The 72089-nt window shown below is 32.7% G+C and overlaps 3 protein-coding genes and 1 long non-coding RNA gene across 20 annotated transcripts in view; 2 read left to right on the plus strand and 2 right to left on the minus strand.

Annotated features, from left to right (window-relative positions):
• Positions 1-380: 380 nt before the first annotated feature.
• LOC119079435 (facilitated trehalose transporter Tret1-2 homolog) lies at positions 381-7929 on the minus strand. 2 transcript variants are annotated; one of them, XM_037187350.1, is made up of 6 exons: positions 7547-7929; positions 3318-3531; positions 3208-3250; positions 2230-2322; positions 938-2167; positions 381-638 (listed from the first exon to the last, which is right to left on the minus strand). In XM_037187350.1, exons 2-6 carry the CDS (start codon positions 3498-3500, stop codon positions 589-591), a joined length of 1599 nt encoding a protein of 532 aa, XP_037043245.1. In that variant the 5' UTR covers positions 3501-3531; positions 7547-7929; the 3' UTR covers positions 381-588. The 2 variants fall into 2 exon arrangements, with proteins under 2 accessions (XP_037043245.1, XP_037043253.1); XM_037187358.1 differs by having other exon boundaries at positions 7450-7560.
• A 7552-nt stretch (positions 7930-15481) lies between these two features.
• LOC119079338 lies at positions 15482-20697 on the plus strand. 2 transcript variants are annotated; one of them, XM_037187169.1, is made up of 6 exons: positions 15485-15698; positions 15834-15967; positions 16040-16094; positions 16150-19066; positions 19211-19968; positions 20487-20697. In XM_037187169.1, exons 2-5 carry the CDS (start codon positions 15846-15848, stop codon positions 19951-19953), a joined length of 3837 nt encoding a protein of 1278 aa, XP_037043064.1. In that variant the 5' UTR covers positions 15485-15698; positions 15834-15845; the 3' UTR covers positions 19954-19968; positions 20487-20697. The 2 variants fall into 2 exon arrangements, with proteins under 2 accessions (XP_037043072.1, XP_037043064.1); XM_037187177.1 differs by lacking the exon at positions 20487-20697 and having other exon boundaries at positions 15482-15698; positions 19203-19362.
• Positions 20698-35961: 15264 nt separating this feature from the next.
• LOC119079355 (glutamate-gated chloride channel) overlaps positions 35962-72089 on the minus strand; it is a 91671-nt gene continuing 55543 nt past the window's right edge. For 2 of the 15 annotated variants that reach the window (XM_037187208.1, XM_037187188.1), the window contains 11 exons: positions 69473-69693; positions 69102-69184; positions 67642-67782; positions 62157-62309; positions 59048-59200; positions 55130-55344; positions 42718-42768; positions 38866-39276; positions 37175-37177; positions 36412-36522; positions 35962-36292 (listed from right to left, as the gene is read on the minus strand). In XM_037187208.1, the coding sequence (XP_037043103.1) occupies positions 36146-36292; positions 36412-36522; positions 37175-37177; positions 38866-39276; positions 42718-42768; positions 55130-55344; positions 59048-59200; positions 62157-62309; positions 67642-67782; positions 69102-69184; positions 69473-69693 (1689 nt within the window). In that variant the 3' untranslated portion in view covers positions 35962-36145. Of the gene's footprint in view, positions 36293-36411; positions 36523-37174; positions 37178-38865; positions 39277-42717; positions 42769-48763; positions 48767-55129; positions 55345-59047; positions 59201-62156; positions 62310-67641; positions 67783-69101; positions 69185-69472; positions 69694-72089 lie in introns of all 15 variants that reach the window. The other 13 variants (XM_037187245.1, XM_037187227.1, XM_037187237.1 and 10 more) reach the window with 10 other exon arrangements.
• The window catches only part of LOC119079485, an 18091-nt gene continuing 6560 nt past the window's right edge, over positions 60559-72089 (plus strand). The window contains exon 1 of the long non-coding RNA XR_005088177.1: positions 60559-60569. This is a non-coding gene — a long non-coding RNA (uncharacterized LOC119079485). The remainder of the gene's footprint in view (positions 60570-72089) is intronic.

The following is a 72089-nucleotide window of genomic DNA, read 5'->3' on the forward strand; positions in this document are numbered from 1 at the left end:
GATGTGTAGCCTACAGTCGAGCCTGAAGAAAAGTTGTATCTGTGAAGTAATCGGGACTTTGAAAGTGTCTTTTTGTTCGTAACGTTTGCAGAAAAATTTCAAAATTTACAATCGCTAAAACAAACTGGTGCGTATACGTTATTTTGCACCAGCTGGTCCCATTTGGAATTGTATGTGACCAGCTGGTGCAAAATATCGTATGCACACCAGTTCGTTTTAGCGATTGTAAATTTAAATTTTTCAAAATGGACAGGTTTTAAATATCCATCCAGTCAACTGATACGGTTCATACAAATACGAAGTTGGTATCACACCGATGTATACTTACCATACTATGTATAGGCTACACTTAAAGAATCAAATGTAAAGTCAGAATTTAATTTAAAAAAATCGTGAGACAAAATCATATTTTTGTAAATCGTTAACACAGCATCGATTGATTGATAGATATCATCACCCTAATTTTACAACACTAAAATACTACAAACTATTCGTTATATTAAGAGATTACAAAAAAAATGCAAGTTTGTACACCAACTTCGTGATATCCACTACTAAACTACATTTTGTGTACATCTTATCAGCAACTCACACATGTTGTTCGCAAACGTATTTTCTGAATTCACGTTGCATTAAAACTAAAAAATGTAAGAAAAAAAAACATTTAAGTCGATAAATTATAATACTTTCTATGTTATGCGTTAAGTAGATGTATTTATTATGGCACCGGTAGCCACAATTTAGTTAAATTAAAATAATTGCGACTTTTTCTATTACATAAAAATTGGTAGACTCATTTATCAACTATTTTACTAAATTTAACCTATCTACTAGACATTCATCCGGAACCGAACAATCTGCAGCTTCCATTAACGTACACATTCTAAAATTGAGCCCTGACTCTTAGGAATAAACAAACTAAAATTCTAGACCTTACCACTTGTTTCATTGTCCAACTTCTTATTATTTCGGAAACTGTTTTCGATTTCCTGTAACGTTTTGTCCTTCGTCTCGGGTAGGCAAAGGACTAAGAATATAGTTCCAATCAAAGCTACGCTACCGTAAATGAAGAATGCTCCTTCTTGACCGATAGTTGTGAAAAATGTCGGTCCGGTTTTAACCACCGCAAAAAAGCACATAAAATTGAACGAGGATACAATGCCTGATCCCAATCCACGCAACGCTAACGGAAACAGTTCACCGGTCATACACCATGGCAACGGCACAACTCCCACACTGACAAAGCATATGTACGCAATGAGACAGGTCATCGGCAACCAAGCGATTGATTTCAGCGCCTCGTTTCTCGATGAAAAATATAGGAATACGGCTAATGAAATGAGCGAAACAACAGTTCCAACACCGCTAACCATTAGCAATGGTCTGCGTCCACACTTTCTCAGTAAAATACAGGCCAATATTGACACGGCAAATCTCACAACGTCTATGATCAGCATAGCTACGTATTCGTTCAAGCCTTTGCCAATGGTCTCCTTCATTATTGTCACGGAATAAAAAGACACAGCGTTGACACCAGCAAATTGCATTGTTAGGAAGAAACCCAGTAAAATGAATAAAGGCTTGAGGAAAGTCGGCTGGCGTATGTTGTCTTTAAGTACAGCCCAGGAATAGTTGCTCACATTCGTCGATGTATTCTGGTTGTCGACCATATTCCTGAATTCACGCAATGACTCATCATCCGATCCTCTGAGCCATTTAAACGATTTCAGTGCATATTCCACCTTCCCCTTAGATAGCAACCACGATGGACTTTCTGGTGCCAGTAGCATACACAGGAAACTGATCAACGGACATACAGCACATAAAAGTGCTGTCAATTTCCAACTGAAAAACGTTCCGATTAAATGTGCAATAAGAATTCCGATTGCAATCGCCAACGAAACGCCAGCCAATAGAAAACCACGATACTTTGGTCCACTAGTTTCGCCGATGTACACTGAAGCTGGCGGTCCTAATAAACCAACGGAAAATCCGGTTACAAATCTGCCGATTAAGATCCATGTAAGATTTGTGGATGCAGCAATGACAATCCATCCGACGATAAATGGAACGTTTAAAATTAAGTGAGCCATTTTTCGTCCGTATTTTTCCATGATTATGCCACCGATAATGCATCCAAGAGCCATTGGTAGCGCAGCCATAGAAGCTATAAAAAAGTGATGATTGGTGAGTTCGCTACGATAAAAAAATAAATTTGGTTTGCTTTACCTATCCACGAAGCTTCGTCATGGCTGATTTGTATTGAGCTATCGTTTAATTGTAATTGTGGCAACAAAATGGCTGAGTATCCAGAAGTCATGCCTAAGAATAAAATTAAAATTTCTCATGTTAATCTCTCTGGAAGAAAATTGCAAGAAAAACATTTAAGGGTGAATTTGCGAAAACTTCAACCACTTATGAAAGTGAAATTCCAGCCAACTACTATTCGAGAATTCTATTAAGAGCGCTCACCCCTTGGCAATTTTCTAGACTGTATTTGTGCGCAAAAATATTCGTTTTTTGATGATTTCTCTGAACCAAAATCTTTTTTTTTTGAAAAAGTAAAACCATTAAAACATGCAAAAATGTGTTCCTTTTAAGAGAAAAATTGGTTTGTGGATGATAACTTATTCCACTTGGAGAAACCTTTACAGACCAAATTTTCCCTTAAAAACAACACATTTTTGCATGCAATTGCAATTGCATGCATTTTTGCTTCATTTTACATTTTCAAAAAAAGATTTTGGTTCAGAGAAATCATCAAAAAACGAATATTTTTGCGCACAGATGTAGGAAAGAAAATTGCCAAGGGGTGAACTCTCTTAATTTCATCTTTTGTGTAGATCTGTTAACAAAAGCGACGACAAATTAAATGTTTGAACTAATGAAGTAAAAGATTTCCTATCAATCTGTTAAAATACTTGGATCAAAATAAGTAAAAGATTCGGTAAACATATTGGTGATATGATTGTCGTCAGTGAAAGGTTAGCATTAAAAATTTAAAAGAGAGGACAAAACAAAATGCCTTAATAAACTTATTCACAGAATAATATGTCCAGTTTATGGCGCCATTCACGGAACAGAATTGATACAACCAGTATAAAGTTGAGACTCAGAGCAATAAAAAGTTTATGATAGAACACGGAAGACCATGTGAAATGAACGGAGAGAATTATGTAAGAAAATATATAAGAAAATAAAGCTTACCGGCCGCAACTGTTGCTAGGATAGGACCAGAACTGGCAATTACCTATACAAATGTAATAAGAAATGCATTAGTTAGCTAGTGGAAGCTTATACGTATTTAAACATCAAACCTGTCGAAGAAGCGGCGAAAATCTTTTATTCTTAATTGTACTATAATCCAGCAACGGCTTTTCATTGTGCTCAACCGTCTTAAATTCCAGGTTAATATTCGAATTAAAATCTTTTTCCTTGTTTTCATCGTATTTGGTGTATGTTTCTTGTTTGATTTTGGGATCCGATTTACTTATCTGCATTTTGAAAGTCTCTCTACACAATGTTTTTAGTCTGGAACATAAAGAACAGAAAAATTAAAATTAAATTTTCGTTTGTTGATAAGCGAATCGATATTACTGTTCAATAACAACAATTTCGAATTCATAATCAATTCGAATAACATTGCCCCCCAACAAACAACTTCTAAAATTGATTATTTAAACTATGTGACCCCGTTAAATAAGCTTGTTTTTGCCGATTTTAATTAGAAAATTTGAGTATTCTGCGAAACTAAAAATGCTGAGTTTGTTTTATGATGAAAGTTTGGTGAAGATTGACTAATAAAATTTTCAATTGAATTCATATTTTGGTATTTTTAGCCACATGCTTAATTATGTACGCTATCAAAATGATGAAAAACGGCACACGATCCATCTAATGTTACTCTTTATTTATTTGTTTGTTTGTTGATTTTTGTTTCTGAGGAATTTATAATATTTTAGTAACCTTGGAATTTTAGAAGAACAGCGACATTTCGTATTTCGTCACAAACATATCTTCATCGATTCGTAGAATTCCTTATGCGCGTATATATTTAAAGTGGACTTAATTAAAATTTTCACAAGCCCCTACACTAGTCGCTTGGATTTGGGATCATTCATAAATCTTTAAAGGGGGGAGGTGCGGAGGTGGTAAGACGAAAGTGGGACACGCGTGTTATTAGGTATAGGAAAAAGTGAAGACACGTGGGTTTATAAATTTAAAAAAAATGAGGACGGATATGTGAACGGTCCCATTGGATATTTTGTAAAATTGAGGAAGAACACAGAAAACTGAGCTCTTCAACTAAATATAGTTTCTACAATTTCTACAATTCGAATCAAATCTTTAGAAAAGACAATAGCTGGTTTTTCTGCGAAACCGTATGATTACGATTTAACAAAACCACTTTCGAACAATGAATCAAAAATCTAAATCGAACAATTCGTTTACAAATTCCAAATACATTTTTGTCATACAAACAGAATAAAGCCGGTCTCAGATATAAGAAAGAAAAAAATTGAACAAACGTCGATTCAGTAATATAATAGAGGTTGAGCTGTGAAGCATATGTGGTTTTATTTATATTCTGTATACGATGCGACACCTATGAAAACTATATGGAGTGTTGCACATTAGCACTCATGTTAAATTAATGACGTTGGCACTGTTATAGGTGATAAAAATTAATAATTAGGTAACGTGAGGTTGCTATATGTAGATTTCATTTTCAATAACGTATTGAAATATTTGAGTATTTTGCAACAGTTAATTGCACTGGATTTTGACCTCTCGAAGCATGTAGCCGACGCATGATTGAATCAATCAACTATTAATATATGAACAACAGACAAAACGACAGCTAAATCATTGTAAATATTTATTTATTTTTTTCTTTCTTACTGTTGTTTGCTATCGTGTGCCAAATAAACAAAAGTTCTGGATGCGACATGATAAGTAGTTGTAAAATGTGATTAAAGAAAAATTTATTCAAATTTTATTACTAGATAAAAGTGAGCAGATTAAAAAGAACGTGACTTGGATTCTACAAAAAAAAAAAATTTCGCGATAACACTGGCTTGAGAAACAGAGATTTGTAAATCTCAAATTTAATATGTTGTGCGAGTTGAAAAATAAAAGGTCCATCAAATATACTTAATGTACGTATGAGCAAGCCATGATCGACAGTATCGAATCATTGAATCTATTACTTTTTTGGTTTAAAGTACCGCAGATGATTTGGAGTTGAAGTAAAAATTTCGCTATAAAAGTAGATACTAGCCAAACGCTTTTGCTCATTTTTGTTCAATATATCAATAACAGTTGTTTATACAAGATTGTCGACATCACAATTATCGACTATTACTTACTATCTTATAAATTAGTAATGATTTACCGCCACAATTTGCAGACATTTGATATTCTTACGGTTACTCTACCTCACAGCAAAAAAAACTGTTCTAATAAATTCAATGAAACTCAATTTCTGATCAATTGGTTGGTTGAATTCGCATTGGTCCGGATCATTCCGCATAAGTTTTAATTCTTTAGAGAGAAGACTGGCGATATGGGATAGGTTATCGGTTATCGTTTACTTGTTTATAACATTATATACAACATGGTAACATCGATGATGGTTCAGATTTAAGTAACGTATTCCTTGTTTTATCGTGATAAGTAACAGAAATTCATTTAAGATTTAAAACTATAGAACGTTAGTTTTATGCGGTACATTCTTATTCATTCAGAGCTTCAAACTTTCACCCAAACAGAATTTTCCCTCCGACATTACAGTCACATTTTATAATACACCAAAGTATTGCCATTTAAATTGATAACGTTTAACTCAAACTATTTATTACTAAACAAAATATTTATTGGAATTCAACTGTGACTTCGTAATATCGAAAAACGAGATATCATTGGCTCTCACGTGAAGGCTCGTCAGCATAAACACATAATGATAGTTAACTATTCCAATGTATGTAATAACAGTAAAGCATCACTATAATTATAAAGCGTAAAGATCAATCAATTGGTAGAGTGCACTTATGCATTAGACGGACTGCTTTTACGACGCATACAAATTTAATCTAAACAAAATAGCGAGCTAAGTTATAATATTTGTTTTTGTTGTTGAACAAGAAAAATATTTAAGTCTGATTCATGTCAGCAAAGTTGTGGAACACGCTTATGTATGTAAAATATTATTGACTACCTATCCATATACCAATGCGTATCACTCAACAACAAGAGATAGTCCGATTTGAATATTATTTTAAAAATGGTAATAATCTTGTGTTGCATTGGAAACAGCAATTAATTTGTAAATATTTTTGTATCAGTAATCGTTTTCAGATTTTTCTGATGCATTATTACAGTTTGCATATAGTTTTTTTACAGTTCGATGTTGTTGTTGACAAACTATGGCTATTTCCATAATACCGTGTCTTTTGCATCGATAATGAAGTTGTCATTGAAAATACATTTTGAAATTTTATGTTTTTTGTTGACTGACTGAAACACACTCTAAACTGACTAAGTGCATTTTCAGACACTCGACGAAATGAGATACTATACGCAACATCAAGGGCGGATAAATAAGTGATTACAAACACTATCGGCAATGTGGAGCATATGCCTTGAAATGAATTGTTGTCAATTTAATATAAGGTGTGCCGTTCTCATTGATTCTCTTTGATTGAATCGGTCGGTGTTGTTTCCAGGTAGCGATTATCTTGAGAGATTCTAATTAAAAATTCATTGCTTGACCATTAATGGAAAATTTTTGCTGTTTTTTCATCAGAAAGACCTTTGAAAAGTCGCAGAACTTTTTTTTTATTTCCTGCATTAAATATAATTCAAGGATAAGGATGAGGTCTTCATTCATTCATATCTACTGTAAACATCCAAAGTTTTTTTTAGCACATTCAAACTCCGTTAGTTTATTGTCCTGTGATTCGAAAGTGAAAACACTGTAAACGGTTCATTTCAGCACTCTCTTTCGTCTTGTTGCGAGACGATTCAAAAAACATTTTTTTTTTATTGTTTAAATTTAAATGAATGAATGCATAACACCTTACTTTGCAAAAAAAATTGTATTATGTCTTGTGTACGTATACGTAATATATTTTTTGTTGTTGTTTAAACATGCAAATGATTCGGCTATCACACTTGATTTATTTACAGCACATGTTGCGACAAGAAATCAGCAAAAATGAGTGGGGAAATATGTTAAGCACTTTCTTTATTTATAATCTTCTTTAGTTTCATCAGTTGCCATGAAATAAATAAGAAACAAAGAAAAGCTTATCAACAGTGGGACACTATTTTTACGAAGGTCAGAGAGAAGAGTTATTTTCATTGTGATGCGGGTGTCTAGACAATGATTTTAAAGAAAAATTTGATTCAATATTTTAAGTAGAGTAAAAACGCTAAAAGCTTAAATATCAATCAAATGTCGGTGCTAATGGATCTGCCATTGCTGTAAGCAATTCATCGTACACATATATTTTGCATAAAAATCAAATTTATTTTTATAACATACCAACTATTTTTGCGCTAAATGTGCGGTAATATTCACAGCTCTTATGTAAAATTTAACTTGTTTTTATCTTATCATCTTCATCATCAGTCACTTCCACCATGCATATATTTTTAAACTTTCTCCGTTCAATTATAATTTTAATTTACAATAACAAACACACTCTAATTTGTCAAACATCAATTAAGATTCTTCTAGAAATTCTATTTGATGGTATCACTAAGTAAGTTTAACAGGTCAATTTTATTGATTTTATTTTTTGTCGAAAGTTTTTATTTTTATTCACGTTATTGTTAACAGAACCACTCTTATAACTTCACCATCACCAAGTATTTCCGTCCGATACGCAGAGTGTCTATATGTGTACTGAGCTTATATCGAATCAGAAATGACTGCTGTTAGACTTCTTCAATTGAAAAAAAAACCTCGTTCAGATTTGCTTGTCTATCTCTTCTATATACAATTATATAGTTCGTTGATATTAAGCACTGCACAATCATTATATTCCGACAAAATATTGTTAAGCATGCATGGGGAAGTAAAGAAGTTTCATTAACTTTGTCAATCTGATACAGTGCAACTTGCTCGAGCTGCTTGCGTAATTATATTTTGTAGTTCGTGTGATTTTAATGTGTACGTGTGCGAGTTTATAGTACTTTTAATTTCGATCTGATAAAAACTAAGCCGAAAACAGACTCTTAGTAGGATTGATTGAAGGTTGTCTGCATTCGATCAGATCAATGAACTCGGTTATTTTCGTCGTAATAAGGAAATCTAATCATTTTTTTAAATGCAACATAGTACTTCACTAAACACTTACATCTCAACAATAATTTTACTGCAAGAAAATCGTGCCAAAAATGTTTCTCAATTCAAAAGCTCAAGTTCAAATCTCACTTCAAGTTCAAGTTTATTTACAATAACAATTCAAAATTAGATATAAAATTTAAAATTAGAAATCAACTGCACTCTGTGTGTGTTATACCTTCACATACGTACAAGCTTGTTAACGGTTAGTGAGGCTATAGAGGCTGACAAAATTTCAAATTCATTTGTTGTCAGGAAGATTCACAAATGCCATATTTTCGCAGTCAACAATAACAGAAGATAGCAGTAATTCGGCATTGATTTTCTGAATAATGTGCACAGCAACTTATAATGTGCAACTTAAATGCAACTTATAGATTTGTGTTTTATCTAATCAATTTGATTCTGTATTTGAGTGCAATTCTGATATTGTGTATCGTGTTGCCTCAGTCGATTTTTGCGTCAGTAATCCAAAATTTGGACGTGTGTTTCACAAGAATAATTTATGCAACGAGCACCACACTATATTTTCTGCAACGATCACTCAAAATAGATGAGAATCTAAAAAATCAAAGAATCATTTCCACTAAATTGAAATTTAAAAACAATGCGCGGACAAAAGGATTTTAAGTGACAAGGGATCACTTGAACCCGAGGCGAATGATGAATTATTGAACTAGTCATCGGCTAATTAATTTTTTCCGCAAATTTCGACCTAGCTTGTTACAGTTTTGGCTTTTTGCCTTAGAAGTGCGTCCGTATATGACTTGATTTTGTTCCAAATTAGTTCGCAAATAAAAACTATTACACTGACAGTCCAACCATACCAAACAAAGGTCGGAATAGCGAATTGATCCGCGCTCGATGCTTCGGTGACTATTTTCTGATTGACATTTATTTTCATGTATACTTGCAAATTTACTTCATTTTGACTTCTAAGCCACTTATCAACTAACCCTGCACCATTCAATCGGTGAATTATGTCGTTTATAGATTCAATAAAGGGAAACTCCGGTCTAATTAAAAATGATACCAAATATCTACCAAAAATTGATTCACCCAATAAATGGTACACTCTCAAGTCCAATCGTTTTTGGGCTTCTAAAAGTGCCTTGCCCTGCTCACCGGGCATGAAAAATGCTATGGATTTGTTAAATGTCGAGACGGCTGTTGATAGTTTCTCAATGTGTGTTCCATGTACTCTGTCACTCCAACCACCAAACCTCGAGAGGTCTTCCAACAATTCAACAAATTTATCTTTCCATTCGATTTCATTACTCATAATATGAACTGAGGACTCGTACAGTTCTTTAATTGAGTTCATTTGCGGCTGAAAAATTGGAGAAGTGAGGTAGCTTTGAAAAATTGACAGAATGCCATTCATCACAATTAGACCTGTGAAAGTCAAAGGTATAATCACAAGTATGTCTGCGCTATGAAGATTTCGGTATCGGATGGTTGCGTTATCGTTCATTAAGAGATTCATGACGTCGGTAACACATTCGAAAAGTACAATTTTCTTCTGATGCAAATATCCAGAAACGGCAAGTAGGATCGATGACGCTGTAATCACAATAAAAGCATAAAAAAGGAGAACCATCCATGATCCACTATTATTTTGCAAATATTCGAAGAATGTAGAATACGGCTGAGCATGTGGAACAATTAACAATAACGTTGACTGTCGATATGGATACAGTTCTACCATATTTGCTACTACACGTTTCTCGTTTGTTTCTACTTGTGTTTCTTGGATTATTATATCTCCGTTCATTTCTTCATCAGCAATAAATGTTGCGTAAGTTATAGATATCTCCGACCTCGAAGCATTAAATACACTCCGAACAGTGTTAAAAAGTTGTATCTCAGCTTCTACTTTGTTAATACCACGAATCCTCACAGATCGGAGCGGATGGTTGCGATAATTGGGTACTTTGTCGGAAAAGTAGTTGCGAAGAGACTCACTTCTTGTGACATTAATCAAGTGAAATTGGAAAGGATCGTACATGTAAACGTTGAATGAAAATTCGTCATCCTTAAAACCTAGGTAAAAAGCGCTGAAAATGTGCACTATACCATTACCCCAACTCCGATGGAACAATTGCTCAATGATATCTAAAGAAGTTAATCTGCGAGTGAAAAAAACGCCAATTTTCACATTATAATCAAGTTTTCGAATGGCTTCAAATTGATCGAGTAAAGTTTTTGTTTTGAAACCCTCGATGACAACAACCAGAAGCGTGTTTTTGCTGCTTATCGCCTTTAATGTTGCATGTTCTACAATGTTAATATTACTATCCGACGGATCCACAAAAGTGAGAACAGTTCGAGGTGTAACGTTGTGAAGCTTAGTTCCAGAACTTTCGGGTGACTGTACAATCCAACGATCAATATCGGCCAACGAGTCCATAAGGAATATATGATGATCGAAATGATAGAATTCACTCAGTCGATTGATTAGAAGTGGTGCATCATGATACTGCTGATGGCACCAAGCAATTGTGCACAGAAAATTTAAAATTATTGTTGGTAGTATCATGAAAACTGGAAGAAGTAATTCGGTTAATGAATAATGTTTGACTACTGAACGAACATTAAATAAGCCCAGCACCCAATAAACTGGTAAAACATCACAAAACACACGAAAAGTTATGATTACAGCAATTATAGTCTATGATTATGCAGGTGATGAATAGAACATTCGAAGTAAACATTATTATACATTTGCTGTTACTATAATTATACTAAGGGACTGATTCGGATTTTATTTTTCTCTCAAGTCAATATAAAATTCTTTGTAAATGCCGTAAACAATATGTTTCTTGCATCAATCACAATTTATTACATAAATTATTCCCTTGAGATAGGGAAAAGAGATTAAGGGCTAATAGGCGTTGTATGTAACTGACCAGACACAATTCTTTAGCTGTAAACGTTTTGTACAAATTTTACCGTTTACTTTCATGCAACGTTTCACTGCTAATGAAAATGCTTTATCTTCTATGAGTGATGCGAAAGCCTTAAAGACATAGTCGTATCAGACGTACCGGGCAAGTACTTGGCTCAGTTTCGTATTAATTATGGTGGGTAGATAGGGTAACAATACAATTCGCATAGACCGAAGTGGTGTTGTCATGGGCCTGGTGAAAAATGCGTCAAAAGTTCGAAAAGCGTATGCTCACAATCTCAAATCTATCGTATATACTGTGAACTTAGAAGTAATAAATAAACATGTCCTGTTTATCCAAAAAGGAAAGTCAAATTATAAAAAAAATGAAAGTTGAAAATATTTGCTACGCCTCTACAGAATTTCATAAAATATTATTGTTATTAGATGATGGCTATCTCATGAACAACGTTAATTTTATTAACCATTTATTTGATTCATTTGATTGTGATTAGTGACACTCAATGTTATTGAAAATGTCAAATAAACCCAACTTGATTTAAAGGAATACATGTACCGACCTGAACACTACTTGTTCTTCCAGTTTTTGATTTGATCATTTCAGGGATGCTTCACACTCATTTTTCTCATTTTTTCATGGGATACTGGAGAAATGCACTGTAATAATGATGCTATAATTCTGAACCTGTCACAGACGGCAAGCATATCTGATCTATTACTTCATTTGATCGAAGATTTTCTGAGATTGATTTCAGGAATCTTTTACTTCATTTGTTCTGAACATATTTTTTGCTATAAGCCTCATTTGTCAGAGCTTGTCGTTTATTATTGTTGTCGTTGTCATTAACAGATGACAGCCGTCGTTGTCATTAACAGATGACAGCCGTCTGTAACAGGTTAATTTGCGTCTGTTTCTCAAGATGTCATGTTTTTAGAGAATAATTCCACCACTAAGAAATCGAAACGGATGGGAATTTGTGAATCTCACATGGGCGATTGGATGACGAAAGCGAAGCTCCTTGTGCGTTTGTGCTTTAAGTTTTACGTATTAGCATAGTGGTTAGTATAGCGATTGGAATGCATTCAGTATTACTAATTTTGGAGTCGGATCAAAGTTTTGATTTAAGTTTTGATTTTAATTAATAGAATTGGTAAGATTAAAGAATAGACTTCACTTCGCAAATTCATAAATAAAGTCTAGTTAACATAAAAAATTCCGTAAAGTTTTTTTTTTTAAATATTCACTTTTTAGTCACTTATAATGATTTTTGTTGTCTTGCGTCTAGAAAATGCATCATTACCGTGTAGACAAATACCAGTTTTGCTTGCGCAGTTTCGGCCGCAACGACGGTTCCCAAACGCCTCAACAAAAAATGTCATAGCGAGACAGTAATGTACTATTCACAACGGAGGCTAGAAAATAGTAATTTATGCAACTCGAGATCATAATGTGAAAAATTTGCAAACTTTAGATGACTCTGTTGCATAAAACGTTGTATGAATCTCGGTGCAAAGCATTTTATCAGGCTCACGATGCGTATCTCGATGTCATAAATAACTATTTCGTTGAACAAATAGCTGGATTATAAAAATGTATTATTAAAAATTATCTCGTGTTTAACTTTTTAGAAACGGCAATTTTACACTCAAAATATCTGTTACTTCATTTGTTCACAGTATGAGCTAGTGTTTAAGTTGTACCGAAGCTTAGCTGAAGTTGTAGCTTACATTTGTGATATATTTTCTGTGATATCATAGCACAGTGGGTGATATCTTTGCCCCAGAATCATTTTTGAAAAATGTGCGAACGCAATAACGGTGATGAATCTGTTGACTTTCAACAAAAAATATATTTGGTTGTAACAGTTTGACCAGCTCCAGAAAAGTCATAAGTTTACCGAAACTTTTATAAAATGCTAATTTTTCTCTGAGCTGCCACAGATAAATCTATTTTTTGATTAAAGGTGGTTATCGTCGTCTTACATTTTAAAAAAGATGTCTGCAAAATTACAGGTTTTAAAAGTTGTAAAATTAAGACTTGCGTGAGAAAGATTTTGAATTTCGACCGCACTTACGGCGAGAATAGAGTTTCCGTGTTGCGCTCTTTTTTAAAGCAATATCAGCGTCACACGAAAAAGACAAATTTTTAACTTTATTTCATTATTGCACACCAAAATAACGGAGCACTAAAAGACACACAAATTATTCATTTTCGAACACCGAAATGGTTAATCGAGACTTAATATTTTCAACACAAAAAATAACATCGCTGCTCATACGTCATTTAATTTATTTTTATCACATACGCGCGGTGTTCGGATGTCAAAATTACTTACCTAGAAGTTTAATTCAAAAATTACACTTCAGGTCTATGTTGTCGTCTAGTTTTCGCTTATGTGATAAAATAGAGTACACACTTGTCACTATCAGTCTCGGCAAGCCTCGACTTCTTCGTGACAAGTGTGTAATATATATTAAAAGTGTAAATTTCTCTATGACAGAATACGCTGTACAGTTTTCCCACCTTAATTTTCCTAGTTTAGTTGCTAGAAAGGGTATTGACTCGTTTTAGCACGACAGGAGTAAAGTTTCTTTTACTCTGCCGTGGATTTAGAGTACCACTTATGCTTGAAGTGTTTAGGGTGCTAGAGAGGGTAATGCTGATACCCTTTTACAAAAAAAACACAAATGGGTTAGCTGTCAACCAAAAACAGATTCGTTTAATGCTATCTGATAAGTTCTGTGAAGACTCACCAGTTTGCCAAAATTTGCATAAACATAAACCTTACAAATCCATTTTCGATTGAAGGCTAACACATTTGTAGTCATTATTGCGGTTTTATCGATACTGATCAAACCACGACAAAGTAATAAATATTATGCACGTATGACAAAGACGGCTTGTCATACGTGCATATTCTTTTTTATCGCATAAGCGAAAACGAGACAACAAGATATGCGAATGACACTTTGACAATTTACAGAAGTGTAATGTTTGTTTATATATCCTAGGTGAATAATTTTTTCGGGGAATCACACCGCGTATGCGATAATAAATATTATGCACGTATGACAAAGCGGTCGAGGCTTGCCGAGACGGCTTGTCATACGTGCATATTCTTTTTTATCGCATAAGCGAAAACGAGACAACAAGATATGCGAATGACACTTTGACAATTTACAGAAGTATAATGTTTGTTTATCTCCTGCAAGCTGATATTTCATACATTACGCGTTTCTGCATATAAACACAAACACATACATAACCACAGCCTATACGATTGGATAATTCACACATAACCCACCTAGGGTAAATTTACTTTCCATCTACATATTTGAAAAAAAAAAAAATTGCCGAACGGCGGAAGTGAACACGGGACCAGCAGCATATCAACCAAACATGCTGACCACTACGCCAACAAATCACATAACGCGATGCAATTGCTGTCGGTAGTGGTTCGTTAGTCACTTCTACATCGATCAAATAATCAGAGTAGTCGGAATGATGTGATTTAAACGAAATGTTGAGGTGGATAGTATATGTGTGTGAGTAAGTAAATAAAGGATTCTCTGTATGATGTTTTTTTTTGTTGTGAATGCGTTTTAAAACAACATGCTTAATTAATTAATTTTAAATCCAAATTTTTGTGGTTATTTCGCTAATGTATGAAATATCAGCTTACAGGAGATAAAACATTGTTCTACCTTGGTGTATATTTCTCGAATCACTTCTTATGTACAATTGTATATACACTCGCTGGCGCTCGTTATATACAATTGTACATACGAAGTTATTCTCGAAATATACACCAAGGTAGAAAATGTACTATTAAATATCCTAGGTGAATAATTTTTTCGGGGAATCACATCGCGTATGCGATAATTATTTTACTCTGCCGTGATCAAACTGATACACGTAATAAAATATTAGCAAAGATTCAAGGCGTGCAAATGTAGGCAACGATCACAGCGAAGCACCTGTCAATACAGCCGGTAACAGATGATTAGAAGTCTACAAAATTCACTGCGTTCGGAATCAAAGTTTATTTACATAGCAACTTTAGTCAACAAAAATATTCCACGGAAGTTCTAGAGATCGTCTCTAAATGTTTTCAAACCCGTTACGTCGCCCACTTAGCTCTTAGACTGAACAGGCACTGGCAACAATTCTACATTATTTTATATGTTTACTGTAGTTGTTGTGATCATTTGGGTCTTTATTGTTCGGTCAGCACATACTTGACGCATACATAAAAGAAGAAAGCATCGATTAAAAAAATGGTATAGTGAAGTTACTGGTATTAGCATCATTTCTCATTCAACTGATGTTAAGTTCAAACTACGAACTGAGGATTGTGGTCGTAACTCGGTATCAAATTAAAGTGTACAAAATCGAGATATTTTCTGGGAAGTTTCATTTGAGGAGTTAGGAAAATTGAGGTAATTCGGAGATTTTCATTTTCGGTCACAGTTTGCTTGAATTTAACAACCACCAAAATGGCTGAACAAAGTGAATTGGTGGCTATTCTAGTTTTCAATTAATAAATTATGAAATTTCAATTTGAAAAATTTCAGAAAGTGTAGAAAATGGATCAAAGCTTTATAAAAAAAATATGCGAAATAAATAAAATGCGCAGTAGCCTACGAAGTACCAGTGAACATACAGAACAAAACCGTTCGGAGGAACATAAATATGCAGAGACACAAAGGTAAAATTGCGAAAAAAATTTTACCTCGTTGAAATTTCGATGCATTCGTCTCTTTTCACTTGTTTATTATAGTTCATCGGAAGAAATAAAAGTTACGGTTGAACAGGAAGTTAAAATGGAAAAAGAGGTTTGTTTTCATGACATTTTCGTTGGTGACTGAGTTAAATTGAGCCAAATTTCAGCCTGACGGAAATCCTACTAACAATCCTACTGCTAAGACTGAAGAGAAAGGTCTAGATTGTTCAAAAGATCCAAAACACGGTGAGACGTCTGCAAATCGAGACGACGATATGTGGTCAGATGACGATGACAGCAACCACATTTCGCGAAGTGTACTCAGTACGTTGCGTGAAAAATTGGATGATCGGGCAGAAAATTCACATCGTTCCATCCGAAAACACAGCCCTATTCGATATGTTGGATATCAATCATACCGTTCCCGTTCACCTATAAGACGTAATCGTAGTAAGGCAAGGGCAGATGCAAGAAGATCGAAAAGTCGTGATAGACGTCGTCGCGATTACTCTACCGATAAAGAAACTGGAAAAAGATCGAGAAGCCGCGATAGACGTCGTCGCGATTACTCTACCGATATAGAAGCTGGAAAAAGATCGAGGAGCCGCGATAGACGTCGACGCGATTACTCTACAGATAAAGAAGCTGGAAAAAGATCGAGGAGCCGCGATAGACTTCGACGTGATTATTCTACCATAAGAGAAGCTGGAAGCAAATCGAGAAGTCGCAGTAGAGGTCGTCGAAGCGTTACGCCATACCGACGAGCTCAGCATAGAATTGAAAATAAAAGATCGAGAAGTCGGAGCACCGGTCGTCACAATTATTCTTCCGATAGAGAATCCGGAAAAAGGTCAAGAAATCGCGATAGACATCGCCCCGATTACTCTAGAAAAAGATCGAAAAGTAGCAAAAGACGTCGGCGTGACCACTCTACAGATAAAGATGGTGAAAGAAGAACGAGAAGTCGTAGTAGAGGTCGTCGCGATTACTCCACTGAAAGGAAATCGAGAAGTGGTAATAGACGTCGGAGAAGCGTTACGCCGTACCAACGAACTCAGAATAGAGTTGAAAAAAGAAGATCGATGAGTAAAAGTGAAAACGATACATATCGCAATTACACTAGCGAAAAAAATTATGGAAGACATGAAGATCAGCTGAACAGATCTCCTGGTTGTTTGCGTGAATCTCCGAAAATGGGTGCGACCGATTCTGAAGCCAGCTCTAACGTTACTGATCAAAAAGGGGAACAGAAATTTTCTTGCAGTAGAACGACGATTGAAATATTGAGATCGAGAATACAGTCTACCCTTAAGAATGCAGCGTCGTCAACTGTAACATCCGAAAAGATTAGCCAAAAAGTGCAGTCGAATTCGTTTGAAGAATATCGAAGTGAGACGTTGGAGACAGGTGACACAGAGTCCAACGGGAATGGCATTTGTTCCGAAGAATCAATGTCGAGAGTTGAAGTAAACATCGACGAAACTATTTTTAACAAAATTGTTCTAACGGCAACATCATCTGCCTCAAAACCGACGATGGACGTCGACATAGCTCCGGCTATCGAACTCACCGATTCAATGCAATTTAACCGAATGGACCCGCGCACCAAAAATGTTCAAGGTTCACAAATCGAAGTTCCACAATCGGCAAAAACTTTGTTCGATTCAATTAAGGATCCACGAATACGAAAAATGATTCAAACGCCAAATCAACAGCAACCGAATCAACAGCAACCGCATCAACAGCTGCAACATCAACAGCTGCAGCATCAACAGCTGCAACATCAACAGCTGCAACATCAACAGCTGCAACATCAACAGCAGCCGCATCCACAGCAGCCGAATCAACAGCAGCCGAATCAACAGCAGCCGCATCAACAGTTTCCCTATCAACATCAGCCGCTCTATCAATATCAGCATCCATATCAAATGCAGTCATTTCAAAACCAGCCATTTCAACAGTATCCATATGACATGCAGCCATTTCAACATCAGCCATATCGAAATGAGAATCAGACATTTGGATCAGAAAATATGCTTGCAAAATGTGGTGACTCGCGTGGTCCGAACAAGAAAAAATCAGTAATAACATACGGAGAGTACAAAAAACAACAATTACGTGGAAACTCATCAGGAACCAGTAATAAAGCGAAAATGTCCAAATTGGATACCACACCAACAGTGAAATCATCAGAATTGATTTCTACTCCAAAAGCGAAAGCACCAGAAGTCATTCCCACTCCAAATACGGAAATATCTCAGGTCCTTTCTACTCCAGAAGCAGACGTACCAGAGTTCATTTCTTTCCCAGAAACGGGAGCATCGGAATTGGTTCAGTCACCGGAAGTAATTCGAAATGCAGAAAAAATCGTAACTCTAAAGAAAGCTACGAAAAAGCAGACAGATGAACAGAGCAACAATAAAATAACTGAGTCAGTAACGCTACACGAACAATCGAAATTCACCCTAAAGTCGAAGGGCACAAAAACTCGAGGAAAGAAAACTACGGTAAAACATGCTGTGACTCACAATAAGCGTAAAACAAAGAAAATTGTCAAGTCAGTAAATTCAGACAAGCAACTTAAAAAAAGCTCAAGACCAGAGGACGCTAAAATGCGAGGGAAAGTTCTGGAAAAACAGGCAGCGGTTCATGAAAAGGGCGACGACGATAGAATAAAGTTCGAACACACTGTAAATACCACAGTAAATGAAGGAAGCAGCTCGTCGTCAAGCCAGGCTTTGAGTGCGTTGAAGGAGATAGTGAATCCTCAACAATTACTTACGTTGTTGGACATAATGAAGCAAATGACTGAAAATAACTCCTTAGCTGAAGTAAAGGAAGCACTGAAAATATGCACATCCGACGAAGATGCAACTGCAGTCAAAAAATTGGATTCTACTTTAACCGCATCGACTGGCAATCAAACGAAAATAAAGAAAAATGAATTGGACAGACTGCACGAAGATATCAATAATATGTTCATTCGAGATGGAGTGCTCAATGCCAATGGTCGCAGACGAAACGTTTCCACGTCGGACAAAAAATCTTCGATGACAGATACTGTTGGTGTTGAAGGAAAACGAAGTAAGTTTTGTGTACACTTATTCCATATATCCTTTCCTTCCATGTTTTAAGTTCCTAATTACTTAGCGCCATCTTTTAAGGGTCTCTAAAAAAGTCATGTCCCTGCCGTATTGTTATTTTACGCGTTGTTCTCATTAATTCCAGAAAAGAAACGAGAACCTGCTTCTGACAATGCCGGTGTCAATTCAAAAAAGCAGCGTCCGGTAATATCAGACGATATTAAAGGAATACCCTGCACTGGTGGCGGTCCAGTTATCCTACTGACAAGACTGATACCGATGAAACAACCACGAACCAAAAACAACAACGTAGAGTGGCACAGTTTGAAAACAGTATTGCCTTGTCAGATTTGTTACGATCCACCGGGGATATCGTTGATAAGTCACTACGTAAATTTTCATCCGGATGCCGAGGTGTTAAATAGTCGACTTGCGCCGGAAGCAGTACAACGTCTTCGTTCTTCAACCGACTTTCCTCAATGTGAAGGAGTTCGGTCGGACACTGCTCTTCTGTATAAGGAATTTTGCTACTTCTGCAACACGAACTGCACCTACACGAAGCAAGGTTGGATTTCCCACCTGATAAGGCATACAGGCTATTACGATTATAAATGCAGCGGTTGTTTCCGGAAATTCAGTTCGAGGGCTCAATATCATGCGTGCGGCGTTCCAAATAGTGCCATCGAAAGGATTAACCAGCCAATATTCCAGCAACCGAATATTACGGCCTACGTTTGTGAACTATGCAATTACGTACGCTTTTTTGAAAGTGAAATGAAGATGCATTTGAATAACGAGCACGAAATCGACGAAAGAAAGGATTTTAAGAAATTCGCGTTCTTCACCATACCGCCGGCGGGGAAGCTCGGACGTCCTCGTAAAACATGAATTCGAAATACGATGGTGAGTGTGATTTTAAATGTTAAGCTCGTAACACTCGTCAGCTGGGGAATTAATTCTATATTTAGCAAATTGTACAGAATTTTGAAGTAATCAATACGTTTGTATTTAGGTGTTAGTAGTCACTTTGCTGGTCAAGTTCAAAACCTTGACTCCTGACTTAACATGACAGGGCTCTTCATTTATTTAACGTTTAAGTAAGGTTAGTCGAGGCTCTCGTAGTGGTGGAAATGTAAAATAATATTTTTGTTCACTATTCTCGTTCTGCAGAACTTTCGTTTATGTAATTGTAAGGAATCCTACTAGATTTTTACCTACTACAAATGATGAAAATTAAAATTGCCACATAAGTGTCAGCATCTCGAGCCAGGGGGCCAGTGCTGTTTCGATGAAGAGTAGCTGAAAAGCAAGTACCAAAAACGGCATTTATAAGCCTCCCAGAATAGCACTTACGTGAAAGCTTTAACCGAATAGACAGAAAAATAACAGCAATAAATCTAACGAAATGTATTTTGTTCCAGAGCCAATTGGAAGTCAATTCGATCCGGATGATGAACAATGATAATTATCGTGACGTAGTACTTAAGAAACTAATAATAAAACACAAAATTGTTTAAAATTGTCTGTTAGCAACGAAAAGCTAGCGCTTATTACCCACCCTTAATGTAGTCATATATATTATGGCAAAATTATTGTTTTAACAAGTGAATTGAATAAATCAAGTAATAGATTTTTAATGGTAATGGCTTTTACTGCTAGAGCGGATTGGTGTGAGGGCCTATGACAGCAATATTTCAAAATAGACCAATATACATGCGGTGTGTACTTTCCACGTGCTGTGGACACGCTACGTATACATACATACAAAGATTAAGTAATTTACATATTATGCATTGGTCTATGTTGAAATATACTATTTCCGGTCAGCTCAAAAACTGTCCTTTTCTTTTTGCTTGCAGGGCTTTTTTTTGGAAATTTTATTTACCAAAAAATTCTGAACTTTTCGGAACTTTTTTAGAGCTTTTCAAAATTTCTGAATTAAAATTCGCAAAAAAGGACAATTAAAAAAAAGACCTTGCTTGCACTTGCTCAGCTTTGAAAAAACCTATCACTCCATTTTGGTCTTAACTTGCATTTTGACTGCATTACCCATAGGTCATCGCTTATAAGCTTCGTCGTTTTATGATCATGACCTATTCTTGCCTATCTTCTCTTGATATTATCAAACAATCTGTTTCATATGCATGAAAACTCCTCCTGATACAGTGGAAACGAAAAATTCATTATGTATAGCCAGTCCCTGTGTTTCACAGTGGGAAAATATGCAAAACGAGATAATTATTAAAAATAAACCAACTATACACTTGTCTATAACTTACTACGCAGCAGTAGCTGTCGTATTTACCGATCAAAGAAACATCGAATTATTACAGGAAAATCTCAAGTTCTAATAACATCGTCGAATGGATAAGTTGCAGGAATAAAAATCTAAGTTGAATTCTCGAAACTGCGAATCCTTAGCAAGTCAGTATCAAAGATATTTTTCATCAAATTTTGCATAGATATATCCTAAGTCAGTTGTTAAAGTTACAGAATTACCTTTACTACAAAAAGTGAATTACATTCAGCATAAGAAATATTAAATGTTCATCAGTGTTCTTAAGAGAAAATTGGAAAAACAATCATAGTTGCAACTTGTTGCGAAAATAATTATTTTATTATGGCCTATGTTTCAAAGTTTCGGTTCAAGAACAACGGTACAATTATCACCGAAAATGTGTTGAAGACATAAAAGATTTGATCAAGTAAAACAAAACAACAATCATGACTTGTCCACGCGAGGGTAAGGACAGTATTGTCTATATTCAGTGCACTTTGGCATTGGTGCTGTTTGTAAGCGTTTCATTTTAACCTTTTTAAGCATATCATCACACCGGTAAAATATTAGATCCAAACCAGTCTGTCACATCTTTGAACAAAACTTCAGATAAATTGCGTCGCAAGCCAGGAAGTTGCACGAAGCAAAAAGGTCACCAAATGGACCAAATTCTTTTCATAATTTCGAGTTCAACGAACGACGTAAACGTCTGATTGTGACACACATTACAAATGATGGGCGAAATTTTTGAGTTTTCGAAGAAAATGCTCCATTTTCAGACAATTTCTTCGCTTTTCAAGTGTTTGAAGAATATATATTAGTTAGGAGACGTAAATCTTTAAGTTCTGAACGTGAAAGAAAAAAGCAAAATGTTTTGGAAAGTACATGGTGGTCTGAAAAAAATGGATCTTGGTCAAATAATCTTATTTTCTTTCTATTTTTTGGGTCAATTTTTTGTCAATAAAACTTGTGTACAAGCGCACGCCAGCCTGTGGTTTTTAATAACCAATTTTTCAATCAGGTGCTTACATTTTCCTCATTATCTGCCATTTGTGATACTTTTCGAGTATCAAAGCTGTAAGCACCCCCACCGATATCAGTTCTTTTATATGTGGATAAAAGGACTTGCGACACACCTCCAATGTAAGTGGTTTTGGGCGATAAAATGATACAAGCATTTATAATAACGAGATTCACTATTTGTGTCGATTTATTGACGCTGTACACTAATTAATTTAAATTCTTTATCAAATCTCCAATCAAATAAAAGTATAGTACATTACTATACCAGTGAAGTAATTTGATATCTCGTATCCAGATGAGTAAAAGTATCCGAGGGCTTCAGCCCGAGTTACTTTTACTCATCTAAATACGAGATATCAAATTATTTCACGTGTAAAGTATGGTGTTTTACTTTACGAGCGAGGGAAAGGGTCTTCACTAGTGAGGGAATGGCCACATTACCTCACTAGTAAAGTAATAGTACATTACTCTACCAGTAAAGTAATTTGATATCTCGTATCCAGATGAGTAAAAGTATCCGAGGGCTTCAGCCGAGGTACTTTTACTCATCGTGATACGAGATATCAAATTATTTCACGTGTAAAGTATGGCGTTTTACTTTACGAGCGAGGGAAAAGGTTTTCACTAGTGAGGGAATAGCCACATTACCTCACTAGTAAAGTAAAATTTTTTCTCTATGTGATAAATCTGGTAGTTTTAGAGACGTCGCGTCGTACGTTTTGTGTTTTTGAACACAATATGTGACCGATAAATGAGCTTACAAAGAAATCTCAAATCCTATATCCGAACGAATACTGCTGGTATCATCTATTTTTAGAACAAAAGAAGAAGAATTGAATTCTTGGGAAAAAAAAATCTTGGAATTTTGATACGTCGTATCGATTGGGATATAGATATAATAATTCCAATAAGTGTAAATACAAACAACACTTTGCCATTCCATTGAAAGTTAAGTTACACCTTACTGAAACCAGTTTTCCTTTATGAAATCAATTAATTGTATAAAGGTAAAGCTCATTGACAATATTTCGCTCTTCATATGACAATATTCTGTCACAAAACAATAATTTCAATTTATTTCCATCGTTTTGGTGCCTATAAATTGTATAGAAGTACATGGATGTGGTGTTTTATATAAATATTAATTAATGGTTTGAGTCAAGAAGCTTTTTATAGATATTGAGAACTATCGATAATGCCGCTCATCTACATGCAAATTGATTGTATGGAAATTAAAACATTTTTTATTGTCGATAAAATATTACATCAGAATTGAATTCGTGCAATTGTTAGAAGATTGTTCGAAAGCACCTATGTTAAAGGTATTTAAATGATATAAATGCTGAGAAATTTATCAAAGGTTTTAGTTTTAAGCAACTGGACCAACTGATTGTGGTATTTATGTGAAATTGATTTAATTCACTTGAGTCTGATACGATTGTTTTGTGAGAAACCGACTATAATTTTCTAAAATATTCTTAAATTCTCACCACAGAGGCTTTCACTTTTACTGGAGAAATTTTTTATTATTATTCAATCTCTTAGTACTTTCTGAAGTATATTCCATTGCATGTAGCTGCACTTAAAAAATAGCTTCAATATTCTAAAATATTTATAACAACAGTCTTATCGATTCGTTTCAGTACTTTATAGTATTGCTTGAAATGATTGAACTTATGAACTCATAAAGAGAGATTGCTGACAAGTTAGGTAGCTGTTTTTTTTATGTAAAAACCTGAAAAACAACAGCCGAATCACGTTCCAGAATTACCACGTTCTTCTCGCCCTTGAAACTCAACTTTTTAAGTCACATGCCATCGCAATAACTGATAATGAATTATATGAACGTGCTTCGAGACTCAACATGCTGTGTGAAATTCTAATGGACGCAATTTGCGTAAAATAGAATAATGTAGGGTCAACATATAAAACAACAAAGTCAATAGATAAAGACAAAAATTCTTCACAGAATCATCATATATGACACAGCTTTTATGGCACTTCCTTATGAATTTTACGTCATTAAAATAAAAACAAAACAAAAATTAAGCAAAGAAAAGAGCATAAATGGTCCATTTAACTGAAAATGATTGTATGTCAAATGTTTTTGTTGATAAGAATGTGACCGATCGTGCATTAACCATATTAAAAGTACTGATAGGGCATATCATGTTAGAGTGAAATTTAAACAATTAATTTAATTTCAAGAATATTTTAATTATTACTTTTGTTTCGTCCGCATCCATTATGAGACTAATACAGTTTCCTGACTAGTTTTCTAGTGAAATCAAGTATATATCTTAGATTGTTCGCTTTGAATATTTATTTGTATTAGCATTCACCGAGGTATATATGTTACAATCATAACGCAAATTTTTACGCCTGAATATATGCTAAAGTAAATCATTTCGATTAATTTTAGTTGTTGTCTTAGATATAAGAAAGGAAATATAACATATTATTGATGTAATATTGTTTGCTGGATCGTTGTTGAATATAGAAGAAATTGTGAATGAGGGTGGATGAATTGGCTTAATATTTAATATTTGACTATAATGATGATTATGACTGTGTCCGCTTAATTAAGTAGACAATAAAGCCAAAGAATAATAAAAAAGAAAAATTTAGTGAGAAGTTATTGAAAAAAAAGCTAACAAATTTTATTGCATGTCCCCTGCCAAAATACGAATAGATAGTAGTTTGCCCCCTTCAAAAATGTTACATTTTGGAAGGGGCAACTAAACGTTCCTTTACATAAATCAGAAAATTCAGAAAATCTGAAAAATGTGGGTTACATTTGAACTTTAATTAGAATTGATTCAAACCCGCGGTGTAATTAATCAGAATACATTGGATTCTCCTGCGTAATTCATAATTTCTGAAACACCGTTGTGATATTCGGAAACTCACTCGTTTGTTTCTGAGTAACTTGCCTCGGTAACTGAAAAGACAGTTACCGAAGCTTCTTCCTAAAAACTTACATGTGAGTTTGCTCTTATCTCAAAACTGTTACTTCTTGTAATAAATTACTTTCGCAGGATACAAGCAACAGAGTGGAATCATTCAACTAATTATTCACCAGAAAAAGTGCGAAATATTCATGGTTGCACGGACATATTGTTTTATGGATCGCTACTGATTTTGAAAAAAACGAAAAATTTGAAGTTGGTGTTTTTGATGAAAATATTAGTTTCGTTTTCTTGTCTTAACTTTTAACCTGTTACATACGGCAAACATATGACTAGTATTATTATTTGGTCTATTACTTCCATCGATTTAATCGGTTGATTTCAAATCTTGTACTTCAATTTTTGTAACATGTATTTTATTGTATAAAGAACCATATTACCCAGACTTTGTCATTATTTTTGTCGTCGTTATCGATAACAGTTGAAAATCAAATATCTACCGGTAGATGCGATAAAACAGGAAAAGTAGAAAAATATGCGGTTTTTCTTGATTTCTCACCAATGGCTACTGTTGTATGTACAAACTCGATTTTCTTGAAAAATTAAAAATTTTGTCTCGTCTAGTCAATACCTTTCATTTGACATATCGCATACCATTTTTGAATCTAAAAACAACCGGAAATGTGCTTGAAAAACTACTGCCAAACAAGCAAAACACGCTTTTTGTTTGCATTCTCGCCAATAGTTACTGATCGACAAACCCGATTTTCATAAAAATTTATTATTCTGACAGACCGCACACGATTCTTGAGCAAAAATATTATGTTTGATATGCTTAATATGCTTGAAAAACCAGTGAAAAACAGGCAAAACAAGCAAAACACGCTGTTTTGCCTGCTTTCTCGCCAATCGACAAACTGATTTTCCTAAAAATTAGATATTTTGATTTGCTTCGTCAATACTTTCACTTGATGTTTCGCACACCGTTTTTAAGTCAAAACATCTCTGAATGATTGAAAAAATAGTGAAAAACAGGCAAAAAAAGCAAAACACTCTGTTTTGTCTGCTTTCTCGCCAATAGCAACTGATCAACAAAACTGATTTTCCTAAAATTTCGGATTTGTCTCGTCAATAACTTTCATTTGATTTTTGAACAGAAACATCCAGAGATATGATTGAATAACTAGTGAAAAATAAGCAAAACAAAACAGAAACACTGTTTCGGGAACTTGACTTCAAACTGCCTTCGCTGTTTTGAAACACTTCCCATTGAGTAGCTAAAACGTGTTTACGCTAGAAAGTTAGGTGGGCACGCAAAACAGAGGTAAACAACGTAAAATTCATATTTCTTTAAAATATTGGGTCTCAAAACAGTCGACATATCTGCCTGTTTCCCGTCGAAAGCGACTGTTTCTGACACAAGGAAGAAGAAGTTATTATAAATATGATTCCAACAGTTTAAATAAGCGGACCATTAGTTTTTATGTATCTATCTGTTGTGGACGATAGATTTTAGGAGATTTACTAAGTGACCAAATTACGAGAAAATTTTTGTAACTCTTTCCCGTACAGTAAGTGTTAGTGAAATTTCAGCATGAACTTGTTTCAGATATTTTTCAGCTGTACGTGTAGTAATTTAGTAAATTCAATCGTATAAACAGTTTTGATTGTATGTGTGGATCTGGATCAGCTGAAAAACAGACGAAGCAAATTCTTGATGAAATTTCACTGCCTCAGCATGAAAATTTACAAGTTCGTTCGGTTGTAAATATCATTATATCTGTACAAGTACAGCCCAGTAGGTGCTCAGTAGAAGGTTGAGTATCTCTCATGCAGATTACAAGTTTAAAGGACTTACCCAATTTCTATCTCATCAGGACCTACATTACTAGACTTCACGATTTTAAGTTTAAGTAACCGCTCAATCGGAAGAGTTATTGTACTAGATATAATACAAAAGCCAAGTAAAATTTATTTAAAGAAATTCGTGTTACTTTTATTTATTTAAATTTATGTCCAGAAAATATACAATGTAATAAATTTATATATTTACAATTTATGTTTAATTTTAATTTAATTACTTTTTTTAACGATTGAATATTAATTTATTTTTCATTTTTCATGTTTAACCATACTATTTGAATAAATTGTTTACTAACGATGGTTTGTGGTATGAGTGGTCGAGTATGTCGATAAATTTAATTTCAAAGGTTTAAAAGAAATGTTTTAATCAAAACTGATTTTTTTTTATTTAAAAAAAAAAAATCTTAGTAAATTCAATTAACGTGTTTGCTAAATTTTTTTTAATTACTTGAAACAATCAAATAAAATTTCAACTGGATCATTAACAAAATTATCCTTTTTTTTAAATTTCATTTCAATCTTTTTAACCAATTTTTTAATAATAATTTAATATAAAAGGGTGTAAAGTAATTGACACTTTATGTTATCAAAAGAAATTAAATATAATTTTATGGTCATGTAAGGTTCTTAATTTATTTTGTATATTCTATTTTTTTATAAAAACATCAAAGGCAATGGATTTTTATCGACGCTTTTCTGTACTATTTTTTTTTTCTTTTAAATTATTCTGTTTTCTAATATTTGTTTTCGTCTACATGTTCATTAATTTGAAAAAGAAAAATTTCAGACTATCAAATTTAGTGTTATCAATTTTACAGCAAACCAAAAATTCAATATTAATTGATCAGCAAAATTGAACAATTTTCAATTCGATAAACTTAAGGTTTTGCTTTCATATTTTATGTGTCAATGGTTTATTAACTATACTTTCATATTCATAATTTTAAACATCTAGATTTGGAAAAAAAAATCATTTTCATTTCACGATTTTTATTAAACATAAATGTGAGACATTTAAAATAAACGCCTCAGATATTCCTTAAATATACAATTTTTTTAGAATTTTATTCTGTTTTTTATCGCTCGTAATGATCGATTGATTCAAAAAAAAATAATTAGGTGCAACAAAACTCTATTTCTTTTCTCTTTTCTCTATTTTTTAGTTGAAACATAAAAATGCTTTTAAATTATTATTTTTTTTTAATCTTATGATTGAATCATGTAAAATTTGTGAATGAAGTGCCATAACCACACCGTCAATGTCACTCCAAGGAAAATAATACTTTTCGTATGCATCATCTCTAAACATTCTGGCTCACGCAAATTGTGTTTTAGTTGCACTATCATTGACCTTGACTGAATGAACCGTGTTTTTATGTGCGAATTGCTGGTGTTCTAACCTTTTGCAGACGGTTGTTCTCTCTGATATCTCGGTGTGGATAAAAAAATATCACAAAAAAGAGACAAGCTTCTGCCGATAGAATATTGCATAGCAAAGCCATTTTATGCCAAAATTTAAATAAAAAGGAGCAACTTTGGAGTTTTAAAAGTTAATCAGTTTGAGGAACATTTGGCCAGAAGTAACTGATTACAATGAATTAGAAATACTTCAACGTGATTCCGAAAGATTTAATGGAAAATTTTGTAAATCCAGCAAAATGCTGGTGGTTTTTTCCATGTACTTTACATATGTGAAATTGAAAACCGTCCATACAAGTCCGATACTTCTCGACGGAACTTCCTCAACTAACTGCTAGAATTCTTAATTGATTTTTTTTACATTTGAGACCTTAACCGAGACTCGGTCACCGAGAATCTGAAAATGAAGATACAAGTATATCAGCAAGTAGACAAAGGATTTTTCTAGTGTATGAAACCCTAATATTACGTGGTCATATTCGATCTGTTATCGACCATAACGACAAAAGGGAAGAATGCTAGCTCATACAGCAAATTGTAAGTTACCTATTGAAGTAAATGATTTTTCATTGATGTGTTGAAAATCTTTGGATCAAAAGAAATAAAAGATTCGAAAATGCTGGTCATATTTAATGAAATGAAAAGGGTAACTTTGCATTGAGACAGTTCATCTGTATTTCTTGTCTAATAATAACGGTCAATGACTAAAATGTATTCGAATTTGATACAAATAGTGTGGTATACTGCTTTAGTGTTTGTAGACATAGAAGTAAGAGTGTTTTTTTTAGGTACGAGTGAAACATTTAATTTGAAAAGGTGATTTTCTTATTATTCAAAATATGTTTATCATTTGAAAAATTGAAACGAAATATGACACTGTATAGCTCTGTAATTAGTATAACAGGTAGATAGTAATTTTAGTCATATTTTGTTGCCATATTTAAATCCCTATTTATACCCATATTTTTCGAACAGTTTGGCAAATTATTTTTGCATTTTCTATATTTTTTTTTTGGTTTTGTTTTGTTTTATCATTTTATAATAATTTTTAAAAAAATGAAAATTGTTGCACGTAACAATTATTTTTTTATAATTTTTTCATTTATTTATTTATTTGTTTGCGCGTTTAATTATAAATTTTGTTTTGCAATTTTTTGTTTTTTCTTCTTTTTAAATTATTTTATTTCTTTCTTTTTTTAATAATCACAATCTTAGCTGAGCTGTATTTATACTTTTTTTTACTTTACAATGAAAGAACAATTATCAAAACTATGAAATATTTTATTGCTGGACGTGGATACGTTTATTTCGAAATGGAAGTGATTCATAAATAATTGCGTGTTTCATAGATTTTGTTGTTCACTCAAGAAGCTCTTTCACGTCCTCATATTCAATGCATTACCGGAAGTTAAATTTCTAATAAAAAATTTAACTGAATCGATAACCACATTAACCGCATTTAAAGAGATTTAAAGAAGTGTATAGTTGATTGTTTGTCTGAGAGAACGGATATTGATGATACAATGTAAAAAAATCACAGCATTACTTATGAAAAACTCCTTCTGGTTGTTTAATAAAGACAAAAGTGATAGAGCGTATTCGATTCAGTTCAAAATGGTTTTTCTTTTTTTTTTTACTTAGGTTTGAAGACTGTTCTTAGAGCGTGAAAAATGAGATTAGAAATTAGTAATTTAATTACATTATTAATTATCTGGCTCTGTGCCATCGATGGACATCAATTTTTGGGGCCCATATGGTTTGGTCAATTTTTATTGCAAAAGCTTATTTACCAAAAAAATTTGTAACAAATTATGAATTACAGCAGTACAAACTGTTAGTGGAATAAAAGTAATCTTGAATTCATTCCAGAGTTGTAAAATGTACAAAGTTTTTAACGAAATTATAGTTTAGTTATCATGTTACATCAGTACAAGAGTTTCTAATCACTATTAGTCATACGAAATAGTTCGTTTTTACATGATTCCACAGTCCAGAGTCTGGACAAGAAATAAATTCATTTCAATATATATTAATAATTGAATGAAGAAAGGTACTTGTCGTATTAGCGAATTGTAAGAAAAATGTAAGTTTGGTTTTTACAAGTACAAACACTTCATTTTCTTCTACGATCAATAATACTAAATGAACCACATACTAGTTACATAGTGTAGCTTTAAGAAAGAAGCAAAAGTATTTTCATTTTTCTTAAAATTAGCTAATCGGACTGCACATAGCTATTCATATATAAAGCTAGCTTCGGCACTGAAATTGAAATATACTGTAGTTTTCTAACCCATGCTAGAACTAGTGGTACTGTTACACTAAAAGACGATTCAATCACTCAATCATTCAAGGAAACTGCTAACATTTCTGAAAAATATTTTATCAAGAAAAAAAAACCGCAGCTTGTACAAATGTAACAAGATCCGAAACCGTGTCGTCTAAATTGCTAAATTTGATGGTATTTTTTGTAGAATAGAACTAATCATTTCGCTTAATAGAAGTGGACTTTTATGCTAAAATATGCTGGATTGTTTTGTATATGAAATTGTTTGATCCGTAAATAGTTTGTTGTGTTTGATGACTACATAAAATCGTTATGTTGAAAGGCAATTTTTTTGTTTATAAAATGCTAATTTATTGGAAGTTTTTCGTTGTTTCGTAAACCCCGTATTTGACTAGTAAGAAGATTGTAAGAGCTTCAAGCCATTCAGGTAGCATTAAAAAAATTATTTGATTTCGTTGGACAAAGGCTACGAGTTTATAGAAGAGTTTATAGAGTCGGTGAGTAATTTAACTCAGTTTATCAGTATCGTTACTAAATAGGTTAAACTTTTGGTAAAGTGGTGAATTTCTCATTTTCTACAGAATAATATAGTCAGAGATGTGAGTTATCATGACGAGCTCTGATATATACGACCTCAATATTACGTTAAGACTAATGAAGTAAAAGGCTCGTTATCAATGACCGTCTAGTTAAAACTCATTTCCAGCTGTATTGTGTGATTTCCTTCGGCTTGAGCTGTGAACGATACTATAGTAAAACTGAAAATCTTCAGGCCAGTGCGTGATCTACAATCGTGTCGAACACTAACAAGTTGTTAGTAACAACAAAGTAAAGATTTAAAGGCTATAATATCGCCATACCCTTGTAATTGTATTTTGTGAAATGTTAATGTAAGGTCGTAACTTCAACTCGAAACAAGTTAACAACCGTTGAGCACTAAAGAACAGAAATGAATTGAATAGGATATCTTGGCCCATTAATGACAACTAACTTCCACTTGGCGTGAAATCGTTAATTCTTTTTATTAAATTAAAAATGTACCCATTAACAATGAGTCATTGTGCCATGCTCAATAAAAACGTATCCCATTTAATAATATAAGACAATGATCCCAATGAACCAAAATAAAAATTCGCAATTACCCGTATGTACATAAAATAAAAAAATATAAAAATTTCAACAGTTTGTTGGGTTACGCGTGAAATGTACAGCCATTTGTTTTCATTCTTCATAAATTTGCACTAAACGAAACTCAACATTTCGTTTCTAAACTGAATACGACAATAATTTGTTGCTTCTTATCGCCCATAAATAAATAAAAATGCCATTACGTCTCAAAAATGTTTAAACCGCACATCCATCTATTCTCATCCCTTTGCTTTATCTTCCGTTCTTTTTTTTTTCTTTTTGTCATCATACATGAATCCCATTTCACATGTGTATACACACACAACAAACAAACAGAAAGGAAAATATTGTGTAACATAAATGGAGGATACGTTTTTATCGAATCCACAACATATTTTTATGCAAAACGTTTAGTGGCGCATGGAACATTTGCCCCCAATTTCCCGATAATTTAAATCTAGGCATTACATCTTTTGACAGCACGCACAAATGACATAATATTTCTGTTGAAGAAGTTTCGGAAAACGTAAAAGGAGTTTCATAAATTTGGTTAAAAATAAAATTGAATATATAAAAATAACAATGTGAACGGTTATGAAAATAGCCGTAACAACATTATCATTCATATACATCCCGTGCACATAAACACAACAAACTATATGATTTATACATTTATGATATGTCAATGAAAATGGGCACATAAATCACATAGCATTAAATTTAATTTATTAAATATATTCTTTTCTTTTATACATTGATTTCTCTTTCATCATTTTATTTTTTTAATTTTTTTTTTCTTTGCTTTACTTTTTAGATTACTTTTTGAGTTTCAAATGAAAAAGGCAACAGAAGCTTGCTAGTTGGTGCTTAATCATATATTATGTCTTAATGTCTTATACGATTTTTTTTAAATTTTTTGTTTACATTTTTAAATTTACGAAGATTTTCAGATTTACAAATTATTATTTCTTTTTTGGTCCAATCCGTTCATTTTAAAAACGTTTCAGTTAGTCGGCATAACGAAAAAGGACATGAATTTTCCAATATAATACCTATTTTACGATAATATCCTTAAGTTTATTGTTGGCTGTAAAAAAAACAATTCAGCGATTATATGCAAATCAGAATCGAATTCATGACCCGACAGAAACTAATTTGTGATAAGAATCCGGAATCAAATTATTTTTAATCTTCTTTGCTCGCATTACGAAAAAGGAATGTAATTCGAAGAGTGTGTATTTCTGAGCTGCTAAGAATTCCGAAGGTTCAAAGGTCCAAAGCTGAAATTGTTATATTAGAAGGATGGGATCCCAGTTCGCTACATTCAGTGGTTCGTTTCATGAAAATTATTGAAACATGTTCACTTTCCTTCATTTTATTAAATTGTAAGGAGACAGCTTGTTAGGTAATACGTCGATGACGGTATTATCACGTTATTTAGTAATAGCACAATTTTATAAACAATCCAATCAAACCTGAGAGAGAAAGTATATTCAAGATGAATTTCAAAATTACAAAATTTATTCAAACGGCTGTTTACAATGACGACAAGAATAAACAATTCGCTCTGGTTAATGTTCTATTTTATAGCAAAATGTATGATAAAGAGACAGAAGTGATAGATTTTCATCAAACACTAAAAGAATCTTCTAACAAATGAAGTAATAGATTTGGTTTTAAAATTTATTGAGATACACTTGCAGTTTCTAGAAAAGTAATTTATCGTAAAAACAGCGATCAATTTACTATGTTCAGCTTGTTGCATGGGTGTAATACATTAGATCGGTTTCTATTAGTTCTTGGTAACAAGATTTTATTTTCATAGAAAAAAAACAGAACGAAAAATCTGGCCTTACGTTGATGAATCGAACCATGATTTTGAACTGGTTTCTGTTTTCAAAAGAAAGCGTTGAAAGGAATGGTACAGTGAGACACTTAGCAATCATTTTTTTTTCTGGAAACCACAAGGTACCAGAGGCTATTCTCATTCATCTGTTATCGACAACAATGACAAAAATGGACGATGCCCCAAGAATGTCGAAAAGTGTGTTAAAACGAATGAAGAGCAAAAGATTTTTTATCCAACATTTAACGAGACTATCAACAAATGGAGCCACATATTTAATCAATACGTCTGTCGTTTCGAAGAGGTATGATTACTCGGTTTTCAATGCTTTATAGTTTCTAGGTCTAATAGTTTCATAAACGATATAAAAATCCGTTTTGCATATACTCGAATATAAGTGGAAGCTTTCGAGAAAATTCCTTTTTGTTCTTGCGACAAATTAAAGTAAATGTGGAATGGAAAGCCATTGTCATCCACTTTACTCTCCAAATATTCCGAAAAGCATCCACTCGATAAATGTGAAAGAATATGACAAAAAAAAAAGATTTTTTTTTTGATGATTTTATCCAACTAGACAGACTATGTACAGGAAACAAAATAAAAATACCAAATCCTATTTACATTGAATATTATTTACATTTAGAAAAGTGTAATCCATCATTGATCAAATCTTAAACTATAAAGAATTTTAACTTGTTCTTTGTGTTCGTAATTTTTCATTTATAAATCGAAACGTTTATTTCCGTCAGCTTCTCGAATGTCTAATTAATTGATATCAATTCATGTTTAATAATTTGTATTTTACTAAAACTAAATTATTTTCTCTTTTTTATTGATTCCTTCATACGCAGTTCACCATTTAGGATAGTATTTTATTTTTACTGGCAAATGGTTTTATAAATTTAATTATAGTTAGCGCGCCTTGAATATAACTTTGCCTGTTCGTTCGTAGTCTTAAGCTTTTTCTTTTAATTTTTTTTCTATGTGAGATTTATAAATTTTTCCAAAAACAAATCCTAATGCTGTGATATTACACTCTTATCTTATGTTCTGATACCTCTTTCTTAAAGCTGGATTTAATATCATTCACTATCGGCCAAAACAAAAATATAAATCTTCCAAATTCATCGGATTCTACATACAAGCTTGCATTTTAAAATTTGGACAAAAAAAGTTTTCAACTCTTTCACATAGTGCAAGCTATTTGTTTCTCTTTAATTATTTAAAAAAAAATCTTATCTTCGTTTACCAATAAAATACATTTGAATCTAAAACAACTGAATCAAATTGATCCATAGCTATGTTCTAGTTTGTAGAGTAATACAATCTTATAGGCTTATAAATTTAGTTAGAGAATTACATAGCCGAATAGCTCACAGAATATTTTCAAATCATAAACATTTCCTAATGATATTCACTGTGCATCCATTTAACCATAACCCCCATCCCCCATCCCCCGTCCCCGTACATTTTCCTAATGAATTTAAATAAATGTACTTGATTGCTATGCTATATCTGGGTTTAGTAAATCACCCCGAAAGTCATCGAATTAGCGAACGAACTATATATATGTGCTGCTAATGAGCATAAAAATTGTTTTCGTTTTTGATCAACACATATATGAAAACCCATGCTCAACGATAAATATTTTCAGTGTAATAGAATTACCTGTTTTAAAAACAAAATTAAATAATTGTAGACTGATTGCCGTCAGATATTTACTGGCGATTAAATTCACAGTAAATTAGGCAACATATCGCTTTTGGGCTATGGAGAAAGATGGTTGAATTTTGGAATTGAGGCCGAAATTTATCCATGATCGGATCTGGTCGGGAAAATATTCATTTATGATTAATTGAAAATATTTTTGAATTTTGATTCAATTTCAGTATGTGAAAAATAATTTTTGTTTTTCCGCAATATTTTCTAGTGCATTTTTGGCAAAATAATTCTCCAACTAATATTACATACGTAAAAAAAACGTAGCTTTTGGGCATGATACCTAATAACATATTGCATACCGGTATGTACGTCATCGATTAACTCCAACAAATTATAATAAAATCGAATTTGTGGATGATTGGTAATTAATCGAATAAAAATAAAATTCCACGGAATATGTTTGGGTCTCTTTTTTATTCAGTATTCAGTTGTTTGTCATGTTCATCAACATCGATGTCACTTTATTTATTTGTCAAATTCCAATTTATGTGCTTAGCACATGTTGAAAAAAAATCTCTGTCTCCGCTTTTTATTTTCATCAAAATATGAAGGTGATGACGTAAATAGCCTTATGCAATATCTTAATTAGGATGCCCATACCACAACTAGGAGAAACCTTTATAGTGAATAAAGAAAAATATTAAAAATATAGCGTAGGCCGATGGAAATGTTATGCGAGCAATGTAGTCTATGGTTTTAGCCACTCTTATTGGATGTGGTCGCTCTTTTTTACGTACTGGTACGAAGCAAGTCTGAAAAATGGGAAATGTTACACAATCACAATGTATACATATATTGACGTCTTGACACAGAATAATTAATTAACAAAAAAAAAAAGTTTTCACAACATTTTCCAACAGAGCAAAATTACCTCTGTAGCGCATCCATTATTTGCTGAATGTGTACATGGATTCGACCCGCCTCCGCAATTAGTACAGGCTACTATTTCATTTGTTCCACCAGCGTCTCGTTTCTTTTCACCCTGGAAAATTAATTGTGTTTTTTCAGAGCATTTTTCACTTAGTACAATTCAAAGAAAAGCAACGAATTCGTCTAATGCAAAATGTGATGAATTGGGGGGAAGGTGGGGTTATTTTAATTTATTTTTACTAAAGCATGATCACCATGTGTAATGGGGTTGGACTGTTCGGTACTGGTTGATTATGAACCGTATACAAACGATTTTTTTATAAATGTCTGAAAGAGTCTTTGACAATGCCAGAGAGCTTTGGATAGACGTGTTCTTCATCAGTTTTTTGCTAATGTCTTCTGTTATTTGGTTAAAATTCAATTCGTTGAAGTTGGAAAATATATAGATGATGAGTACAAGTACATGTAATACAAATTTTCCACAGTATTTGTTTCTAGATTACAACATAACTTACATTCAAGGAAATGTTCAATGTAACGAGGGTGAGTGTTTTCACCTTTCATTACCTTTGAAAATGTCAATCGTTTTCTGGTCATTTTGTTTATGTCTTTGTGGCTTAAAATAAATTCAGCGCGGGTTTCGCTTGCCTTACCTTACCATTTAGTAAATTGAATTTGAATTGAGCTTAGACTTAACTTTAAGATGAATAAAAACACGTCTAGAAAACTAATAAAAATATTTTGGAATTTCAATGTTCACTTACCGGCTGTTTAGCATCCAATAGTAGCAAAAGAAAGTAAAATGAATTTTAAATAATTTTTTTAGTTTTTATTTATTTAATTACTAATTATTACTTTACAGACGGCAAACATATCATTAGAGCTAATCTGTTACTTCTTTTGACTAAAAAGTTTTTTTAAATTATTAAAAAAGATGAAAAGTTTTCATGTGAAGTTTCATGATCCGAGACGTAGCCGAGTTCAACAATCACACGAGAACATGAATATCCATTTTCATTTCGAGTTTCATAATAGGATAGATCTCTTGTCGTCCCAAGTAATAGGGCCATTTTCGACCATAGTGAAATCAAAATCATGTGAATTACTTTCCAACAAAAGAAGTACAAGATTTAGTTTGCCGTTTGTAAGTTAAAGTTTAAATGATTGGTAAGTGATGCAAATGATGCATGTTATAGCTATTAACTATTTCATTTATTCATTTTTATATATATATATATATCGACTGGTAGTAATTTTAAAATATTTCTTATGCTTCGAGTCGATAAGGCGAAAAGCGCAATTTATATTTATTCTAAGCTGGAAAGCGTATGCGTTTTTGTCTGACAGTTTTTACCGATTCATTACATACAAAGGTTAAAAATAATTAATTTAATTGTGAATAAATATACGTCTGGTTGCTGGTTTTGTGTAATGTGGTTAATTATCTTAAAATAGGAATCGAAATAATATTTGTATATGATATAGCATACTTTGTCTACCTGATGATAGATGTAAATGTGAACTAAAAAGAAAAGTTTATTACAGATGGCGGGTTTAACTTAATAATGTTCTCATTATGACAACAAGAACATTTTAGTTCACGAATATATTGATTGGTGACCAAACATTTTATTGTACGATTACCATCGAATAATTTAAGATGGCGTGATTTCCTTTAATCATTGTAGTAGCAATTTAGACATACATTATGGATATGTAAAACATCCATCTAATCTCCCAATGTAATAATTTTTGTAATAGTGTTCAAATAGCAATAATTACACATTGGTTTTCGATCAGAATGTTTACTTGTTATGTAGATCACCAGGTCAACTACACATTCGACTGGATTGTTACAAGCTCAATTACTGAACAAACATAATGTTACAGTTTATTATCTCTAATTTGTAAATCTATCGATTGATCCTCAGCGGTAAACAAACGGGACTAGGCAAAGATTTATGTTATATTCAAGTGAATTAGTAAAATTTCATTTAAACATGCAAGAGGATTTTACATAAGCAAAAAATTACATGAATATTCAATACCTCTATTATGCGATAGATCTCAATTTCCCAATTTTGATCCCAAAAGTTGAACATGCAATCAACATAAATTTCAAACAGCCGGCACAAATTGCCATCAAATCATAATGAGAATACTAACCGTGTATCTCAATAAATGCCACAATGCTATGCAATTTACTTTGTTCGATATCAGTTCAATAGAAGAATATTAACCGAAGAAGAAAATTGGTAAAGCAAAAACATTCTAGTTGGACAAGAAAAATAATAAAGAATCAAAGCAAATACCATGATTTATTGTTAGCTTTGTACCGAAAAACAGACCAGACCGTTAAACAATGATATAAATACATGACTACAAGGAAAATCTAAACACATCCAACCCCGATACAACCAAAAAAAAAACTCCCAAAACGAAACCTTAAACTCACGAAAACGCTATCCATTAGTCGGCTTAATTCAATATTTTCTACGGCTAGTTCATCAATAGCACGTCTTCGTGCGGTCATTGTTGCCACATCTGGTGGTGATGATGAGGATATTATTTCAGCCTCAGTTTTTGTTTCATTGGGCTGTGTTAAAGAGCATGACGGTAATGTTTCTGATGTTCCATCAATAACGAATGTATGGTCGTCAACAATTGAACGACTCGTTTTCCGTCTTCGAGGCTTGATGGGCTGAATTTCTGGTGATAACGTTGATTTACCCATTTCCACATCATTTTCCGTTGTACTTGTCAAATGTGATGGGCTTGCTGTTGTTGTAGATGATTTCATTGTTTTACGAACGGAACGTTGTTTCTCCGATGATAGAGCAGCCATGAATTCCGATTCAATTGTTTCCTAATTTTAACTTTGATTTACTAAACATCTTCATCAGCTTACGTTCACATGCTAAACTTTTGTTAATTGGATTTGGTTATCTGATGGATGTAATTAGTACATGATTGTTATTTCCGCATTGGTTATACGAAAAGCACAGAGCGAATGACGTATATCGTTTTTATGAATATATAGCTAGACCTACAGTACGATGCCACAGTGGGTAAAGACATTTTTTTTTGTTATTACAGACCTTTCAGTTTTCTATCGAAACCGATTTGTCTCTTGTGGCTCTTGTCTAAATTGATAAAAGTAAATATTTTGTCTTCATGAAAGTGGTCTCAAGTTTATTTTTGGTGCAAGGTCATACATACAAATAAGTTTCAAAAACACATTCGGGACAAGGTTTTATCTGAAATAAATCCAATTTACCCAATAGTTTAAGAGTAAGTTTTAGGAAAATGTCAACCCTTTATCAAACCCAATCAATAATACATAAGCATAAATTCGCATCACATCCTACTAGAATTTCAATACCTACACTATACATCATTCACTAGCTGGGTCTTTATTGCACGTATACCTATTCGCATGGAGACGATTGTATCCCGAATAATAATGTTTCCCCGTATCCATACATAAGTCATGGACGAAATACTATCAAATTAAAAAATATGTTTTTGATTCGAACGGACTCGATAACCAAATCCTGAACAACGAACGTATGTAAATAAAACGTAAAAAAACGGATAATCATGACCGATCGAAACATTGAGTGAGTTAAGATTAAAAGATTGACTGAAGGCTGAAGGAAAAAGCAAACGTACATGGTATGAAAGGACATAGTATGGCAAAACGAATCCCATCAATAATATTTTCTTATAAATCATAAAAACTTTCGAATATATTTTTAATGACTGATCATTTACTTGATAAAGTCACGAATAATATTATTATATCGAGAAAATCCATGTTTTTTTTGGACAATGGGTGTCGTGCTGGGTTAGCATTCAATCAAAAAGAAAATATATTATTAACAACAAGGATACAACACAACCAAAATTCTACAATAGATATGACTTAGATAAAAGCTTATTTTCACTGTGTGTCTGTTTTTCGCAAAAATTTGGCATGAATGTGTCGTCATAATTTGATTAAAAATGACATCGCATTCCCGTGAGATTTCTGCGAGAAATTTAACGCCAGTTGAAAGTAAGTCCCTTGACAGCCAAAAGTTCGTTATCGTTAACATTTCATCATATAAAAAAAACTTCTTTTTAAACTAAACAGCCTCAACACAAACAAGACACAAACTTTAAGTGATGTTTGGATGAAACACAAGAAAAGTGCTGTTCCTAATGCTTTCATGTTCTTATGTCGAATTTGAGGGTGGCGGTTGTTATCTTGACAAAACTTTTGTTTTTGAAGCAACAAATATCAGGTTGTTTCAATAATTCTTTTTATCGTTTGGTATTGTTGTTAAAGTAGTTAGTTTGTGTTGTTTGCGTTGAAGCGGCCTAGTTTCTAACTAATACGATCAAGAACATGGGTTAAAGATGAGAGAAAAGTTTGGTCAGATTTTGTACAAATTAATAGTAGAGGTTGCAGCAAGTGACTGTGTAGTGTAATCGGGTCAATAATTTTATTAAATGTTTTTATGCTACAATGAAATTTTTATTTTTTTCATTTACTACTTGGTATCCATCAGGGCCTATTTTTTGTGAAATTTAACGAAATTTGTGAAATTTAACGAATTTCGTGAAATGTAACAACATTTGTGAAATTTAACGAAATTCGTAAAATTTAACAAAATTCGTGAAATTTATCAAAATTCCTAAAATTTAACAAAAATCCTGAAATTATACGAAAATCCTGAAATTTAACGAAATTTGTAACTGAATCATAAAACTTAGTGACATATTTCTGGCCAAGACATGCTTCAAATCGATTTTTTACCATGAAGCCATGACGGCTCATTTTTGGCCAAATGGAGAAAAATGTAGATCTGGTTGTGTTCTACATTATTCTCCATTTGACCAAAAATGAGCCATCATGGCTTCGTGGTAAAAAATCGATTTGAAGAATGTCTTGGCCATAAATATGTAAGTAAGTTTTATGATTCAGTTACAAATTTCGTTAAATTTCAGGATTTTCGTTAAATTTCACGATTTTTGTTAAATTTAACAAATTTCGTTAAATTTTACGAATCATGGCTTCACGGTAAAAAACTCAATTTGAAGAATTTATTGGCCAGAAATATGTCACTAAGTTTTATGATTAAGTTACGAAACTCGTAAAATTGAAATTTAACAAAATTTGTAGAATTTAATGGAATTTTGTGAAATTCGTGAAACTAAATTGAATTTCGTAAAATTCGCGAAATATTTCATGAAATTTCGCCGAATTGACATACAGTCAGAGAAATATAGATTTCGGGTTTTATAGAGATGCCATTTGAAATAACATGCGAAATGAGAGAATACAGAAAAACGTTGAAAACGATGATGTCTCTTAAAATCCCAAAATCTACCTTTCTTTGACTGTATGGAATTTTGAAAACATTTTTATGTTTTCTGATTTACTGTTTTTTTTTTGTGAAACACAGAAAGTTTCAAAATTCGTGAAATTGAATAAATTTCGTCAAATAGAATATAAAACTTGGCCCTGTTGATATAATATTTCCGAATGCGAATTAATGTTGAAAAATATGGTTTTGCGATAAAAATATTTGGATTTTTATTGAAATTCATATGACACAATATTATTTTGGATAATAATTATTTTGAATTGTTTGGTTCATGGTTAATAACGGTGACGCTAGTCGCTATTAATTTTCCTCTCCGTTATAAATTGTCACAGTTAAATTTAATAGAATGATCTTATAATCTAAACTAATATTGAAAGCATCAGTGCTTGTTTACACATAGTAAAGTGCAAATATTTAAACGTTGAATAAGCCTCAGCCTCACATTCTGTAATGTGTATGCATTATATTATGCAAGAACTGTATAGTGTCGAATAATAGTAATTTGTTTACTGTATCATTACATGATGTAAAATTGATAATATGCAGGGTAATATACACTTAATGAACACCAAATTGGTACTGAATTTAAATTAAGTTTGTGTTCTCTATGCAGTCCATTCGTTGGGACTTATAGATAAGAAGACACAACTCAAATTTGGTATGTGTTATGTGTATAATCGGCAGTTTTTGGTTTCGAAAATTGCAGTTAGCACATTCAAGTAAGCTTTGAAAAACATGAACAACTAATGAGTAAAAGAAAGGAATTTATAAATCAATATGATGGATTGTTATGAAAAGCCACTAATTTGAAGGATTTCGTCAAATTTGAATGGAAATTAATTTTTAAATGGAAGCAAATTTAATTTAATTTAATTAAAAAAGAAAACTCAAGAAATTAATTATCTTTTTAAAATAAATAAAACATGATAGCTTACCAAAGGACTCGCGAGAACAATCCCAATTCTGCTTAGTACAGCCGGAAGTCGCTGGAAAATGATATTGACACATATTGATTCATACAAAACACACTTTAAAATTAAAAAGAAATAAATTGTCTAAAATGAATGTGTTGTGGTGCAATTTGATAATGCGTTTTTCGGGTTAGTGAAATTAGTAAATTATTCACAAAATACTTAAAGAACATGGTAAGAGGGAAAGACATTATTACATTTTACGGAAAGTTTCACAATGAAAATATAACAGCGAAAAAGATGTTACTGGTGATAAGCTTCAATCAATAACACAAAGGAAAATGCAACTTTCCTTATCCTTTTACAAACGGCCGTGTCAACTGATATCGACAACTTCGACAAACGCAAGTGGTTAGCTACGGTTGATTTCACTATTAAAGCAAAATTTTCGGTAAAATTTATGAATTTAAAGATTTTCTATCGATTTTTTGTAAATACTCAAATCAAGAGAAATGATAGACTCGAAGCTTATACTGTAGATGTGCTTGCCGCTCGTGAAAGGATAAAAACGAAAACTAAATTGTAACATGGTTTACTTATTAAACAAATTAAAAATGCTTCTCAGTAAGAGTTTCATAGAGAGGACATAATATATTAAAGTCTGTGCGGAAAAACGTTTTTGTGCACCGGGCAACTGAAATACATATTTTGCCATGATTTTTTTTTAATGAAATATTAGGTTTTCCCGAACGATATAGCGTGCGGGGAAAATAGTACATTTCGTACCTAGGACTAAAAGTCTTTTTTAGCGTGTGAGAAGTTTCCAGACAGAGCCGAATACGCTAAAAAAGACTTTTAGTCCGTGGTACGAATAGTATTTTTCATACCTAGGACCCGAAAAGTGCGACTTCGTGGCACATTTTTTCCGTCCAATATGAAAAATACTATTCGCACCACGGACTTAATCTCTCTTTTAGCGTATTAATATGGTGAATGTGAAGTTTGATTTTTTTCAAATAAATTGATGTGTTTTGTCTATTTCAGGTGTCCGATGCACAAAACGTTGTTCGTACCTCGACAGGAAACGGATTTTTGCGGCACACGTCCTAATTTTCCTTACTAACTTCGCTCGTAAGGAAAACTTACGACTGCTGCTGAAAAAATCGTCATTTCCTGTCTTGGTACAAAAAATACTATTCTTTTTCTGTCCGCAAATTTGATGTCAAGAATAAATTTGGATTTTGATGGAGGTTTAATAAAGTTTAAGAAATCAAAGTTTTATCGAGTTTTGCAAAAAAGAAACGGGATCGTTTTCGCTTTTGTAATAAAATAGAGTACACAATAGAGCCGACCTAGTAGAATGACTTCGCTTCATAAAAGATGTTTGTTGGCAGTCGTGCATATCATGGTTAGTATCGTTGTAAAGCTTAGACATCAGGCTAAACAGCAACTATATTTTTGTGATCAAACAAGTCACCAGTAGGGTCCAAACAGTCTTCGAAGCTTCCCGTAGGTCACACAAAAAAACGAAAAATCGATCTGATTAAAAATTTTCCCATCGAAATATTTTCTTTCTATTTTATTCTTACTCGTGGTGCCGCCCTCTACAAAAACCACTAAAAATATTTCATGTACACGAGAGGTCGAATAAAATTTTTTTGAAGCTCACCGTGACAAATGATGCTTCTTGTTTGAAATCGTCGATTGCCCATATATTGCTATTTTACTAAAGTGCTTGTGCTACCAACAAGATTTTATCTGGTGAAAATATGCAAAACCACATCAACCCGTAACTAACAGATAATCCTACTTGACATGATTGTTTACGATTTTTTCAATTGCATGCGATTTTATACCCTTATACCCTGGTTGCTGAAAATTATGAATATTTTCAACGTGCCGCAGATAAATTTTGGTATGCAAACTTCCATGTCAGTCCATTAGAGTGGTTCGATTTTAACAACTTGAAAGTCGACACCAGTCCCATTCGTATTATAGTCTGCCGAGTCTATTCTAACTATATCAATACTTTTTCGAGTCCGTCTACTTTTGACTACCACACAGCTGTTTAAACGAATTTTTGAGCTTTTGTGAACTTGAAAGGCTGTAGTGACAAAGACAGGGTCCTTTGGAAACCAAACGTTATACCTCACGTTCGCCTCGAAAAATCCGGTACGGAGAAAAAATCTGATTCAAGAAATGAACTGCCGATGGATTGTACTTTCAGAATTAGCGTACAGAAACTAGTCTGACTGGTTATTTGCATTTTACCTTTAAACGAAATGAAATTTCTCGTCCATGAATAGTCAAAAAATACAAAAAATTTAATTTTCCATCCGTTTGTCGAGAGTGTTATATTAGATTCATGCGATAATAATGTGCAAATTCGAATCAGGTCGTAGAAAGTATAGGAAATATGTGGACTTTGGGGGAGGCCGGTGAAAAATTGGAGAAAATGTAAGGACATCATTTTTCTTTACTACTCGTTTTTCCAAAGAGCTTACAAACAATTTTAAGGAAGTGTTTTTTTAAAACGTATTTACAGGAATGAGTGTAAAATATGAATGTCACACGAGAAGGGATACTTATTAAGCTTTTACAAACGGCAAGCGTGTCGCTATATAACCAGTAAATCTGTATTTTGTTTGTGTTCGATGAAAAAGCTTTTAAATAATTTTATGGAGCTTTTATTGAACTCTGTTTTGTCGTCATTGACTAACCATTTGTAAAAGCTTGACCTATTAGAAATGGCAATCATACCTATCGCAACAGAAATGAACTAGTCAGAGTTCATTGCTTACTGTCGCGAGTGGTTATTTGTCGTTAAAACCCTTCTAGTGCAACTGATTTAAGACAAAAGAAAAACATTCGATGTGTAAATACATTAAAACATTTAAAAAAATTGACTTCTTCACAACTATAGTTTTTGCGAGTAGTAACAGAACTGTCACAAAATATCTACTAACTAATCTATTTTGCTTGTTATTCACAATCCGTTCGACTTCGTATACTCGCTGTAACAACATCTATAATTGAATTTTTATTACCGTTGATGTATCATAGTGATATTTATAGTTTTTATGGCTATTCTTAAAATGTATTTTTTTTAAACGTTAATAATTTGGCGTTCCTCGTGTTCTTCAGCGTCAATACACTGATTAGTAATTTAATGCTTCGCATCAGATCAATTTTAGATTATTTTTCCGTTTTTATATTCTATTTTTTTTATATTTTATGTTGATTGAGACAACAGAGTTAATGTCAACAAAGACATTAGACTATAACATAGTTTTGCGTTCATTTCGGTGAAGTCAGTAATAGAAACAGTATGCAGATAGTGAAATTAGTAAAGGCGAGACAATGTTTATTAAGGTAAGCGAGGGTATAGCTGACCGTGCAGGTGTACCTGACCAGCTACATTATTTATCAGTTTTGGAAAATAATTACGAATGATAATACGCAAATTAACGTTATAATTAATCTTCAGAGCCTAAAGATTAATTTTTTCGTGAAAATAATGCGATTATTATGTTTACTTATTTGATAAAACCATAAAATGAAACCAGTGCACCATCTCAGTACAAAGTTGCACATTTCTTAAGAAAATCGTAAGATCTAATTTAAGGTTTTTATTGACAAAAGAATTATTAATGGACAAAGTTTTGGTGTTTTTAGGTAGTAAATAGTTCGACAATTAATATGATTAACATAAATAGCGTCTAAAAGTTAATATTTGATTAATTACATGGTGGTCAAAACATTGCATCAAAAATATGCCATGTTTGTGTAGTTGACCGCACCAAATTCCGTACATTTTTCTTCATGTGACAAATTCACCTTCCATGTGCATTGTTGTGTACAAAATGATTAAAATTCGTTGATATTTTGTGTTTTTATGAGTTTTTATCATTGAAATTGGTTAATATCAGTGAATTAAGAGTGAAAATGTGTCGAATAATGCGAAAAATGTGAAAAATGTCTTAATTTTGTAGCGGTCAACTACTGCAACAAGACTGGTCAGGTATAAAAACATCCGTTTTTTAGTGGTCAGCTACTGCATCAAAAACAGTGCTTCAGTAAAATCAGTTTTTTACAATAAAAATTAATTAATTGTCAATACTTCTGATATTCTACGGAATGGGAACAGATCAAATTAAATTCTGACGAAGGAAAAACTTAGCTTCATCGAAATTATCCTGAGATACTGATGACCAAAGTTGAAAAATTGCTTAGCCGGTCAGCTACTACCTCGCTTACCTTACATTAAATAAAAGGTTCAACTTCTCTATTGTGATGAAAATAAAGAAAATATTTGCGTTCTCGTATGGTGATGAATATACATTTTGACCACCAAAAATGTAAATTAATTTTTAAAATGAGTTGTTCATTCGACCAGAATTTGATTAAAAATCGTGTGCTTATTATACCGCACAATGGTAACAATTCAGACGTATGAGTAGAAGAATAAAGTTAACATTCAACAAACAAATACAAGCTTTAGCATACACACATTTTCATTCCTTAAAGGCAAATGATGAAAAATTCATATAATTTTGCTCGGAAATCATGTAAACTATTTGCAGACACAAAACATCAAATATTACAATTTTAAACAAACGCGTTTCGGATCAACCATTTCGTTTATACTATGCAAGTAATATCTTTTACAACAAATGAACGTAAAGTCTAAAGCAGACCGCTGGTATTGTAGCAGCTTGAACGGCTGAAATCAGTTTACAATTGTTTACGGAAAATTATTTAAAGTGTCGAAGGTAAATTATAATTGTATTACACATAAGCGCCACTCAGATTTGTATGAGGGGGAGAGAAGTAGCAAATATATGTTGTTCCCTTAAGTATGTTGAACCCCTTCCTATTCCAAAAAAAATCCAAGTTCTGGTACGAAATCTTCTATTAGCTAAGAAAGTCAGTTATAAAGAATTAAATTTTCCAAACAATTTACCAACTTCCATTAATAATGCAAAAAATTATAACACGAACAAAAAAGTCGTAAAATTTGTTTGTACATAAACCTTTTATAAATGTTTAGTAAATTTCGTTGGAATGATGTAAAATGAGTTGAGTTCATTGGATTATTTATAATCTTTTAACAAATTGTAGACGAAACAGCATTGAAAATGATGTAAGACTATGTTCAGCGATTATATTATCGATTAATTTTCTCTTTGATACTATGATTCCAATGTGCCCATGACACGAAAATTTGTACAATCAAAATGCAATTAAAATTTCAGAATTTTTTTAAAATTCGATTTGTACCTTCCAGAGAACAACAGATGTTGTATACGGTATCCCACGCACTAATTGCTTTTCGCGTTATTAAAAATCAATAAATTGGATTACCTGTCCAGAATAAAATTATTTCAATGAAATGTTATCGCTTGTCTTGCTTCAAATTTAAAATAATTAGGATAAATCGAACAATTTCGAGGCTGGGAAATATGATATAATCACCACACAAATTCATGATTTTCCATTTTAAGTGTTCAACCACGTTTGCATTATTCAATGAATTCAATTCCATCACTACAAACAAAAATAGTAATTTCATCTTACACTCAATGGTATTTGCACCTTTATTCATTCGGATAACTTGAATAATTTCTTAATCATCTTCTTTGTACTGTTGAGGAGTTTCACTTATATTGCCCCATTTGCTTTAGTTCAAAGCATCACATTGTTTACTGTTAAATAACCTGGTGTTTCACAAAGAATTCCCAAGTATAATTGGCAATTACAAAGTCATGCGAAGGAACGTCGACTACAATTCTATATACACAAATTGAGTAGATAATTAGAATAATTTATTTAATTAAGTACGCAATTGCTTTTCAGTATCTTTTATTCGGAAAATCTGCTGGCGATTCTAAGAAGATTGTGTTTGTCTTTAATAATAAAGTAGCAAGAGAAATGGAATGGAAATATCAATGGAAAATGGCATGAAAGCCACGAGATCAAGTGACTTTATTAGTTTATTAAATCCAGAGGGTGATTGAGCTGGGTGAAATTTACTGAACAACCGGTTTGGTCTGAACACCCTGTACACCACCGGCTTCTGAAGAAGCTCTTTTTTTTAAATAATACTTTCCTTATGATGAAGACTTAAACTGCAAAAATATGAGCAAATTTTTGTTTAATTTTAAATCAATTCCAATGGGACAAAGGCCAATTTCGACGAGTAAGAAATTCAAATTTAATTAACAAAATATATTCCAGTCTTTAATAAAGATTTTTTAACGTACAACATAAATTCTCTCATTTAAATTCACATCATTTCCTAGATACTTAGAGTAAAATGCGTGCAGCTGTTGTCTCATTTCAATATTGCAGCTTAATTTTCATTTATATTTTGCAATTATTGTTGTCTTGTTCGTAAATCCAACGTTCCGATACGTAAATCCATTTCAAATTGAATTGCATAAATGCGCATATTTAGGCGGCTAAAATTTTTTCCTTTGCATAAACTTTCCATATTACTTTTCCGAAAAGTTTTCCGAACGAGGAAAAAAAAAAGAATTTGGCAAACAAATCCAAACATTTATTACTTCGCTCAACAAACAGAATTATTATTTATGACTGAATTTATTTGAATATCATCTGAAAGGTTGTATGATAGCGGATAGCCATATCAAACAAACAAAAACATTCCATGAATATTTTAGCTCCTCTCGCTGGTGAGTATGTGTGCATATTATGTTTAAAATATTCGAATATATCAAGGTCCTTGAGGGCATTTGAGCTGTATGTGTCATTTTATTTTCTATTTCAATTTATTTTAGCCATTGGAAAAACCGTATGCATTCCGAATATTCATTTAATTTTCATGTCATTTTATTGTTTGATGTTCAGTAGATATTGTAATTTTAGAAATTAATTGCTAATGAGACATTTTACTTGGTGTTCAGTGTAAATACGCCCTTTTTGCGCAAAAATTATCTCGTTAGCAGATTAATTTATTCGTCTCGTTATTAGCACTTCCTTTATCAATTTAATTTAATTTGATAAATAAACGTAATCAGAGAATAGAGAGGGGAGGATTCCTTTCGCAAATAAAGCTCAACTTTTTGATTCACTATCATTTGTTGCCTAAATATTTCTATGCTACCATCTATCACAAGGAACAGGGAGGTGCGGGAATCCACAGTTATCAACTGTGAAACTTAGAAAATATAATTCCATCTTAATCCTTTAATGCATTACCAAAATTTAAAAAATTCGCCAAGAAACGAAATTTACACAAACTCTACAGAAAAAAGAACTCATCCATTTTTGACGTTATCGACGAAAGTAATTTATTTGTAGACATCTCAGTGTGTGGTATTTTCTGCTTGCTATTTTGATTATTTTTGATAATACTTAATAATAATAATAAATTAATATTCATTTCGTAGAAAGTGAGGTGTGAAAATTCTAATAATTGTATGTGCTATTGTCGAAACCGGCGAAAATAAAATTCTGTGACTGTCTGTGTTTAGATTTTTACGAACGCGGCGAAACACGCAAACACATTTTGCCAATATTTGCCAAATGTTGCCAAAACAAAACAAAACAAAACAAAAACATTCCGGAATTGTAGCTGCCTGTTTCAAACGGAATTTTAGACAATAAATGTATGTTGATCGATAAATGAATCAATGAAATTGATGTAAATTAGCGTCACAATGCCTATTTTCATGTGGTTTTGCCACAGATGTGTTGAAAAATATAAAAAATAGCGTTTGAAACAGATCGATCCCGCCGTAAAAGCTACGACATCGCCTTGTTTCAAATGCCGTTTTTATAATTTTTCGACAAATTTGTAAGAAGTACACATGAAAAACGACAAGGTGAAGCTATTTTACATTAATTTCGTTGATTCATTTATCAATTAACGAACATACATTGTTGAAAATTCAATTTGAAACAACGACAACATTTGCAGACTGGTTGTCGAAATTCGTCGAAATTTGTCAACATTTGGCAAAATTCTGCTTGCGTGTTTCGACGCATTCGTAGAAAAGTAAACATACGCACAGAAATTTGATTGTTTTGGTTTGTGATACCGATACGACGAGCACATAAAATTTCAAGAAATTTAAGGATCACTATAATCATGAATTAAGTTTTAAAACCTTGATAAATATGAAAAATTAAAGTAAATTGAAGCAAAATATCGAACAGAAACCACATTCTGACATAATAATATGAGTCCTATAACAAATGTCAGAAATGGATGTGTTCATTTTTTCATTACAGTTGGTGCAATTTTTGATTTTTGGCGATTTTTTTGAATTTAAGAATATACTAAAAGTTTCGTAGAATTTTATTTTACCTTACGTAGTATCATTTAATCTGTTCGAAACTGTGATTTCCCGCACTTCCCAGCATTGATTTCGGAATTAGTTACAACATTTTTGCACCTAAACTGATAACCACAACCACATAATTGAAGTTCTATTAAACTGTAAACAATTTCGGGTAAAATTGATATTATTCCGAATTACACATCCACAATTCACAGGAGGGTAACAGCAAACCAACCAAAAAAATAAATTTCAAATCGAGTTTTATGGATATTGTTTTGTTGATTTTGAAACGGGGATATGGTTTGGCGTTTTTTTTTGTGTCTAAACGCACTGCGAATCATGTTTCAGAGTATTTGAATATGTGCGAACATTATTTATGAATGTACCGGAATGTATACCAGAAATTAATTTTCGAAATTGTCGAGGGAATCGAAGCTATTTTTGAATGAATATATGGGTTCATCGAGTGGTTTAAAAACGTCGCATAAAACTCTAATTTCTTTTTTTTATTACAAAACAATTTTATCGCATAATGTTGGAGCACAACTGGCTGTTCCATATCGGTGCCACGTTGATTCGATTCATTCAAGAAATAATTGAAATATTTTGTTAATTGGGCAACAGCAATAAAGTAATGTATTTTCAAAATGGGGTGTTGAAGTGCTGATCCAGTGACAGCTTCTATGGCACCCAACCTTTTGTGAATATTCGTTTGTATAAGCATTCCGAACAGTTAAAAACTTTTGAGTTTAATTAAAAAATTCTACTCTCTACAGATTGGCTTCTTTCTCGTCCAAGCGAATTGATTTTTTTTTATTCATAGCATCACCAGGCTCAGATTGTTATTTAAGCGAAATTCTGTTTCACAATATGACTACTACATGTCATATAGATGTTAATTAAAGAATCGAAATTTGGTTATTAATCCCTATGAAGCGTGAACATTTCAAACAGTATGGATGCCATAGGTTTAGTGCAGTAGTGCAGCAACTTTATTATATGTAATTTGAATTTCAATACCGGTTAACTACCTTTGTTGACTATCATTAAACGATTCAAAATATTCATTGTGTGCTAGACTGATATCACACAGAATACAGAAACGGAAAATCTATATGGCCCATTTCATAATGCAGACACTCACTCAAAATTTGTTGGACAAACACGGAAGTAGACAGCAGCCACTTTCACGAATGATTAGTGCATTGGAGCAGTCCTCCAAACTATGAATATGATGGAAAGGAAGTCTATTTTCTGCATCTTTAGCATACACTTCTATGCCTCATATAACTGTCTATTTACCTTTCCTAAATTTCCAACAAAAATCATAATGGAACGAGCCATATAACGTTCTGGTTTTAGCTTTTCATCGGCAAAGTTGTCTGTGTGCTTGCAATATCTTTGGTGGTTAATTTATTCGACGATCAATGAATAACTGAATGCAACCTCATTATCCGTTGCTATGGTAAGTTTGGTAATTTTGTTAGTGCATGATATAATGAATCTACCAAGTATTATTTTAATTGCGATTTGCACCGATGATCTAAGTTGTTCTTTGACATGGAAAGTTTGAAACTTAAATGATTGAGTGAATTCGTTTTTCTTTTCAATAACGTTCGAATGAGAGAACTTCCATTTTTTATTATCGATAAAAAATGGCTATAGACACCCGAAAAGAAAGGAAAACTTTACGTTTTCTTTGAAGTTTTCTGCATTGTTTAAACAATTGAATTTCTAGTTTTGGAATTTTATGGTGTTTGTAAAAATACACGGAACACGTAGGATAATGAATGTGATAACCCAACCAATTTTTGAATGATAAAACTGTCTCTATTTTTGTCTTGGTTTGCGTTATTATTTTCATTTATTTTAAACACCGATAACACCGTTTAATAATAATTATCATTGATTGGAATTTAGGGCGAGCATACAATGCATACACTTACACGCACATATGTAGATAGAAATTACACGGAGTTATTAAATTAAGTGCAATCAATGTAATTAAATGTTATCGTAATGGACTCCATAACAATTATATATTGATGAACTGTCACGAGAGAATAGAAAACAAAGTAAGTAGTGGGAAACGGTGGTTCTCAGTAAGAAAACTTCATTTTGAAGCAGAATTCGTTGCATAGAGTCATGAGCACGTCACACAGTTTTTTAGATATTTGATGTACGGTCGTATGCTTATATATATGGAATATTATGTGCACTTACTGGCCAAGGTTACATCGACTCAGCAACACCGGTTACAGTGTCTGCACTGGCTTCGTGGGCGACGTGGGTACACTAAAAAAGTTCATTCATTAATGTTGAAAAAGTGGTTTCGGATGGATCGCCGACCGGGACAATGCCTAGTGTACTGGTAGTACTCGACCTCCTCTACAACCTCATGCCAAAAGCTAAACTTAATATTTTGTCTCTCAGGAAATAAAAGTCAAAAACGAAAATGTCGAACTTTCGATGTTAGAAAACCTCGACAGACACACCTTTTGGACCATCAGTTTCTTTGGCAGTTTTGTAGAGTTTTTAACGCTCTACATCCTGCTAGAACATTGTTTTCAGAAATACTCTCAACTTTCCGAGTTATGACCATTTGAAAGTTAAAGTCGTCCGGGGGGACTTCTTCCCGGGGACCTTCGGATCCATCAACCATATGCCTGGAATTAGTTTTCAATGATCTACGTTTTCCGCACACAGGCTATCGCGGCCCTTAAAATTCTAAAAATTCGATACGCCCTATTACGTATGCATAACATACACAAAATACATCAACACATTCATACGTCGTTCGAACGTCGTTTGAACGTCAAACAAAATTTGAAAAATAATCCATACGAATCAACATTGGCGCCGATTTTCGAGTATCATAAATTTGTGGTAATAGCCTTGCTCACTTATACTATTACATATTTTGTATTTACTTTTGCTTCAGCACTCTAGCAAAAATTTGTATGAAGAGTCAGTCTATTTCGACTTAGTCTAAGGTTAGTAACAATATGGATAAGTAGGACTTTTATAAACGATTTCCTGTATATTACACTTGATATTACAGCATAAATTTTTGACATATGTTTCCACACTCGTATTAGACTTTCGGTGCTGTGCATCACACTGCACAAGTTTATTTTTAAAGCAGACGTCCCTATTTTCTATACTCGCTCCGCATATGTAAGTCGTAAACTAAACCCGATTTTGTGCAAATAAGTTGCACATTTCATTGCAGTCATATGATTAAGTCACACATTTCGTTTCAGCTGATTCACTCATACAAACTTGGTTTTTACATGCTTAAACGGTTTTCTCCGCCACGCTCATACGTGTAAGGCTTGATTTCCACTTTCCAAAAAAGGGAATCCTTGTGAGAGACAAAATTGATTTTCTAAAATTTTTGCTTTGTTTACTACAGCTGTCTATCTCACGGAGTATTTGTTGAGTGGAAACCATACATAACTATTTCATCCGTAAAAGAACTTTTGTTTAGGTGAGTGGAGCTAAAAAACAACAAAATGCGTCACATATTTCAAGTCGTCGACTGCAAAAAATCCATTAAGGATCTCTTTCAAAAGTCCTTTTCAATTTCAGTGTTTCAAAACAAGCTTGGAAACAAGCCATGTTCAAAAGAAACGTAAAGGGGTTTTTATTTAAATTATTATTTCAGTTACTTCAACTGGTGACTCACATTATTTTGCTACATTTCTGGAAAGAATGTTTCACTTCTAGGTGTTATTGAAAAGAAAATTTCAATTGGACACGAAATAAGACCCCTACTTCAGCCTTAAACATTTTGATAAAAAACACAGCTAAATAAATTTCATATTCTTTTGCATAGGACTGTTTTGTCTCTGTTTGTAGTAAAATAAGTTTGAAGTACTTAGTGTACCATCGTGCAATATAAATTAAATATTTTCAATGTAAAACAGTCTGTTTTCCTTTTGTCTGTTTAATTGGAGTAAAAATATTTTTGTTGGCTTTTCAATTTTTAAGTAGAAAAGAGGAGCAAAAAAAAACCAAATGGATGTTTAGCAAACATAACAAAAATTCATGTGACATCTATGATTAATAAAAGGCATAACGGTTGAAAAGAATATTTATGGAAATAAATGTTGTATCAATACACCTACCTGTGTAACGGGATTTTCGCCGGGTCGATAGATGGCATTGTGTTGTGGACGTTTCCGACCATTATAGTTAACACAAACAAATTCCAGCAATGATGCATAGATGAAGCCCATACAGACGCCGTCCCATACGTTCATTGCAGTCAAATTGGACACAACGGGCAGTGTGCTTCGAAAGCCGTTTGATGTTGTGAAAAAATTCAGCATTGTTGTTACCCCTATATTATTACGAAACAATAATACAGCATTATTGCGATGTATATACATACACACACCGAACAGGTGAATTGGTTTAATTAAATTTCCATATTTGCAACAATTTTTTTGTTTTGTTTCATTGTTCATGTAGAATATTATGTGTATTTATATAATTAATGGAGCTTTCAGGCTGTCGATCAGAAGCTGAATTATAGATTTAATTACAAACAAAAATCGCAGGAATGAAGCAAAATTACATTCGGTACGGAAAACATTTTTTTTAGATAAAAGTACAAATAAATAGCTCAAGCGTTAAACTATATTTAAATAATGAAATAAAGTACATGCATCAGTCATTGTAGCCAATTTCAACACTGAAGGTCACAGTTATAGATGTATTATATGGCATGTTCTTTTGTAACATTTTCGTGCATGGTGTTTTTTCAATACAAAATAAAGATATTGCAAACATTGGAAATGATTTGAAAACTGTTTCTTAATGATAAATGAGGATAAATCTTCATATTAAGACAAAAAAATCTAAATATTTATGCAAAGTCTGCCAAGTACAACAAAATCAATCGTCGTTCCGAACGTTTCTAAAGTGAGAAAAATTGTATGCAGTCATCGACGGCAAAGGTGTTTTCTTATAGTTTCATAATTAGATTTGAACCATTACTTAATTTAAAAATAAGAAGAAGGGCAAGACTTCATTTTAATCACAGATCAAGGTAAATTTGATTGAAAAATTAATATAAAATAATTAAAAATATCACCGTTCCGAACGTTTCCTTAGTAAAAAAATCCAAAACATCATACCGATAGGCAAACATTTTTCGAACAAACCGCTACTAAAGTGCATTAAATTGGTTGACAAATAGCGCTTTGCGCGCTATTTTACATTGAAAACAAAAGATTAATGACGCCAAATACCGGTAGCAACCAAAAATCCGCTACAAATTTCTGTAAAATACCGGTAAATGTATATTTTTAACACTAGTACGACAGTCCCTGTGTGTTAGTACAAATTGTGAATTCTCACTGAGCGTGGAAACTGCCATATACAATGTATGTACATAGAGGTGTAATCGCCACAGTGATTTTTTTTTATTTTAGCAGCATAGTTGTAGGGCCTATTTTAAGGGAATAAAATTCTTCAAATTCGCTAAAATACCTTAAAAAATCCAGAAAATTTCTTAAATTCCGAAAATCTCTAAAATTTTTAGAAAATTTAGGATCCTGTTCCCTTAATTCCCTTAAAATATGCCCTGGTTGAACATATCACATTTTACAAAAATAGTAGATGACTGTACCAGTGAATGAATTTGATATCTCATATCGAAATGAGTAAAAGTATCCGAGTGTGTCAGCCCGAGGTACTTTTACTCATCATGATACAAGATATCAAATTCCTTCACGTGTACAGTATGGCCACATTCCCTCACTGGTAAAGTAAAATATATTTTAAATACCAATTTACGTAACGTTACTGTAAGCCTGCAGACTGGAAAAATGGTTGAATTTCTTCATCTGTCGATTAGTCAGTATCGTTTATTGATGAAACTTGAGACGTTAATAACATAAATCGAAAGAAAAGATTGAGAGGAAGATTCCGCTGCTTCACGTTTCGATGTATTATCAAAATGAACTCATTTTCTTTTGTCTAAAAGTCTGACATTCATATCTAATCTTGCTTACAGTACCGTGAACTCTCTCATCTAACAGTTATTCACACTATTCATATTTAACCCTTTTCACAACTATCTCATTCAGTTCTATTCAAATAGATTCTTCAGTAGTGATTACCTCAACACAATTAAAGAAATATTTCGTTCATCTAAAACACTTACCCCGAACTCTATTCAATTGAATTATTTCATGCATGAAATTTTCACAATGAGTTATCTTAAAGATCCTAATAATCTTGCCTTCAGGGACTCACATGCTTCGCAAGCATTACATTAATATATTACCGTACATTCATGGTTTGTATGAAGCTTCACCTGCTTAGTTAATGCATTATCCACCATTAGCTTCATAAAAAGCTTATCTGCTCATAATAATCATTAATACCTTCTCAGCTAAATTATAATGACATATACAAAACCGAACATAATTCAATAATAAAATGCCTGTTTAATGTCAAATATCACTTCTCCCATATTATATACGTAGCTATCTGCAGCGCACACATTAAAATGTACACATAAAGATGGAATAATAAATTTAATTTTTGTGGGGATGCTAAATATTAGGGTAACTGTATCACACAATTCCCATTTGCAATCCGAATTACTAATTACTCCGTTACACATTTTCGGGGTATGCAATTAACCTTTGGACAAAGGGACACAACAGAAGAAATTAACTGAACGAAAAAAATAATAATATCATAAACATCGTCGGCTTCGCATGTGCTTTCCACATTCCAAATAAAATTACATCCGAAATAACTGGAATTTGTAAAGCGAAAATTGGGTTCGGATGTTGAGCTGAACCAAGAATTTTTCTTCATACATGGACTTTCCACAAATTGGAAATTTAATGTAAAAAAATCTAAAACTTTCGACTTTGTTCAAGTTTACCGTAGATAAATGTAAATTTATTTACTCGCAGAATTTAAAAGTAATTTCGGATATAGACGTGCCAGTTAAATATAACTCTAAAGGTAAACTAACATTAAAATAGCTTTTCGTTGAATAGCTGGTCCCTTGAATGGAGAAATCTAACAGAAAACTATTCTCCTTCCTACACAAGAAAACTTTTCTTCGTATTTAACCATCTTATCGTGTCTTTCTGATTCTGAGAAAATTAAAGTTTAACTGTGTTCACGAGTGTTATCGTCTTTGCATTGCTCATAGATTTGTGTCAATGGAATTTACGATTCCCAAAACACATCAACGATACTTAAAGGGTTACTCGCTTTATCTGGAATGGAATGACGAGATTTTTTTTATTGCTAAGTGACAAATAATGCATTTTGAATGGAAATGTTGTTTGACGGAAAACTTCCGAGTGTTTTTATTATATCTCTCATGGTGTACTGTTATGTGGGGCGTATCATTTTATTCGTAACGGCAAGAGAAGTTCCGTAAATGTTATTTTTTTAGTAGGTATTAGATGGCATCGGCTTCAGTGTGAGCATCATCGCGAACTCTTACAGTATCGGCCTATGTCGAGTAAAATAAGTTCTTTTAGAAAAGTCTTTAATTTGTTGCGATTGAATACGAAATTGAGTGAACGACCATTAATAACCATCCAATTCTCATAAAAATAAATATTGTTCCTGAATGCTGTAGTACTGCAAATACAAATTGAGTTTATAGATCATACCGCATGTCGTACAAGGCGACTGTTACAGATTGTATTTAATACAATTTCCAATGGTGTTGGAAGAATTCCAAAATTTTGGATAAGCGATATGAATGTTGTAAGTGCGCCTTTCACAAGATTGATGAGACCCCCTTTTCCGAACGAGGAAAATTATTCTATAATTTGAAACGAGAACAATTTATGAACGAACAAACATAAACACAAAACAGATAAATTATAAGCACAAAAGCCGTATTGAACACTGTCGTCTTGTGACAAGACTCTTGTCTCATTTATATAATACTGGCGCACATATACAGTTGATGAGTATAAACAAAACATTCGAATTCAGAAAGAAAACCCACAACTAATTTGTCGTATTGTTCAAGTTTGCACACAGATCGTACATACCAATCATTACTCTTGCCGGTACGGCATTCCATTCCAACCAAAATGTTATAAACGATGAGGTGACCAATATAATGCCGGGAATGAATACAGTAGTAAAATAAAATGCCCGATCGCGAGTAAACATTAGATCCACTTTGAGACAACTATAATTGCCTAAATAAGAGAAAGAAAGCAAAAGAAGCAGGAAATGTAAAAGGAACAGACCGAAAATAAAATATTTGTTCAAAATAAATGTTTTCTAAGTAAAGGAAATTTTATGAATAATATAAAGTAATCGCATGCAAATACGTCTAATCATTCCATTATTAGGCTATATGTTTTGTATCGGGCGATTGCTGATTTTCTCTCTGCCTCTTGATATGTTCCAAAGGGACAGCAATTTAATGTCAAAATTCGTTTTTTATTGTGTCTAATAAATATAAAAAAAACACAAGAAGGGAAGGATCATTTCGAAAAGTATTTATTCAGTCCTGTCTCACTGCAGCAAACGTATATTATGTATAGCAAAAAAAAAATCGTCGAAACAAAATTCAAATTCGTTTTCCGGGTGATTGAGAGATCCTTCATTAAATCGATATACTGCTGGTGTGTGGTATTTTATTAGGTCAAAATGTCACGTGGCCAAAAAAAACAAAATTTATTCTTTACTTTATCAAAAAAAAAAAAACAAAATTCGTCTCCCATGAGACTTCCTTAACGGAATCGTTTTGGTTTTGTTACATGAACAGATTGAAATATTCAATGACTACATTGACCGGAGCCAGAGCTAGTTTTATTATTCATTTTTATGGGATTTTTATGTGATTTGGTGTTTTGTGTTTGAAACGTTTGATACACTTATTGTACGTATGTTTGTGGGCTTCAACTACAGATAAAAAAGCTAGTTTATTTTTGCCAACGATTCAAGACTTGCATTGTATAATAACGAAGAGTTTGATTAAAAGTTTTATTTAAGCTTTTTGATAGTATTAACAATTCCGTCCAGGGCGCGGCAGGGAAAACTTTGTATATACCTAATTAAATTATTTCTTGAAGTATAAACGGATCTTAATTATACTGATTAACATAAAAGACAATGAGATGAATTGCTATTCAGCGAATTAAACGAAATCAATTTGTATTGTTATACTTAAATAAAACTTAGTTTACAGCTCGTAAAAGACACACAAACTAATATTTGTCTAGCTATACCACCAAAAACGCGAGCCCCAGCCAACATATATGTACAGTAAAGTGAATTTTACACAAGAATAAACAGAAAAGAAATCGCTTGTTTAAACTAAAATAGAATCAATTATATTAAAAGCTGCTATTGTTTAATTTATATTCCCACATCCCCTATCTGTTCTACTTTGTTTTTAGCAGTTCAGTCGTTGTGGGAGGTTTTAGTTTGATGAAACTTCTCTGAAAATACTTTTTCGAAGTACATGTATTATGGTGAATGAAGAATGCTGGAACAATGGAAGAGGTTATGGGAATATTGAAAATTTTGTTCAAAATTCAATTCATTTATTTGATAGAAGTTGTATATGTATTGTATGTGAAACGATATGTAGTGAAAATAGCTTTTCTTTAAACTTTTCGGAAGCTGTTAGTCATCTGTTGTTGACGACGACGACGACGACGGAAAAGCGATGAGTTCTAGCTATATTGTCTTCTTGTATATGAAAGATATTTTGTATCGAACACAAGACGTTGTTTTAATCAAAAGAAGCAACAGAGCTAAGCGTTTAGAAACTATAGATGTATTGAGATAGAATTATTGAATCTGTTACTTCTTTTGTTGAAAGTATGGCCTGTGTTCGATACAAAATCTTTTACTTCATTTGTCTTAACATTCATTCTACATAAGACCACATTTAACGGCTGTTATCATTATTTTTGCTATTGATGTCGATAACAGATAGCTGTTTGGGAAAGGTCTCGTTTGATTTGACGTCTTGGAGGATAAATAAATGACATTAATTATATCTATCCAACATTGTCAGTTAATCAGAAGAATATTTTACACAAATCGTCGAATTTATTATTTTAAACGCCCGTAGCAAAAATCAAATTAAAGTCATATCTAACAATGCGTATCGAAAATAATTGCAAAAATAAATTTTGTTTATATTTGTTTAAAATGCTTTCGATTAAATTTCAAAACCAATAAAGGATAAGCGAAAATTAACCAATTACAAAATGACAATAAATAAAATTCAAACATTTCGGTTTGATGCTCTGTCGTGCTCTGAATACATACGTATAAAACGACCCCCCGGAAAAAAAAAGTTGTTGAATAATTTGATCAATGTTACAAATTAATGAAATCATTCCGGCGGTATACGAAACGTTGTTAATCATTTTTCCCCATTCTTTTTATTATACTTGCACAACAAAAGGAAAGGTAGAGGAAAAGAAGAAGAAAAAACGTAGAGAAAAGAAAAGGTCTACTTTCACATCAATCATCCATATTTTAGCCAGGAATTTCAACTACATGCTGGAAGAGGAACGTGAAAATATTTAACAGATTGCCGAATATTATGATATAATTATGAGATAACGAGCTCATCAACTTGAGCATATAATTTTATGGTTGAAGCCAATGAAATTTCTAAGTAAAGCTATACATGAAATAAATGATCCTTCCGCAAAATTAATTGATTAAATTATAGTACAGCAACTGCAGCCAAGTTAACTACTCTAACACCTGCTTCAAATTTGCAAACAATGTTTATTAGATGTACTCTCTGACCATGATCAGATCAATGCAATTAGTAGTTAAAACTATAGTGTACTCCTTAGTTCGCCTTACCACAACCTTACTTTAGTACCTGAAATAATTAGAGACTACAAAAAAAATGAATCAAAACATTTTACCGAAAGCATTACATATTATTAAAATCCAGGCAGGTGTTATCAAAAATAAACATTCGAAAGGAAAATCTTGGGCTATTTATTTAAGAAAAAAAGGAAAATTAAACAAATTCTAAATAAAAAAAACATTCGCAGCCAGCTCCATTAGAATTAAACGAAAATGTATGTATATATAAGTATATGATTTGTAGTTGGTAACAGGCGGGGTGGGGTTGCATTTTGTCGTTTTTTTTATTGTTTATTAGATTACCTATCATTGACCTTGCCGGCACAGCGTTCCATTCCAACCAAAATGTTATAAACGACGAGGTGACCAAAATAATTCCGGGAATGAAAACGGTTGTGAAATAAAATGCACGATCACGAGTAAAAATTAGATCCACTTTGAGACAACTATAGTTTCCTATTTATTACCAAATGCGAATAAAAAATTTGTTACGTTTTACTTAGGTGAGATTACATTTGCAATAAATTTAAATAAAAATTAATTCCAAAAAAATATATCATCAAAACAAAATCGAATTGTGTTCTGAAATAAGGAAATTTAAATTGTTTGTAAAGTAAAATTTTTATGATATATTCATTCTCCAGTGTCATACGTATTTCGAATAAAATTATGATAAACGAAAATAATGTACCAACCGTACACTTTTGCAGTACATATTCTGTATAGATGATATCGGTGATATCGATGACAGAAAGAGAGTGAGCATTGTGAAGTTCTTCAGGTAATAAATAACTTCAAAATATTAATAATAGTGACAGTGAACAATGATATATGTGAGTAATTTCATCATCTTTCGAGTTTATTTCAACTTTTTTTCTTACAGTCGGAGAAAAATAAGAAGTCGCAATTGCAATTCCATTCTTCATTCATTCCACAATGTGGAATCCACATACCAATGGTAAGACGTTTATGTATATTAACGTTGATATCGAATGTGGAATGAATACCATCAATTGGATTATAGTCGAAAATGTGACTTCTTTAAGTTTTCCCACCGTAATACAGATTAATGTTTTTGTTTTGACATAATTTTTATAAAATCTTCAGAATAAGTAAAACCTTCGGTATAACCCATAGACTAATAGACACCATTTTGTACAGAAGGTATTCGTTTAAAGTCTATGGTATAACTGATGGTAAACATAGTCTTTTAACGGTTATTGTATCTTTGAGCTGCAGACAATACTACCTAGGTGTCATCCCTATACTTTCTCAAGTCCCTACTCGACAATTGCCATTCTTTGAGGACATGTAGCTATGTTGAAACATTCCGACATTGTCAATTTAACGTGACCCTTCTTAGGTGTAATTTAGAATAATTTCGATGGTAAACAGCGTAGTAACAACATCTGTGCACAACCAACAATTTTGCATTAGAAATATTACTTTTTTTTGCTCGCTCAAAATAGCACGTATCTGAGATGGAACATCTCGACCTGACAATATGTTTCAACCAGTCAGTTTAACTTTCTACATTTATAATTCTAGAAATAAATGAAAATATCCTGAGTTCTGTCTTCCGATGGTAACACACAGAGTGGTACACTTTTAATGCTCATCCATCTGTTAGGTACAAATAATAAAAATAAAAGAATCAAATGAACTTCTTTACTTTTGATATTATATGGATTGGTATACGAGACTACTTTTATTGCCAATTGGAGCGTATAAACGTAATTTGAAAGAATTGTCCGTAATGTGTGCTTAGCACTTATTATTTTAAATTGATTTAACGATGCGAAATGGTTGATTTTGAACGGTTATAGCAGTTCTCTGTTTTGCTTGACCACGTTGTATATATCTAATCATTAGTTTTGGTTTTTAATAACATTGAAGTCCTTGCCTTTGGTTTACTTTCGGTTCGGAACAAGCGTTTAGGTATAACTTTTTCCAGGCAGTTACGACATGAATCAGTAATGAATGTGACACTATATAGCAGGGAGAATGTTGAAACTAATGAAGTAGTAGATTTTGCATCAATCTGTTGAAAGAATTAATAGATTCGATGAAAAATTGTAAAATGCCATTTCAATTCAATTGCGTTCGTTAAACCCACTTTGAAAGGAATGTGCTTCCTTTCCCATGATTTGCTTTGCACACGATTTAACAAAATATTTGGATAAGTTTGCGTTCAATCAATTGAGGATGCAACCGAGTGTAATGGTATTTAAATGCTCAACATCCTGAAGGGTACACGATCGATTCATCGAGATGGATGCAGTTTTTGCTGAATGTTGCATACAACGAAATTTTCCTCATAATTAGTTATGCATTAGGACGGACGTTAAGCATAGCCCATCACACTGAACCTAATGTAAAAATGTATTAATCAAAGAAACGACATAAAAAAACCACATGGAGCCAAAGTACTTTTTATAAAAAAAAGTGAAAGGTTTGCCATAAACACAGCCCTGTTCGTTTTTTGAATTAGTCTTGTATTCACGTCATAGGTCAAGCAAATATTATAATGTTATATATAACAGTTGGACGTTACAGAATATGAATAGTATACCCACGAAATATCAACAAGCTCTAACATCGTTAAGATAGGAATATGGAAAGGATAAAAATTATGTCAAAACTAACATGCTTTTTTGATTGAAAATCTATATTTAGATCTAGCATAATGACGACAATTGTTGACAATGGATGGAAGGACACTATGTATATTATAGTGTGCATCTATATAGTTGATGGAATATATGTGTATAGAATCTATGTAAACCTATATCCTATTTACAGAATAATGCATTAGGATGGTGGACATGTCCAAGTAGAATGTGGGTGACATGGATAAAATGAGGATATCCGGTTAATTTCAATGATATCGTGTGTGTCGTATATGTGGTCTTTTTCTATGTAATAGACGATTAGCTTTTACTGGTTAACAGTAGTAGTGTTGTGAACATTTATACAGCCAACATTTCATTGTTTTTTATTATATTCTGAAGTACCAAAATGCAGCAACTCAAAATTATTAGTTTTTTGTATCGAATATCCATAATCATGAAAATGGTTGCAGCCATTTTAATTGCAATTGGAATAATATGATTTAAATTGAAACAAATTCGTAAAGTGATATAAAATTTGAATTACGTATACGTTACTCATCCTACTTTTTCCGTAGACTCCTGAATGGAAATTAACAGGAAAAAAAAGAAGAAGAAATGTTTGATAATTAAATAATCATTGAGCTTCCGTTGAAACTATATAGTATGAGTATTGAGTATGTTTGAAAACCGATACGGAATTTGTTCGTCGGAACATAAAACAATTGATAAGCATCACATCTCGCATATAGAAAGAGTAAAACGAATTCGGAGACTGCTACGAAAAATAGTTTTTTTTTCTCGGTATCCATTGTTTGTCTTTCTCTTTTATTTCAGATAATGCTTCACCATCACCATTCATTCTACTGACGTAATTTAAAAGAACGAACCAACTTTTGGATTATGAATATAAATTCGTTGTCACTATGCACCGCGGCGTGTTTTCCGTACAATTAAAGTGAATTTAAATCCGACACGAACGCTACTTTAAAATGGGAAAAAAGTTCCTAAAAAATTCAATTGCTCCATGTTTGTATACTCTAGGGATGTTAAACTAAGGTAAGATTTTCTACAGCCAAAGTACAAAAATAATTTTGTAATTTTTGATTATACTTTCTTATTCAAACCCTAATGGCATAAATGCATTCAAACAAATTCAAAACGAAGTACATATTCTCTAGGGCTGTTTTCGAGCACATAAAAACATCAATTGACCGTGTATAGTAAACATATATCTACAGTTAGACTGTAAATGCTAAAAAGCTTTACAAATTGATCTCACAACAACATTTCCTTTGGCTTGATATGCCATATCCTGCCTCTGGTTATATAAACGATGATTCTACCTCATATCTTTATACGTCTTCGTACTTTACTTAATATAAAAAAAAGAAGTCAAACAAATTTGCTATCGCTATTGGAATGAATGTATATACCTTACAGTTTACGCCTTTCCATCTTACCATACGTCTACTTTTCATGGCCACATTCGCGTATACGTATATTATAAGTCATAAACCGTAAACATCACTTTCATCATCTAACAAGTAAAATTCATATTTCCGGAATTATGGTATCGTTTACTTTTTACTGTGAATGTACGGGTTACATACGGTAAAATGTATCTAGCAAAGTTGTGGCACAAATATACACTGAAATGTTATTGCATGGATTTATTAATTTATACCGGAAATGAAGGATATCTGTTAGCTGTATGCTCTCATTTATCACATAGAGATATCATAAATGTTGTTCGTAGATTTAATCGGAATGTTCAGCTATGAATCGGATGAGGAGGAGGAAAACAATATTTATTTTTACTGGAATGATTGAATTAGCAATTTTCTTTTATTTTAACAGTGACACAGAACCTCCATTATCTTGAAATGACTTTCAGAAAAATTGCATTTTCTTCGTTCAATTTATTTCTTCAACAGAAAGCCAGCATTATGTACATATTGAATCATTTGCTAGATGAAATAAATGGAATAAATAAGTTGAGAGCTTGTTTGCTCAAATTCGTCGTAGACACATTTAATGTGAAGATAATGACGAAAAACCTTTTAGACACACCATGTACGGTACAATGTGCATATTAAAGTTTGTGCTAACGCAATGTTTTCAATTTAAGTTATTGAGTGAAATACACTCTTTGAAAGTTCAAAGTATATTTCACTGATGTATTACCGCTACCGTTGAATAATGGAACATTGAATAAACATTTTCCGAGTGTTACTGCAAGTTTGCTGCCATAAATACTCGTAAAAGTCAGAACTTATTTACTTATGCACACAGTTTTCGTCTGCATTTTCTCAACATATCGAGAGTTAATTGTAGAATTATTTTTCGAATGCATGAAAGCACTGGAAGCACCTCTGTAAATTTGATTACGACGTCTCGTCATTAGTTTCCATTATATTGAATTGTTATTATTCCTATCAACTGAACATTGCTTTCACGGAAGTTCTTCACATACTACATATGCATCGTAAAACCGTACTTCTCATGATTCCGTTGTTTCAAACACACCTTTCGATGTGACATTTTTAACATATAAAGCTAAGTATACACCTCCCAAGAGAAGCTTAAATTTAATACAAATTCTCACTCGTATGTTGAAGCGAAAAAATGTCAGAAAGCTAATACATTTTCTATCATTTCTTCGCTGCAAGCAAGGTATATAAGTTTGGTAATTTCATACAAATGTTCATACAAATCTAGTACGGTGAAGGTAATTACATATACAGTCACCTCTTCGCTTCGCTGCAAGGTATATACTAGTCAGCTATAATAGTCTTATAATAGTTTAAATAACTGAGGATAAATTCCGAGGGTCAACAAAATTCGCGAACTGGATTTTTTTACCTTTTTATCCCTACTCGAATAAATACATTCAACAATGGTAATCTTCATTCATTTTGATGAACTTGATTTCTTTAATCAAAATCCACTGTCTCATGGTACTACTAAAGGTTTCCTGCTATATCATAATGTTATTATATCATTGATTTAATTATTTACAACATCTTCAAGTATTACTCGAGTTAGTCATGTAGCTAATGTTATTTACTAAAATTATGTGTAACGATAAAAAAGGACACCACAAATAACATAAAGTCGTAATAAAATTTGTTTGAATAATAATAATAAATCATTGTAATCGTAAATATTAAGCTTACCACGCCAACTAGCCTTGATTGGACACGCAGTTGTTGCATTTTGTATTAAATAAGCATTGAGCGTTGTTAATGATGGACTTTTTCTTAAAGTATCTTCATCGTTTTTCCATACGTACGTAATGGCAGATTGCTCGTATGAAACTGGAAAATTTAATTTTTATTAGCTTTGTGGTACAGTTAGTTCTGAGTTTGCCTTAGCTGCTTTTCTGTGACATCAATAGTGTTTGTATGATTGGACCAGCTGGTAAAACAACTGAAGAAAACTTAGAACTAAGCTTGACATATGCAGTGTAAAATGGATTGGTTTAAAATATCCCAAATCAATGACTCTATCAAACTATGCATTGCGGCCCATTTCACAAGCCAAAAGAGGAACAGACTTATGCAAATAGCAACGATTTACCGAATAATCAACTAATGGTCGTGATCGTGATTTAATGCAGTGGTCTTTACGGTCTTCTTCGGTAAATTTTACTTCTAGTATTATGGACTTCTACACTTTCAGAATTGTGGTTAAATTTGCACCAGATGGATTTCTTTAGCTGGTTTATATGGGAATGCATTCAACATTCATTGATACGTGCTTCACGAGTATATAAATACTATTGATACTCGAATATGTGTGAGCTGCTGAGCAGTATGCTGGCATCAGCAATTATCAATGAATGCATTGAAATATAGACCAGCTAAAGGAATTCATCTGGTACAAAGTTCTGCACGATTTTAAAATTTGTGTGAATAGCATTCATTTAGTCGTTGAATTAACAACTACTTCAGTTAAAGATTTGTATAGATTTTACCCAGGAAATTCGAAAAAATTTAAACTCATTCCTTCTGTAAGAGAAATTAGTTTTTAAATTAACGAGGGGTCATCGCCTCTCAACCGTTTCAAAATTGGATTGAGTTTGCGAAAACCCTTTTATCGATTATGTGAACAGAAGTGTCTGCTTTTAAGGTCTGCGTATAATTGAAATAATAATAAATTACTTTTCTGAATATCACAAGCAGACCGGATGCCATGTACGGTTTGTGTACATAATACATATGTTTTTTTTTCCTCCGCAAAGATAACATAGGCAAATTCTTAAGGGAAAAGTGGCGGAACAATAAGAAAACTGGAAAAGTTAATTTGTTGCTGATGTTCTTTTAGAAACATTAGAATGTAATAAGATGATGTTCATCGAACTGTACCGGTTTCTGTTTTCTTTATCTTCTGTGTGTTTTTTCTTGTTCTTTTGGTCCTGTTTACTCAACGCTAATGGAAAATTCATATAGTTAGGAATCCATCCTGTGTATTACAGCAATATGTATACTTTCGAAACATATTCCAAATGTAATGTCCCTCTCACTCCGTTCTGTCCATTCAATTTCATATCAAACAAATGTCACATGCAAAGAGCTTTCCTCTTTATCTCTACTACACGCATAATTTATGTGTCTTTTTTCCATCTAATACTTACTACTTTCCATCGCAAATGAACATAACGGATCATCAAATGGAAATATATTTAATCTGCCTTGACAGGATAAAATAAGATGTCGCCTGCAAAAAACGGGAAAAATTGATTAAATTTTCAATTTCCCAAGAAGCGTCAATAAGATGTTATGTTTTATCAAAATTTTTCTGAAATTGGATGCTCTATATAATCGGCATAACTTAATATATTGATGTATCGATGGTGTTACTCTAATTTCGTAACCTCTGTCATCAATAACCAATATATGGTGAATTTACGTTACAACTCTATTATATACCTCATAGGTACGTGCAATATATATAGCTCAACAGAGTGAATTCGAATTACATAATGATTAATCGGAAAGCTCTTACCTCATCAAATAATTAATTGTTCCGTTACGATAAATCCGCAACGCAAAGTGCATTGGAACGATAGGCTCTTTAAAGTCACCATGCATGATGAAATAGGTGTCCGGTAACCAAATGTTCTCATGATGATGAATTGCATTTAAATATTCATATTGTGATTGATTTGCGTATCGCAGTCGTGGATCGTGCCATTGTTGTTGTAGTAAAAATTCTACTTCGTATTTCTGTGAACAATTTTTTAATATAATATTGAGTTAGCACAAACACAAAAAATCGTACAGTGAGGGAAAATTGAAATTCAACGTGTTTTCGAATTTGGAAGTTATCGTGGTTTGTAATTGCTTACACAAAAATTTCGTTGAATAAATTTAGATTTACACTTTCTGAATTTTGGATAGCTTTCGAAACAACAATGAAACACTAAAAATCTAGATTTTCATTTCTTAAACATATTTTGCATGGAATCATTTACAAACCACAACAACGCCCAAAACAGAAAACATGTCGGATTTGACTTTTCTCTCCCTGTAATGCAAATTTATTTTTTTGTGGCACACATTTAGTCACCACGCAGATGTGTATAATAACAATAATAATAAATAGAAAAATTACATTTTATTTGATATGGCACAGAGAGTATGCAAATTTTACTGGTTTTGATTACGATAGGTGAGATTTCGCGTTGCGTTTGCGATAAGAAATAATTTGAATAATATACCACTATGTCAGCATAATAATTATCCAAACGCAATGAATTATTATGATTTTAGTACACAAAGAAAATATCATCAAGTCCGGGAATGTTCACAACTTTTGTTCCACAACAATTCTATCAAAAAGCTTTGGCATAAAAGCAATGTTCTAACATCAAATTAGTCCATCAAACGAAGTCAAAGAGAAACAAGCACGATATATTTATTGTAGAGAACAATTTGACAATCAAATTCAAATAGGTAAATCAAAGTATTTCCCATTTCCAATACCACTGAATCTGGAAATGCCGTACAACATTCCAATATGCCGTCGAAACGTAATTTATTTAAAACCTTTCTCTAATAATACACAGTATGTCTCTCAACGGAATATTTGGTTGTATGCGCTGTGTGCTGTGTATTTTGTTCCATCATTCCCTTATTAAAAAAATTCTTTACATATTAGTCTCCGGACCAATTGGAATATTTGTGAGCTACGTGCAGGTATGCCCTGTGTTTGTGTGGTGGGCGAGTGAATTAAATAAATAAACAATTTCGGAGTGAAATTGTTTCCGTTTCATTTGGCAGGCTGTAGTTTGGAACGTCCTTATTAAATTTAAATTGGATATAAAGTTTAACGAAAAAATGTTGAAATTTTTAATTTACAAGTTTTTTCCTGGAATAACATTTGAATACTTTTTTTCATTAATTACTTCTGGGAAATTTCGGTTATTCTGAACGTATATTAAATATATTTCGAGCCACAGAGTTCGTTATTTTAGCCTGATCTCATGCTACAATCGGGGATAGAAGTTTTGACTACTTATTTTTCACCGAAGTAAAACGTGATTCCAATCAAAACTTGTTCTCCGAAATGCAGCGATTTTCTATAGGCTCTTAACTTTGAAAACTACAGCCACTGCCGAGTCCTTCAGGCTAACATTGCAATAATGTCGATGAATAAATAAATTCTTACTGTGTACAAAACGAATTTTTTGTGTACATAATCATCATTTTTGTGTATAAAATCATGATTTCTGTGTACACAATGGACTTTTTGTGTACAGAATAGAATTCCTGTGTATAAAACGGACTTTTTGTAAACAAAAAGAATTAAATCAAGTACACCTCACCTCACACACACTTATATTTATGGCGGCCTCAGGCACATTTAATTCCAAGAAAATCACAAATATTCTTTAAAAAATTTGGCAAAATTTATAAATCTCTAAATTCTAAAATTTAGGAATTATTAGGAATTTTATGGAATTTTTAGGAATTAATTTCCTAAAAATTTTCATTGATTTAAGTTTCTAACGTAAATTGAGAGCAAAATAAAATGATCGAGTTTTTAGCCCCGTACGAAGTACTGGGGGCTTATAAGATTAATATGCCGTTTGTAACATGTCGAATTGGAAGCAGCCAGTAAGGGCAAAGCATTTGGTTATGTTCATAGATGACAAATCCGCAATAAAAAAAAATGTCCGTCCGTCCGTCCGTCCGTCCGTCCGTGACCCCTCTAGCTAGAGTAAATCACAACCTTTTTTCAAAATTCTTTTTTTCCCCGATTGGTATGGACAAAAGTAAGGTCAAGTTCGAAAATGGGCATGGTAGGGCCGGCCCTTCCAGAGCTAGGGCCCTATAGGTGTTTTTCAGTCTTTCGCCGATATCTACCGAAATACGCACGCAATACCTGCTTGTGATGTATCAAATGAAAGGTATTGACGAGTAGAACAAAGTTGCTGAACATTCTTTTTGGGTAAGATGCAATGTGGGCTTGTTGGGATGGCTCAAAGGTCGTTACTTGGCCCTAAGTGTTTTTTGCACATAAATCGAGTAAATCTCATCCGATTTTGCTAGATTTAGTTTTTTATGAAAGGTAATTGAATACCGAAAAGAACGTGGGAAAAAAGTTTCAAATTCGGGCC

The sequence above is a fragment of the Bradysia coprophila genome, chromosome III (assembly GCF_014529535.1).
Source record: "Bradysia coprophila strain Holo2 chromosome III, BU_Bcop_v1, whole genome shotgun sequence".
NCBI lineage: Eukaryota > Metazoa > Arthropoda > Insecta > Diptera > Sciaridae > Bradysia > Bradysia coprophila.

Coding starts and splice junctions, on each gene's coding strand:
- LOC119079435 (XM_037187350.1), bottom strand. CDS start 3,500: ATGCAGATAAGTAAATCGGATCCCAAAATCAAACAAGAAACATACACC. Junction 3,251..3,317: donor TTTCGCCGCTTCTTCGACAG/GTTTGATGTTTA, acceptor ACATTTGTATAG/GTAATTGCCAGTTCTGGTCC. Junction 2,168..2,229: donor TGACGAAGCTTCGTGGATAG/GTAAAGCAAACC, acceptor ACTTTTTTATAG/CTTCTATGGCTGCGCTACCA.
- LOC119079338 (XM_037187169.1), top strand. CDS start 15,846: ATGGATCAAAGCTTTATAAAAAAAATATGCGAAATAAATAAAATGCGC. Junction 15,968..16,039: donor AAATATGCAGAGACACAAAG/GTAAAATTGCGA, acceptor TGTTTATTATAG/TTCATCGGAAGAAATAAAAG. Junction 19,067..19,210: donor TGGTGTTGAAGGAAAACGAA/GTAAGTTTTGTG, acceptor CATTAATTCCAG/AAAAGAAACGAGAACCTGCT.